Source organism: Poromitra crassiceps, assembly GCF_964638095.1.
Source record: "Poromitra crassiceps genome assembly, chromosome: 19".
Taxonomy (NCBI): Eukaryota; Metazoa; Chordata; class Actinopteri; order Beryciformes; family Melamphaidae; genus Poromitra; species Poromitra crassiceps.
In genome coordinates, this window is record NC_139646.1 from 3841796 (window position 1) to 3906795 (window position 65000).

The 65000-nt window shown below is 43.4% G+C and overlaps 8 protein-coding genes and 2 pseudogenes across 12 annotated transcripts in view; 7 read left to right on the forward strand and 3 right to left on the reverse strand.

Annotated features, from left to right (window-relative positions):
* The window catches only part of gprc5bb (G protein-coupled receptor, class C, group 5, member Bb), a gene marked incomplete at both ends in the record, with an annotated part of 3540 nt that extends 258 nt beyond the window's left edge, over positions 1–3282 (forward strand). Inside the window, 3 exons of the mRNA XM_083656009.1 lie at positions 1–838; positions 1471–1583; positions 3238–3282. The exon at positions 1–838 is cut by the window's left edge and continues 258 nt beyond it. Of these exons, the coding sequence (XP_083512135.1) occupies positions 1–838; positions 1471–1583; positions 3238–3282 (996 nt within the window). The remainder of the gene's footprint in view (positions 839–1470; positions 1584–3237) is intronic.
* A 4348-nt stretch (positions 3283–7630) lies between these two features.
* rsph14 (radial spoke head 14 homolog) lies at positions 7631–16497 on the reverse strand (the record flags this gene model as incomplete). Its single annotated transcript, XM_083655284.1, has 7 exons — positions 7631–7884; positions 9193–9329; positions 10535–10710; positions 10747–10814; positions 13030–13148; positions 14832–14937; positions 16323–16497. 7 exons carry the CDS (start codon positions 16495–16497, stop codon positions 7631–7633), a joined length of 1035 nt encoding a protein of 344 aa, XP_083511410.1.
* Positions 16498–16645: 148 nt separating this feature from the next.
* Positions 16646–23519, forward strand: knop1 (lysine-rich nucleolar protein 1). 2 transcript variants are annotated; one of them, XM_083656156.1, is made up of 7 exons: positions 16646–16712; positions 17158–17232; positions 19336–19404; positions 19656–20921; positions 21020–21091; positions 22810–22878; positions 23000–23519. In XM_083656156.1, the coding sequence occupies exons 4-7, from the start codon at positions 19671–19673 to the stop codon at positions 23300–23302; spliced, it is 1695 nt and encodes a 564-aa protein (XP_083512282.1). In that variant the 5' UTR covers positions 16646–16712; positions 17158–17232; positions 19336–19404; positions 19656–19670; the 3' UTR covers positions 23303–23519. The 2 variants fall into 2 exon arrangements, with proteins under 2 accessions (XP_083512282.1, XP_083512281.1); XM_083656155.1 differs by having other exon boundaries at positions 19659–20921.
* A 1624-nt stretch (positions 23520–25143) lies between these two features.
* On the reverse strand, positions 25144–33122 carry exosc1 (exosome component 1; the record flags this gene model as incomplete). The annotated part of the gene is made up of 8 exons (XM_083655560.1): positions 25144–26956; positions 27645–27729; positions 28164–28214; positions 28355–28388; positions 29404–29492; positions 30460–30534; positions 30766–30881; positions 33095–33122. The coding sequence occupies 8 exons, from the start codon at positions 33120–33122 to the stop codon at positions 26850–26852; spliced, it is 585 nt and encodes a 194-aa protein (XP_083511686.1). The 3' UTR covers positions 25144–26849.
* A 453-nt stretch (positions 33123–33575) lies between these two features.
* On the forward strand, positions 33576–34550 carry LOC310793481 (D-aspartate oxidase pseudogene; annotated as a pseudogene). Its single transcript has 3 exons — positions 33576–33592; positions 33733–33903; positions 34042–34550. The product of its transcript is annotated as a D-aspartate oxidase pseudogene (transcript).
* Positions 34551–45250: 10700 nt separating this feature from the next.
* LOC310793482 (F-box/LRR-repeat protein 3-like) lies at positions 45251–50057 on the forward strand (annotated as a pseudogene). The gene is made up of 7 exons: positions 45251–45334; positions 46889–46939; positions 47494–47668; positions 48113–48553; positions 48781–48900; positions 49201–49329; positions 49968–50057. The product of its transcript is annotated as an F-box/LRR-repeat protein 3-like (transcript).
* Positions 50058–50067: 10 nt separating this feature from the next.
* Positions 50068–53818, forward strand: LOC310793483 (E3 ubiquitin-protein ligase MYCBP2-like; the record flags this gene model as incomplete). Its single annotated transcript, XM_083655285.1, has 7 exons — positions 50068–50101; positions 50220–50289; positions 50467–50488; positions 52395–52502; positions 53107–53316; positions 53429–53536; positions 53642–53818. 7 exons carry the CDS (start codon positions 50068–50070, stop codon positions 53816–53818), a joined length of 729 nt encoding a protein of 242 aa, XP_083511411.1.
* Positions 53819–55252: 1434 nt separating this feature from the next.
* fhit (fragile histidine triad diadenosine triphosphatase) lies at positions 55253–56594 on the reverse strand. Its single transcript, XM_083656324.1, has one exon. The coding sequence runs from the start codon at positions 56562–56564 to the stop codon at positions 56112–56114; it is 453 nt and encodes a 150-aa protein (XP_083512450.1). The 5' UTR covers positions 56565–56594; the 3' UTR covers positions 55253–56111.
* A 1317-nt stretch (positions 56595–57911) lies between these two features.
* Positions 57912–62959, forward strand: pgam1b (phosphoglycerate mutase 1b). 2 transcript variants are annotated; one of them, XR_014553558.1, is made up of 5 exons: positions 57912–58276; positions 60723–60997; positions 61109–61289; positions 62229–62489; positions 62532–62959. XR_014553558.1 is itself a non-coding variant. In XM_083656278.1 (4 exons), exons 1-4 carry the CDS (start codon positions 58138–58140, stop codon positions 62396–62398), a joined length of 765 nt encoding a protein of 254 aa, XP_083512404.1. In that variant the 5' UTR covers positions 57912–58137; the 3' UTR covers positions 62399–62959. The 2 variants fall into 2 exon arrangements, 1 of the variants encoding a protein (XP_083512404.1); XM_083656278.1 differs by having other exon boundaries at positions 62229–62959.
* A 1386-nt stretch (positions 62960–64345) lies between these two features.
* Positions 64346–65000, forward strand: part of pi4k2a (phosphatidylinositol 4-kinase type 2 alpha) — a 10552-nt gene continuing 9897 nt past the window's right edge. The window contains exon 1 of the mRNA XM_083655550.1: positions 64346–65000. This exon is cut by the window's right edge and continues 326 nt beyond it. Coding sequence (XP_083511676.1) covers positions 64985–65000 — 16 coding nt within the window. The 5' untranslated portion in view covers positions 64346–64984.

Below are 65000 nucleotides of genomic sequence, written 5' to 3' on the forward strand. Positions count from 1 at the left end.
CTTCTCCTCCTCTTGGCCACGCTGCTGGGGCTCTTCTCCCTATCTCTGGCTTTCCTGGTGGGGAAAAACGAGGCCCTCTGTGTGGTCCGCAGAGCCCTCTGGGGGCCCCTCTTTGCCCTCTGCTTCTCCAGCTTGCTGGTCCAGGGTGTGAGGCTCAGGAGGCTGGTGGCTGGAAAGACTAGCCCAGCAGGCAGCTGCCTGGCAGGGCTCGGGATGGCCTTGGCCCTGGTTCAGGGGATCATCTCCGGCGAATGGGTCCTGCTGACGGTAGTCAGGGAGGGTCACCCGGCCTGCGACTACCCGCCTTTGGACTTTGCTCTGACCTGCGGCTACGCCCTGGGGCTGCTGCTCGTCGCTATGGGGCTTTCACTGGGGGTGGTGGTGTGCGGAGGCGAGATGGAGGCCGAGGCGGGGAGCGGAAGGGAGGAGGATAGAGAAGGAGCGAGCGAAAAACGGAGATGGAGGTGTAACGGCGTTTGGCTCTTCCTGTCCTGCCTGGCTTCGGCACTGCTGTGGGTGGCCTGGCTGGGCTTCTACCTGTACGGCAGCCTCAGGGTGAAGGGGAGAGGGGAGAGGATGGGGGGGAGGAAGGGTGCCAAGGCGTGGGACGAGCCGGCGCTGGCGGTGGCCCTGGTCACTCAGGGCTGGATCCTGCTGCTGTTCCACGCCATCCCAGAAGCCCACCTGTGTCTCAGGAGACCTCCGTCGTCCACCGCGCAAGACTTCTTTGACACCAGTCAGCCGACCCCTCCGCCACACTTTGGAGAGGAGCTCCCCACACATTCTCCCCAGGCTCTGCCAGACAACCAGGCCTACTCCATGGAGGAACACAGTGCAAGTATGTTACATGTGTGTGTGTGTGTGTGTGTGTGTGTGTGTGTGTGTGTGCGCATGTGTGTATATAAAAGCTGAAATCGTCCTTTGATAGGAAACCATCAAACTCAATTCCAAGCAGTCATCTATGATGCTAGAGACTCCATAAACTAGAATTCTTATAATCCAGATGCTATAGACGGTTTTCACCAGAGTGCAACCCCACAGCACTTCCTTTTTCTCAGCATTCGGCAAACTGCAGAAATATTCACTCGACATCGTTACTTTTGTTTTCGCTGCTCAGCTGTATAGACGGTTTTCACAGAATGGTCAGTCCTGCACTTGAATGTTTTTTTTTCTTTTATGTCCATAGCAAACACTGCAACAGGAAGTGAGCGGGGGTTCAATTTAGAATGTTTTTGTTGTCAAGTTAAAACCGTCTATAAGCCTTGCTAGCATGAATGACACCTGTAACATGTGTGTGTGTGTGTGTGTGTGTGTGTGTGTGTGTGTGTGTGTGTGTGTGTGTGTGTGTGTGTGTGCGTGTGCGTGCGCACGCGTGCTTGTGTATCTGTTGCATCTGTCTGCTAAAGATCACTGAATTTGCTATTATGCTTTTGGTTACTACTACTACTTACTTGCTCCTTGGTCTGTCAGCTCTCCGAGGCGGAACGTACCCGAGCAGCCATGGAGGTCTCCGTCCTGGGATCCCCTTCAGAGGTCACGTCTACCAACCCACTGAGATGGCCCTCGTGATGAACGGTGGAACAGTGAGTATGGCAGAAACAGACATGTTCTCTCTCTCGTTGTCAAAGAATTTGCAAGGAATGTGCGGTGACAAATGAACGACTGCACAAATAATATAGACCAAATTACCGTGACGTCACCATGTAAACAAATTTACTTCCGGGTACCACTTGGGGAATTAAGGCGGCAGGTTTAAATGTGCGTGTTGTCAAATAAATGCTGTCAAACCCTCTCGTTGTTTTCGGCCGACTACTTTCAATTTAAATGGTTAAACGGTTGGTAAACATGCTTGTCCGACGTATCTAGCCTTTCTTCTGTGTTTGTTTTATGTAGTGTTAGCTAGCTAATAACGTTTGTTTGTCTGTCAAACTCGCTGTTTTTTTGCAGACTCGTTAACGTTACAGACAGAGCTACTGACGCCACGTTAATTTAATTTAGCTTCAAGTCTACTCTGGTCTGGTCCAACAGGTAAATTAGCTAGTCTGGTCTCCACTAACGTTAGTGAAACTGTTGTTATGAATGATATTAAACAACAACACAACACGGACGAACCATTTTTCTCTTCTTTGTCTGTTTTTGTGCCGTCCACCGCCATTATAATGTGTGGACCTCAGGGGTACCCGGAAGTAAATGTAAACATCCCCGCTGATTTGGTCTATAGAACATGGATACATTGAGCATAGCCTATATATGGAAGGGAGATTAATAGTGGCCGAGCACTAGGACCCAGGAGGGAGGAAGTTTATAAATAGGGGTGGAAACCTTACCTGGGCCTTTCGCCCTGACACACTGACACACCTAGCCGCTGAGGCCACGAATTGTTTGGAGGTTGATTGGAGCCGCCATTCGTTTGGTGAGGGAACAGAGCGGAGAGTGAGCTTGAGTACAAGCGCCAGCACAGAAGATCCCAATCGCCTGTGTGCCTGGCTGGGAGAGGGTTTCTGCATGTGTTCCAGTTTTATGCCATAAGCTCCAAACAGCAAAACATTTGAGGAGCGCTCCCACTGTCTTTCCCAGACTCTATAGATTTTAATGTGTTTTTAGCAAACTCACTGACCGGGCCCAAAGCCTGTGTGGGCCTTTTCTGCTTTTAGAGGGGATTTGGGTGGTGGAGCGGCCATTTTTGTGTGAGTGTTTTGTCGGTGTGCTTTTGAGTCACCTTGAGTGCTGCATAACAGTCTGGATCCAGTTTGAGCTTTGATGTTTCATCCAGACCTTTCTTACCCGGTTTGTGACTCTCTTTGTGAGGCTCGACTCCACTTGATATAATCCCCCCTGATATTACAGTCTGGCCACACATGGTTTGTTTTCTTTGCTTTCTTTATTTACAGTGCAGTCTACATTAAAGGGACCGTCCACCCTCATTATGGCCTGCTTGTAGGCCGGCATTGATATTGCCTGGTTTTGATGAGTGGCACTAGTTTTAATCATCTATTCTATATTGTCAATAAAATCATATATTTATGAGTAGGCTACAGCAGTCTCTGGCTCCAGTTCATTCTGGTATTTTGATTAACACCTGGTCACATACACATTGTCATTGTCAATTCTAAATGACATGACAGAATTCATAATGACATCGATCATAACTGATCAGATTCGCTCTGAAGATCTCTCTCTACCTCGCCCTCCCTCCCAACTAATGCACCAACTTCCCCGCTACTTTGTCTCTTGTAGATGCCTACAGCCCCAATTAACTACACCGGAAGACAGCTGTGGTAATATGCATGATTCAAAGACAAGAGGATCTACTGGCTGGTGACAGATGTGTGATGTATAAGTTCCCTTTTGCCTATGAAGAATTAGACACTTTGATGGGACGTAAACTGTTCAATGTATGGGTTTGCAGATACATATGAATTTTACAAACATATAATAGTATTTTTGTTAAGGTTTCTTGATTGTACTTGATCATGAGGGCATTTACAGTGCATTCCTTTGATCAGCACAGAATAGATCTGCTCATGAAATCTTGCTTGTAACATTACTGATGAGGACATGGGCTCGTTATCTTGTACTGTATGAGGATCAAATATTAAAGTGTCTGGCAATTAAAGGAACACTCTGCCCATTTTCAACCAACTTTGTATCATTAGAACATCAGTAGTATATCAGAAAACTGTAAACGGTTTTGAAGTCTGTCATTTAATTTGACAGTTATTGAGTGTTAAAGTGTGGACCAGTGACATCACTGGTCCACACTAACTCAAATGAATAACTCATTAACTCAAATCAACTCTCAATAACTGTCAAACTAGATGACTGTTTTGAAGTCATTCATCTAGTTTGACAGTTATTGAGAGTTGATTTGAGTTAATGAGTTATTAATTTGAGTTAGTGTGGACCAGTGATGTCACTGGTCCACACTTTAACACTCAATAACTGTCAAATTAAATGACAGACTTCAAAACAGTTTACAGTTTTCTGATATACTACTGATGTTCTAATGATACAAAGCCGGTTGAAAATGGGCAGAGTGTTCCTTTAAGCCATTGAAGGGAAGTTCCGAATCAGCTGCCACTGGACCAAGAGGCGAATATAGGATTCAAGTAGGGACTTTAATTTGTATTTAGGGCGACAGCTAAACAATTTGGAAGAGCAAGGCTCTGAAACCTGTGCGGCTTCTCTCTGATCACCGTGCATCTGTACCGTTTGCTTTGTGAAACTTACCTTTAGCGTTGTGATATTTATAGCTTCTCTTTCTGCTTGGCTTAAAGCTGCGATAGAGGAAGACCTTCACGATGTTCATGTAAATTACCTCAATACGCCCACAAAGCCTGCCCCCTCTACTCCATGCTGAAAAGACACCAAGGACACTGTTGCAGTATTTTCCTCTTCCAATCTCCTTTTTATTAGCACTGACTACAAACTGAATCTAAGTGCTACTGATATAATCAATGCTTATAGACCCTATCTTGACCTCTATAGTATTGAGGGATGATAGAAAATGCAAAAATAAAAGTTCTTAGCTTTGATAGGCATGCAAATAATTTGTTTTTTAAAAATAAGAATATAGGTATTCAGTACTGCAATATATATGTAGACCTACTGCAGTAAGGGTACATTTTGAAGTTGTGAATTTTGCACTTTATCAGCCCTAATCATGTCTGGGCATTGTGACAATCTGAGATTTGAATGCATGTAAAAGCACATTTAAGAAATGATGTAATGTGTCGAAATGAATATTGTATTTTCAGTGTTGTCTAGAATTTTGATATGTACATTTTGACGGAAAATACCAGTTTTTCATTCATCTAGTTATTTGCTCACTTTAGAATCTAAAGTGAGTTTAGATTCAGCAAGGCTGTTTTGAGTGTTGAAATGTAAATCAGCATCACATTACATTCTAATCTATTACTATATTCATAGACTCCCATTCAATTTCAAATGCCATCAAATATCCCAAGACAAGCCAGTCCCCAGAATAAAAGGCAAATCACGATAAGTTGAATCTCAACATTTGTGAACCAAAGAGACATGATATCAAAATTTCAACAAGTCCACCGACCATAGGACCATTTCCATTCATCATTATTTCAGTAGCAAACTGTCATCATTTACATGACTGCTATAGAGGTAACTGTTGATATACACACATCTACTGTGTGTAATATATATATATATATATATATATATATATATATATATATATATATATATATATATATATATATATATATATATATATATATATATATATATATATAATGTGTAATATATTCTTGGTTCACATACATTGAGATTTAACATATACATGGTGGTTTACAGAAACGTATAATGCCAACATTTTATTCTGGCAACTGGCCTGCCCAAGAACATTGGGTATGAAATTGAACTGGAACCTTTCAGAATGAGCAATATATTTAACATTTGAAATGATTTAAGATTATTTTCCATGTGTATTATTTACATTAATGACACTAGACTGAGTTTGGCTCCAAATCAATTTATAGTTGGCACTGACTGATTATAAGAATGTAGGCCTATACAATGAAATAATGTGATTGGGGGATGTTGAGGGGGTAACACTACACAATAGATGTGTAATTATTATCCCAACTGTGAAGAAACTCTGGTATTTTCCTTTGAGAAGCCTTGGTGATAGTATGATCACTCTTTTATGGCAGCATAACATGAATGTCTATATTAATGTGATTTGCACAAAGTGGCTAACACATCGGTGCACATTTTCTTCCCTCTTAAAGGAACACTCCGCCCATTTTCAACCAGCTTTGTATCATTAGATCATCAGTAGTATATCAGAAAACTGTAAACGGTAAACGGTAAAAAGTCTGTCATTTAATTTGACAGTTATTGAGTGTTAAAGTATGGACCAGTGACATCACTGGTCCACACTAACTCAAATTAATAACTCCTTAACTCAAATCAACTCTCAATAACTCTCAAACTATTCATCATTCATCTAGTTTGACAGTTATTGAGAGTTGATTTGAGTTAATGAGTTATTAATTTGAGTTAGTGTGGACCAGTGACATCACTGGTCCACACTTTAACACTCAATAACTGTCAAATTAAATGACAGACTTCAAAACCGTTTACAGTTTTCTGATATACTACTGATGTTCTAATGATACAAAGCTGGTTGAAAATGGGCAGAGTGTTCCTTTAAGTGTTTTGTTAAATACTTTGTTGTTAAATTGACGTTTCCTCGGCCTCTTAACCTTTGACGGTGCGCTGGCTGACCTTGGATCCACTTTACTGCAGTAATTACTTTGCAGAGACGGAAGAAGAATACAGTCAAATACTGTGAATCCCGGCCTAGAGGAGGGTATGATGTTGTTGTGAACCATTTCTCATATACAATAACACATTAAATTTCTTTCTGGTTAAATACTGTTGAAGGCTTTTTTTTTTTTTAATGTCCCTAGAGCAGCTAAGTTTCAGATGGAAACTTGCAATGCATATGAAAATACCATACATTTTATTATTTTCTACAAATGCTTTCCATGTACTACTTTTAATGTCCTCATCTACTTACTCTGCACCTTTTGTCTCTGACCCAAAAGCAGAAAGGCACTGAGACATCAGCAGCAATGAAACGCCAGGTGTTGATAATTAAATTATTTAGTAACACTTTACAATAATGTACCACAAAAACGTGCGTAGTTACTAAGGGATGAGTCAGGAACGAACTGCATAGTTAACAGGGTTTTTCCTGAATCAAGTACTTAAAAACACATCAGGGGAATCCGGCCCCAGATCCGTAACCTGCAGAAGAACATTAGCCATGTTGATGAATACAGTTTATTCATTGGGACACAATCTAAAATTTCATCAAGCAGAAATTGTCCCTGTTAGGGAATGTTTGATGACGTTTGATACTCCTTGGGAGTGCACATAAAAAAATATTATTGAGGGGATTTATGTTAAAATCATCAGGTGAATATGTTTTAATTATGATTTATAATAAAAAAAATATGCGAAAAGTAAAACAATGACAGTGTAAATACATAAATATATAATATATACGGCCACATAGCAGGAGGCTGGACTCGTCCTTTAATGCAGTGGTTCTCAAATGGGGGTCCGCGGCACTTTGCCAGGGGGTCCGCGAAAAGTTTTCAAGTAATTTTTTTTTTTTTATTAAAAAATAAAATGCTACATGTTAATTATTCCTTCTCAAACTACTTCCTACATGGTGCTAGTCTATCAAAATATCTTGGCTGTCATTGATTGTGTTGCATAGTAGTTTTCTGTACTGTTGACAAATTGTGATATTGTAAGTCGCTTTGGACAAAACAAAAGTTTCTGCTAAATGACGTAATGTAAATGTAATGTAATAAAAAAAAAATATATATATATTTTTTTGTTGCAAAATCTTCATAGTTCAACGAAAATAGTTTATGCTTTAAATCTAAAATGGTTCATGGATTACATTCTAATAACAAACCTATCAAAATAAAAGTCAAGCACGTTACCGTGGAAACAATTAAGCTTAGCCCAAAATCACAAATCAGAATGAGGGGGTCCCCGGTATATTTTCTATCTTGTAAGGGGTCCTTGGCTGAAAAACATTTGAGAACCTCTGCTTTAATGTACTGTCAGCGTGTCAGGGAGTCCAGGTCACGACCCTGACGGCAGTGTTGGCGGCACGGCGGACCTCCTCCTCCTCCTCCTCCCCCCCGCTCCTCCTCCTCAGCAGGGGCAGGTGGTGCAGCAGGAGGCGGCGGGCGGCAGGGGCCTCGGCCAGCGAGGCCAGCGCCCGCAGGGAGTACACCACCACCGCCCTCCTGCTCTTCTCCTCCTCAGAGACCAGAGCAAGGAGGAGAGGAAGGACGTCTAACTCCAGACACTGAAGCTTTCCTGGAGGAGAGAGAGGGTGGAGGGAGGGAGAGACAGACAGACAGGGAGAGAGAGAGATGGAGAGACAGACAGGGAGGGAGAGAGAGAGATAGAGAGAGAGAGAGAGAGAGAGAGAGAGGAAGAGTATAGCGTTAAATACTTTGCAAGAAAAAATGCAAAGTCCCAAATTATTTGTATTTGTATAGATAATTTTTTACACAAGTTCCAAATTATTTGTAACTGTACCTATACATTTTAACGACAGTGTCCACATTTTTCTACTTTATATTTTCATTCATTTTCATTACCTTTACTTGTATATATTTTGCTCAACAACCATTAGGCACAAATTTTCTCTTTGCACCTTTTAAGTCAATGCTTACCTACTCGTATGTACAGCTGTTCACACACTTTATAGATCTTCAATATGCCCATGCTTAAGTTAACTAAGCTTATGTATATTATGTGAGTGCAATGTTACATAGCTGTTTACACACTTCCTTAGCATATATTTAATTGTAAGCACACTCTTAAGCTAACTTTAGCCACCCTTATGTATATTATATTTGAATGCAATGCAGCGTTGCACCCTTTTTATTCTCCTATATATTTAACTGTATATATCGCACATTTTAGTTTTAGTTTTCATTTTACACTTGCTTTGGCAATGTATACGTATGTTTCTCATGCCAATAAAGCCCCTTTGAATTGAATTGAATTGAGAGAGAGAGAGAGAAAGAGAAAGAGAGAAGCCTCTTCAAAAACCTGCAGACTGGAGGTGTTGCTGCCCCCGGCTGGGTAAAAAGGATTATAACATCTGCACTCAACCTCAATTTCTGTTACTGTAGAATCAATGGTGTGTACACCCTGTGTTGACTATCTAGTGATTTCACAGTTTAGATGACACCATGCGCCGAATCGTGCTACTAGCACTGACTGAATTCATTTCTAGGTTGTTTAATAGTCATAATTGCAGTCTGTAGCCTAATTGTCGATCACTGATTTCAATTTAACTTCTCTATATATAGTAGCATGACGCGCCGCCTGTGGAACTCCTGAAACTCATACAAACTAACCGTTGTCGATGTAAAATGACGACAGATTCAGCAACTGCATGGATTTCTCACCTCAAATGTTTTCAAATATACATTTCGGAAAACCTTTTTTGTCATACGTGAGTGAGCATGGTTTCATCTAAACTGTGTTGGGAGAACGATGGGAACACTACCAAGACTGTGTGTGTGTGTGTGTGTGTGTGTGTGCGTGTGTGTGTGTGTGTGTGTGTGTGCGTGCGTGTGTGTGTGTGTGTGCGCGCGCGTGTGTGCACACCTCTGGTGATGACAGCAGTGTTCATGATGGTCCCTGCAGCGTTGGCCTGGACCTCGGCATCTCCGTCTGACAGCAGAGCAACCAGGACAGGAAGTACCGCCTCCTCACAGACCTGCTGCTTCCCCTCCACAGGAACACTGAAGCACACGCCGACCGCCCAGCGGCCAATCAGTGACGGGCTCAGTCAAAGTGAAGCACACGCCGACCGCCCAGCGGCCAATCAGTGACGGGCTCAGTCAAAGTGAATAGTGTGATATGGTGGATTTGTTTCCAAATGTCAACGGTCTTGTTGTCATTAGCCCTAGTCACTACACACAAAAACACACCTAAATTCATACCATCCTAGTTATGCAGGTAAAGCTAAATGGGAAAGATAGCACTTTAAAACTTAAAGGGTAACTCAACTTAAAAGGCTTGTTTTTTATCCCATTTTTATCCCCCATTAGTGCTAACGTAATTTCTTTATCCTGGTTGCTGCTCCACCCTCTGCCGATCTAGGGAGAGCCGAAACTGGCTCCATGCTTCCTCCGAGACATGGGCAGTTAGCCAGCTGCTTCTTTTCACCTGACAGAGGAAGCTTCACCGGTAGGACATAGCACGTGGGAGGTTCACGCTATTCCAACCAGTTCCCCTCCCTCTGAACAGACGCCCTTTAACGACCAGAGGAGGAACCACATTAGCAACCATGATATTGCATGTTTTTGTGAAGGGGGTTCCTATATGAAGGAAACCCCCGGGAGGCACGGGGAGAACATGCAAACTCCACACAGAAAGGCCCTTTTGACGACCCCACCCGGGCGGTGGGCACTCGAGGACATGCGGACGGGCACGCATTCCTTCAGCGTTCACATCGTCCCAGGTGGGAATCGAACCCACGACCTTCGAGCTGTGAGGCGATTGCGCTTACCACTACACCCACCGTACCTCCAATTGTTTTTTTGTTTTTTCAGCTTTAACCCAATGTACAGTATATATATATAGTGTTGTGAAGGATTCTGGAAATCTCCACATTTGAGAGTTAGAATTCTACACACGGTATAATTTTCATGCAGCAAGAGTGCCCACTGAAACCCACTTTTGCAGTTGGGTCTGCCATGTGGCTGATCTTCGGTTCCGCTTACATCACCAAGAACGCTGCCTTTCCCACCCAGAGTCAGAGCTGCTTGATAGCTCATGTCATGAAATGTTGATTCACATTTTTTTTTATCAAGTAGAGGCAGGTCTGCCAGAATTCTGGGGGTGAGTTCCCCTTTAAGGAAAAGATCTCTGATTCATAATGTCTTGTCTGAAGGGTCGTAGTGTAACAATCAAGTGTTCAAAATGGCCGACATGTGACAGTAACCTGATGGCCATCATGGTGGCGGCTGCCTCTCTGCGGACATGAGCAGAGCGGTGAGCGAGCTGCCGACTCAGTGCCACCACACCGCCACAGGCCAGAGCCGGCCGCGCGTCCCGCCGCATGCACCGGCTCAAGGTGGACAGCAGCAGAACCAGGACCTCCTCCTCCTGCTGGACCTCCTGCTCCTCCTGGACCTCCTGCTCCTCCTGCTGGACCTCCTGCTCCTCTTGGTCACTGAGCTTCAGCAGCAGCCGGGGGACCAGCGGCAGCATGGCCTCCGCACCTGCACAACAACAGCACAGGGAACAGCTCACTTGTGCTCTTCTGGGCCAGACCAATATGTATTTTTTATTAATTAAAAGTTCACTTCACACAGCTCTGATATGATGGATATCATGCAAATTGATTGATTCGATTTTTATGCTGCATTCATGTGGTGTTGAAAATAATCAGAAGAATTAGGTCCACACTGCGAGAATTCACATGAATGCCCCGGAACAAGAAGTCTGAAAGTTGGCGCAAATTTTGGTCCACAACTTTCCGGCTTGACGTCATATAAGCCTAAAAATGGCAGACAAATGAATGTTTTGTTGATGGTAAGAAACTGTTTTATTGCATATCAACTTTTCGCTCACATGTAATTTGTAATATAGTATTAACTTAGTTGCTGTAGAGCAGTGTTTCTCAACTACTGGGTCGCACAGACCAAGTGCCCTCTTGTAGGCCGCAAATTATTTTCAAGTTGAAGCTAGAGCAGAGATTCTGGTATTGGCGGAAACTAGACATCCAGATGAATACATAGGTACCAGCCATATTATGCTAGCTTAGAAGTGGGGGTAAAAAGGCTCCAAATTCCGCAACGTTTTTTTACTATTTTCAAACAGGTCCCCTGACCTCTCACATCAATATCTGATTGAAACTGGCCTCATTAGAACTGCAAGCCATGCGTCTTAGCTTTGAACTTCTGGGTCCTAAAGACACACGTCTGCATGCAGTGAAAATGTCATTATCGCCTTTTCTCTTTCTTCCCCTATTTCTGCACATTGGGGTAGCCTACCTAAACATAAATTTAAAAAAATAAAAATACATAACTTCAATAACCAGTTATGTTTGAATATCACCACGCAGCTGGCAGTGGCATAACACACATACAGCCCATTTCGATTCCCCCTCCCTCTCTCATTTATTTGGGAAGGTGGTCCTTGGAAATGTTTTAACAATCAGAAGTGGGCCTTAAAAGGTTGAGAACCCCCCTGACATATAGAGTGACCTAGATTAGTTAGAAAAGTCATTTGTTAGCATTAAGCCTGATAACAAGTCAGGTAAAGCAATATTCCTGTGGCTTTAGGGAATGTACTGATGCAACAAGTCTGTCAATCTAAATCACTAATATAAAGCCTCATACTGTTCCAGCCAGTGTTGTAGTCAAGTCACTATATCTCAAGTCCCAGTTGAGCAGGGGTGCCCAATACGTCGATCGCGATCGACCGGTCGATCGCGAAGGTAGTGTGGTAGATCGCATGGCATTGAGGAGGGATTTTTTTTTTCTTTTCTTTTTTTAATAATAAAATAAAATATAATGGAAGTACATGCAGTTGTTTATTTTAATTATGGATCATAATACAATGCAATTGTATTGTAAAGTGAGAAAAAATAAATCATGTATTGGGGGAAAAAGTGATGCATCGATTTAAGATGCATCGATGTGTGTGCGTTTGCGATGTTGAAACTGGACTGGTAGATCTCGGGAGGCTGGCTACTTGAAAAGTAGATCTTGGGTCAAAAAAGTTTGGGCACCCCTGCAGTTGAGTCTCCAGTCCCCAGGGTTCGAAGAAGAGTCAAAGTCGAGTCCCCGTTACCTGAGTCCGAGTCCGGAGTAACTGAACATGAGTGTGAATCCACATGTAGGTGGAACACACGCGCCTGGCCTTGCACAAAGTTGAATAACATCATGGTGTTAAATACTATCAAAATCTTATGCCAAATTATTAGGGCCTACTACAGAAAAAAGTCTTTCTGCATTAACAAGCCTGAGTCTGAGTCTGAAAGCATGAATGCTCGGGTCCAATTCAAGTCCAAGTCAGCAGTGCTCAAGTCCAAGTCGAGTCACAAGTCCTGAAAATGAGTCCAGGACTCGGATTCGAGACTGAGTCTGACTCGACTCAACTACAAAACTGGTGTAGCATACATGGAAACAGCTATCAACGCGTGTTATGAAACGCTCTGAGTAATAAAATGTTGTTTCCACATTACGACTTAAAAGCTCATCGATCAATAGACACCGTTTGTCTAGCAGAAGCTCTGAACCTGAGCTGTCATAGCAAGCCTCTGACACAGCAGAGATGCCTCTGGATGCACAGACGCTGCCTTTCAAAGAGGAGTCTATAGTGTGATGGAAAGGCAGGGATGAGCTGCCTCAGGATCTGCCTTCTGAAACCAAACAACATTCAGTAATATGAATAAATTCTGTCAGTTCCAAAGCCCTGCCTGCGGCATACCTGCAGGCAGCAGAGCCAGGCGGCTGAGCACTTGGTGGACACTCCTCCGGCAGGAGGCGGAGGGTTCATCCAGCAGAGAGGAGAGAGCAGGGAGGAGGTCGCTGCTCAGCAGGGCCTGCCTGCACACACACACACACACACACACACACACACACACACACACACACACACACACACACACACACACACACACACACACACACACGCAAGCACATGCACACACACACGCACGCACGCACACGCACACACAGGAGTGTGTAAGGAGTTACAGTAATCTGATTACTTTTTCAGAAACAGAAATTCAGTAATTACATTCCAGTTACTAATCCCAGTAACGCCTCATATCCTGCGTTACCTAGGGATGGGAGGATATGGGACGGCACAGTGGCTCGGTGGTTAAAGGAGAATTTCGTTTTTTTTTAACCTGGACCCATCTCCTGGCAATAATTATGATTGGGCCCCTCACCCAGCGATGTCCGCGGCGTTTCTGGCCGTCCTAGCGTTGTTTTGAGATCAATAGCGTCCAAGTCAGTTGTAAAATGGAGCTGATTTGGGGCCAAGTGTGAGCCTGTCTTTCCTGCATCTAAATAGCTATTTTTATTCCCGTTTTCGCCACAATCCGTAATAATGTGATCCCTCAACATCCACCAGAGTGATATTTTGCCCCAGGCCATTTCCTGGACTCTCACAGGGATCAAATTACCTCAAACGTGATCTCGGTCACCAAGTCTCGTGAAGTCCCGCGATACCTTCCTGCCGAGGTAATTTGATCCCTGTGAGAGTCCAGGAAATGGCCTGGGGCGAAATATCACTCTGGTGGATGTTGAGGGATCACATTATTACGATATGTGGCGAAAACGGGAATAAAAATAGCTATTTAGATGCAGGAAAGACAGGCTCACACTTGGCCCCAAATCAGCTCCATTTTACAACTGACTTGGACGCTATTGATCTCAAAACAACGCTAGGACGGCCAGAAACGCCGCGGACATCGCTGGGTGAGTGGCCAAATCACAATTATTGCCAGGAGATGGGTCCAGGTTAAAAAAAAACGAAATTCTCCTTTAACACTGTTGCCTCACAGCAAGAGGGTTCGAACCCCGGTCCGTCCCAGGTCCTTTCTGTGTGGAGTTTGCATGTTCTCCCCGTGTCCGTGTGGGTTTTCTCCGGGTGCTCCGGTTTCCTCCCACCATCAAAGAAAGACATGTATGTTAGGGTTAATACTCCTGTCAGTGCCCCTGGCCAAGGTACTGGCAAAAAGAACTGGAGTTGGTCCCCGGGCGCTGCACAGTGGCTGCCCACTGCTCCTAGTTCTAGGAAGGTTCCTAGTAGAGGATGGGTCAAATGCAGAGGGTGAATTTCCCCAAGGGGATAAATAAAAGTATAACTTTTTAACTTTTCTATAACTTTATAAGATTTTATCTTTTAGCGTGCTAAAAACTCAAGATAATTTTATCTTGGTGAATTTACGCACTTTAATTGTACGTTCATGTGCTGCCGGGAAAGTCCGTCATCCAGGACGTCCAGGTCGGCTAACAGTGTTGCATTCAGGTGTTATTTTGTCAGAAAATCAAACCTGGAAGACAAACGATAAACACATGCAGGCATTCTGTTGCGGTGATCTAATAACGACACCATTGCATCTCTCAGATTATTATTCTTTTTTGGCAGAACATGAACACACAAGAAGTCCCAGATGTCAGGATGTCCTAATAAAGTATCTATAATCTATATAGCCGTCTATGCATTGATCGGTATGGATTCTGCTGTCAGACAGATGAGCGTGAAACCTGTGAACTGACCTGCCGATGCTGTGGGCTGCCAGCAGGTAGAGCAGCTGGCAGGTTTGTGTCCTGACTGACAGATCTGTGTCCTGCTGCAACAAGTCCTGCAGCTGCTCCATACAGCCTGCAGGAGGAGCACACATCAACACTGGGTCTGGGGCCCTCCAGGGGTCCAGGAGGGAGGAAGTGGGGCTAAAAACACTCCATATCAGTAAACATCATACACATGGTTCCACTATTCCATACTGCGGATCTACACCTTAGTGCCGGTCATCAAGGACAAGGCGGGCAAGGTGGGGAGCTTGGACAACTACCGGCCAATTGCACTGGCTAGTGTATTCTCCAAGGTTTTAGAGCGAAACCGTTTAAGTTCCTTTTTAGACACCACTGACAACCAGTTTGGGTTTAAAGCCAAGCATGGCACAGACTTTTGCATATATTATGCACTGAAAGAAGTGCAAGAATATATATATATATATATATATATATATATATATATAGGCCAGTGATTCCCAACCTGTGGGCCGCGGCCCCCTGGTGGGCCGCGAAGGTATTGCAAGTGGGCCGCCAAATCATTTCCAAAAAAGTATGATTTTTGGAAAAAAAAAAAAAAAAAAAAAAAAAAAAAAAATTTTTTTGAAAGATTTTGAAAAATCATACTTGAAAAAGTATGATTTTTGTTTCTTTGATGTTATTGCTTTTGCTTGAATTGAAGTTTCATCTTTACATCATCTTTATATTGGGTTTGTGTTTATTTGTAACCCTATCGATTTAATGGGCTTTCTTCTGATATTTGGATTTTGTTTGGATGTGATATTGGATGTCAAATTGTTATGAGAATGCATTTTTCCATTGTTGAAGGATACCGTTATTTATTAATCATTTGTTAATTAGCCTGTTACAGACAGCCCCTTGCTTGTCATTTCTGACATCTGTGTGGTGCTGATGGACAGCTCCTTGAATGATTGGTGTGTGTGTGTGTGTGTGTGTGTGTGTGTGTGTGTGTGTGTGTGTGTGTGTGTGTGTGCGTGTGTGTGTGTGTGTGTATGTGTGTGGACAGCTCCTTGAAAACTGTAATACTGAAGGTGTTGCAACATGTTACAGGTGCTGTGTTAGTGACTGTGGAGCTTCCAACATGTTTCTCCTGTATTCAGTTCAGTCCTTTATGTTCAATTTTCAATAAAAAAGTGCTCTGAGAACGCATTATATGGCCTTTGTATTTATGGGGTCGGAGGTGGGCCGCGAACATTTTTGAGACATAAAAGTGGGCCCTGAGTTGGAAAAGGTTGGGAACCACTGATATAGGCTATATTCTTAATTCTTATTTAATAATTTATTAATTAAATATATTATATTATATATTATTATTATATTATATATTAATTATTATTATATATATTATTATTTATTTTATTTATTTATTTAATAATAATATTTAATAATTATATATTCTTAATTCTTATTAAACGTATCTGAGCTGTGAATGATAAAGCGTGCAGACAGACAGACCCTGGCTGATGGCCTGGTAGGCCCACTCCGGGTCATGCGCCAGGTCGCAGAGGGAGGCCAGCGCCCGCCGCCGGGTCAGCGGCTCCGGGTCCCGCAGCTCCCGGGCCAGCCGCGGCAGGGCCCGCTCCCCGAAGGCCACTGGGGCCCGGGTCAGGTCGCTCTGGACACCGGCCATCTGGTTTATACTATTTCGTTCAGGAGCTTAACAGCTAGCTAGTTGGTAGCTAAACCGCTCCAGAGCTGTTGCCTAGTAACCGCTGTAAACATCAGCTAAGACGGAGGAACGGGAAGCCACACACGCACGCGCACGCGCGGAGGACGAAATTACTTCCGGGTTAAGAGAGTAACATTAGTAAACGCGCCTCCACGTGAATTGTTAAATTGTGCAAAGTGAGTTGAACTGTTGTTTTCTATTCCGATTTTACACTGGTATTTTACTGAACTGAGAATATAGTAGTCGTACCAGTTTTACTGACTTTTGTTTTCTTTCAATGTCGGCGTTTGCTAGGCGTCTTCTTGCTTATAGCCATTCTTATAGCTAGCGCTAGGCTAGCTAGCAGTAGCCTGGTAACCGTGTGCAGCCCCAATGAATCTGACAACTGCGATTCATATGGGGCTGGATATTATTCGCATTTTCTACATCCATGATGTTTACCAGTTTAGGTTTACTGTCTGCAAAATGCTTTTAGTAGCCGTGTTAACTAAAAGTGGCAAGTCCCCTTTTACATGTTGCTTTTTGGTGAAACATGTAGTAACAAAACACCATGTAGCAACAAGGCTGTGTGTGTTAAACTAACCTTTGAATAAGACTATGTATTTTATGTTTTGATTTCAGACGGATTCCCATGATGATGTGATCTTCGTGTTGGAGAAATCTGTACCTAAGTCCAATGAGATTGCCATTGACCTGGTAAGCTACTCACCGGCGGCATCATCAGAAAGATGTTCTATCAGAAACTATTATTTTTCTCCCAAGTACAAGTCACCTGCTTAATTGGTGCTGCCACTGACACACACACACACACACACACACACACACACACACACACACACACACACACACACAGACACACACACACACACACACAGGGCCGCTGGAAGTCATTTTAAGCAGGGGGTGCTGGGAGGAAGGGACTCTCGGTGGGGCCCGAAAGGGCCCCGCCGAAAAAAATTTGGGCGTTTTTTTTTTACATTTTTTTGCCATATTTAGAGGAATATCTCATTTTAAATCAACATTAGGATACTGTTGTGATGTAATTATTCAGTATTTTCTCCTTTTCTCACTCATTCAGAGCAAAGAGGGAGATATATAGCATGATGATAATGCTCTATATCTCCCTATTTGCTCTGAATACACCAGTTAACATGACACAGACTTAACATGATAGAAATATTATCAGCAAACTTAATGACTAGACTAATTATTCTGATCTGAATGGCATATATCAAGAAACATTGACTCCTCTCTTTGCTGTATAGTGGGAGGTGCATTTTTGAGTAGGCTATTAAAATAGCATGTCAAGTTCACATTTCTTTATTGCCAGATTAAACAATTCGTATTGGTTGTTGGTTGGTTCAACACAACATGTGCGTGCATGCGCGCTTCTTCTTCTCTAGCCTACAAGCATGTAACTTCCTTGATTGTTATTGTTGATAATTCTATTTAAATAGGCTACATTTTCATTTCCCGAAACATTCTTAAACAAGAAAGGAACATAGTGCACTGCAAAATATTTTTAATTACCGTACATTTGTAAAAAAAAAAAAAAAAAAACATTTTTTTTTTTTTTTTTTTTTGAAAAAATCTAGGGGGTGCTGCAGCACCTGCAGCACCCCTACTTCCCGCGGGCCTGCACACACACAGCATACTCTACTGATTGTAGACTAAACATGAACACACTTCAAGTTTACGTTAGTTCAAAACTAGCTATTGTAGTGATGGCATGAACATAGCGAGTGTTGCTTATACAGTAGGCTAGTGTACCATAGCCTCCCTGTCATAAACGGTGCAAAATCAGATCAGAAGGACCTGCCAGGGCAGAAATGTCACACACAGGGCTGATGCATAGAAAATGCTGTGAGGTGAGATGTGCACTGCTCAACACAACCTGGTTTATAGACACAATCACTCATGCACATGTGCAGTAGGGTTGTCAAAAGTATGTATTGATAGTATCGATAAAAATCAATAAAATTTTTTAATGGATACAATACTCATTTCCAACAGGTATCGATAAGTATCGATACTAAAGATTCTTAAATGCATACAATGCTCATTTGTAACAGTATCAATATCAACATCCTACTGATTGCTCCCTCCCTGTCATTGGTGGATATCTGTTGCTTCAACAAGCTCAAAGTGTTCTGATAGGCTGATGACTAGAGCAGGGGTAATCTGCTGTGTAAGTGCAAAGTTTTAAATTAGTTTTATTGGGCCCCCTGCGTGGTATCGAAAATGGTATCGAGTATCGATATTTTCCAGGGTATCGGTGTGTAGATGTAGAAATTCTAGTATCGTGACATCCCTATTGTGCAGAGTACCACCATTAGTCATTATACTGACACTTGGTTTTTTTCTCTTGTGTGTGTGTGTGTGTGTGTGTGTGTGTGTGTGTGTGTGTGTGTGTGTGTGTGTGTGTGTGTGTGTGTGTGTGCGTGCGTGCGTGCGTGCGCGTGTGTGTGTGTGTGTGCAAGTGGTACAAACAGCCCCTTCCCCATTTCCTTAACTTATCACCAACCTTTACAATCCCTCTTTGTTCCCTAACCGCTTTCCTCACCCCCAAAATACTGTGTGATAAATGTTAGTAAGTTTCTCAAACGGATGAAAAGGTGCATGGATGACAGACAGCCATGCATACAAGATGAGACAAGTCAGGTGGACTAAACAGTAGACAAAAGGACGAAGACAAGAACATAGACATGATGCATGCACATTAATGAAATGTGGTAATGTTCTGAAGGTTTTTTATAACCAGATACATTTTAACACAACTTTATGATCTGTTCCCTGCAGGGCAAACGACTGGCCCTGCAGAAAGACATTGATCAGGAGTCCCAGCCCAAGGAACCAGCCAGGCCTTTGGTTAGTGCCAGACTTTTGGTTAGTGTCTAGTCTACTGCTCTCTTACGCACGCACGCACGCACACACACACACACACACACACACACACACACACACACACACACACACACACACACACACACACACACACACACACACACACACACACACACACACACACAATCACTCACAATCACTCACACTCACTCACACATTCGGCAAGCTTGATGTTTCTCTTTAGTGTTCTTTCTCAGCATTTAGATTTCTCTCAGCAGACGAGCCAGAAGATGGTTGCTGTGGAGACGCCAGTAGGCAAGGGGAAAAAGAAGCTGCAGGCTGTGCAGGAGGACAAGCAGAATGTAACGGAGAGTCTTGTAAAGAAAGAAAAGAAAAGCAAGAAAGGACAAGCCGCTGCACCGGAAAAGGAAGACTGTTGTATTGATGAGCGGAGCCCAGTGGGAGTGAAAAAGAACACGAAGAAGAAAAGTGAGACCGCTGTTAAAGTGGAGGAGTCCTCAAACTGGGATGGCGGAGGTGAAAAGGAGAAGAAGAAGAAGAAGAAAAATATTGTCAGTGATGCAGTGAATGAGGTCGAGGAAAAGAATGGAAATAAGAAAGAACTCTGCAAAAAGAAGCTAAAGAAGAAATTGCTGGCCGAGGAGGGAACTGCACATAGCTTAGCAAAGGAGGAAGGAGGAAAAAAGAAGAAAATGAAAAAGTCGTCGGCACAGGTTAAACTAGCAGGTGAAAATGTAAAGGATAAAGTGCTGAAGAAAACCAAGAAGGCAAAGCTCAGTATTGTAGTTATAAGCGACGACGAGCCTGAGGAGCAAAGTAAAGACAAGAAAGGGGCAAAGAAATCCACTGAGAAGAAAGAGAACAAAACTGCTGAACCTACAGTGGAAGGAGAGGGTGAAACAACGGTATCAAAAAAGACAAAGAAAGATACAATTAAATGGGAGAACAATGGAGAGCCCGGGCTGGCTGAGGAAGTCATGCTGAAAAAGAAGAAGAAGAAGAAGAAAGGCGGGGAAAAGACTGCGTTTGAAGCCTCAACTCCAGAGCGGGTAGCAGCTTCAAATGAAGCAGGAACACAGGAGATCCAACCCAATGCCAAGAGGAAGAAAGCAGGCAAAGATACGCTTGAAGCTGTAGAGAAGGAGGAAAAAGAAATGAAGCACAAGTGGAAGAAGAGAGGAGAAGAGAACAGCGAGGGACTGAGCCCAGGGAAAAAAACAAAGGAGAAGAGGAGCAAAGCATCTGCAGAGGCCGGTGAAGTAGAGGAGAGGAAGCCGAAGAAGAAGAGGAAAACGGGCAGCTCAAAGGGAGAGGAAGAGGAGGAGGAACAACTAGTCACAGTGGCTGCTGCTGACACAACCTGCTGCAAGAAGAAGAGGAAGACGAGCTCCTCTGAGGGTCAAGTCAGGCTGGAGAGCGAGAAGGAAGCTGAGGAGGCCGTTCAAACGTCCGCCAAGAAGAGGAAGAGGAAGAAGATGAAATTAGAGCAGGTGGACAATGATGAGCAGGAAGAGCAAGGGGTGAGTGTGTGGTCAGTCAGAGAGGTTATTGACACTAGGCTTGGTGTGTGTGTATGTGTGCGTGCGCGTGCGGTGAGTTACTCTCGGCTGTGTTTCAGGCGACCGCCCACATGGATGTGGTCTTCCTGTCGGAGAAGCCTGGAAACAAAGATGAGGTGACCATCAACCAGGTAGACCTGCCTCTTCTCAGAATCCAACACATTTGTATGACGCAGTAGAGCCGCTTAGATGGCTGACATCTTTTTGTCCTTGTTCCGTTCCAGTCTTGTGGATCGTATCACAGCAATGCAATATGTGCTTTATATGAAAGCACTGAAAGTCATTTTAGTGGCTGTATTTTTTAGGGATGGGCATTTCTAGCAAAAACACTATTCGAAATTCGCTGGCCAAATTCGAATTTAATTCGAAATTCGAAAATAAAAATAAAAATGTAAAAAAAATTAAAAATGTAATTTTTTTTTTTTTTTTTTTTTTTTTTTTTTTTTTTTTTGTGAGTGAAATGTTGCATTGTCTCCCCTGATTCTAAGTCTACGGCTTTATTAATGAATATAAAAAGCTTCTGCTGTGGATTTTTAGCTCAAACAAGCATTGCACCACTGAAGTAAAGAACATGTTACATGACATTGACATTTTCGAAAATAAAAAACAGTTTTGACAATCATGAGTGGTTCATTAAATATTTAGTAGGCTCAGGTCTGAGTGCCAAAGGGGTGCCAAAGTCACCCCCTCTCCCTCTTCATGGGATTTCATCCGCCATTCATTTTTCCATAAACCTTGCTTAAAATGCTTATAAAAATTGTTTTACTTGCTCAAACCAAGCGATTTGACTATACTTAGAATCAGGGGAGACAATGCAACATTTCACTAAATTTTTTTTTTTTTTTTTTTCGAATTTCGAATTTCAATAATAAAAGTCGACCTTGATAATAACAACGATTATTCGAAAATTCGAAATTCGATGCCCATCCCTAGTATTTTTAAGATGCAAAGCAACTCATCGAGCGGTAAAGTCACTCACTGTTGGCTTGCCTGACCCCTAGTGGCCATTAGGAGGGATGGCAACATCATCTACAGACAGTAAACAGGGTCGTTCACCCGCCTCCTCTGCTATAATGCTGAACCGTGTACTGTAGGCCAGAGCCGTATAATAGAAGAGTTCCGACATCTCCATTCACTCCAATGGACCAGTTTTTTTCCCAGGAAGTAGAAAGTGGAACTCTTGAGTAAAAAAAAAGCAGCACTGTCGAGTTGCAGCAAAATAGACAGTTTGTGTTGTACTTTGAAAGGGTTTTTCATCCCTTGAATCAAATTGCACATTATCAGCTTTATTTTAGCATGCAAAAGTAGCGCGAGACCCATTCCTGGCTGTTCATTGGCTAATGAGTCAAGCATTTTGGTCCTCCGCTGATGCCACTCTCTTACTACAGGACACTACTGTAAGCTATTTCACATATATCTTTGCTGTCCAGACTCACCAATAGCAAGCACACACTATCCAACGAGAACAATTCGGGTCAAGGCAAAATAAAACTATTTAGTTGACAACGCTGAAGAAGGCCTTTTGGCTGAAACGTCCGTTGCCGCTGTGCCCACAGGGTATATTCAACTTTTGAAAGGACATTTATCATGCTGGCCTGTTCTCTTTTCTAAACATCTATATTTGCCATCACATAGATTTTCAGCGTTAGCATTTTGTGCTGTTCAATGTTGTATTTGCCGTCTCTTTTTTATTGCCACTGCCTTTTCTTTGTAATATTGTAAGGCTGTTTTTTGAAAAGTGCTATATCCATCAACTTTAAAGTTTATGATAATAAGTGGGCTGTGGTTTAAAAAAAGTGATACCATAATACTTGTAACATATGAGTAACACAGCTGCTTGTTGTCACAGGAACGAAGACAGGCTCTACAAATGGAGATTGACGAGGCATCTCAACCTCAAATACCTGCTAAACCTTCGGTTGGTGTCAACAAATAAAACTGTTTTGGAAACGATAAAAAAAAAAAAGTAATATCCCTTTGAGCTTTTTCTTTACTGTACGGAATTTCTAATATATCTCCCCAACATTGATGCTTCTTAGGGTTTGGGCCAGTGGGGCACCGCCCAGTTTGACAGCTCTGCACAACAGCAGAAGTTCATGCGGTTGATGGGCGGCTTCAAAAAGGCCCAGCCAGCGGCAGCGCGCACCGGACGAGACAATATGGCGCTGGGGAAGGAGGCACAAGAGAACTTGCAGCATGCGCTCCAGGGAGACTTTGAGCGCGCTCAGTCACGCCGAATGGACTTCAACGGCAGGGGGGCAGGACTTGGGTTTGCAGCACCGTCCAATAAGAAATTCTCCATTGACGTCGATGTGTGTCGATCAACCCGCTTTGATGACTGATCAAACGAGGGGATGAATGTGTGGTTGAATGAAAAGTGTTTTTGTTGTATGTATGTTGAACCGTTTCTACTCTATTATGGATAGAGGCCAGTCTCTTCTGATTGTTTGGTTCCAGAGGAAAAGCCACCAGAGATGGGGACTTGGACTTGCAACTTGAGTCGCGCACACAGTGACTTGAGACTCATCCCCAAAATACTCGACTTGAGATTTGGGACTTGTGAACAAACTTTATTTACTTTAGTAATGTCAACTAATAAATGCTGATACTGTATGCTAATAAAGGAGTGAGGATAATACAGTACATGCTTTCAATTCCTTAGTTTTAGCTGTGCAGTGTTATGCATGTATGTATATATATACATATATATATATAATTTCCATGCTGGACAGCAAAGGACTTTAGAAAGTTATCTACTTAAATACCGTACACTGTACTGAAAATGTATGTATACTGTTATGTCCACATTTTATTAATGACAAAATATCCTTAAAGGAACACTCCGCCCATTTTCAACCAGCTTTGTATCATTAGAACATCAGTAGTATATCAGAAAACTGTAAACCGTTTTGAAGTCTGTCATTTAGTTTGACAGTTATTGAGTGTTAAAGTGTGGACCAGTGACATCACTGGTCCACACTAACTCAAATTAATAACTCATTAACTCAAATCAACTCAATAACTGTCAAACTATTCATCATTCATCTACCGGTAGTTTGACAGTTATTGAGAGTTGATTTGAGTTAATGAGTTATTCATTTGAGTTAGTGTGGGCCAGTGATGTCACTGGTCCACACTTTAACACTCAATAACTGTCAAATTAAATGACAGACTTCAAAACCGTTTACAGTTTTCTGATATACTACTGATGTTCTGATACAAAGCTGGTTGAAAATGGGCGGAGTGTTCCTTTAAGCATTGCATGTAATGTCAGGTAACATTAACTGAATTTGAGTGATGAGGACCACAGTAAGGATATGTCGCAGAGGGAGATCAACCGTGAACTCCAGTTTATGGTTGTGTTGAAATAGCCTAGGTAAACCCAGCCCCCACGTGACCTGCTCTCTCAGTTCCCAGTCACTAGTCTTAATAGTGACTGGGAACAGGTCTGAGAGCAGGTCACGTGGGGGATGGGTTTACCCAGGCTAGTGTTGAAACACCCCAACTTGGCTTGAAAGGCCTGTGGACTTTGGGGAACTGGGAGCTGGTGGGACACAATGACAAGTGGACTGAGGTGTGTTGTGTACAGTGTTGGGGGTAACTCATTACAAAAGTAACATATTACATGTAATATATTACTTTTAGCAGTAACTCAGTAATATAACTTATTACTTATAGGATTTCAGTAATATTATACCAGTGACTTTGTCAAGCAACTCAAGTTACAAATTGAGTTACATTTTATTAAATCAAAGCACATATTTAAAAAAGATACAATAATTTCCTAATCAAACTGTGTTTTTATGCAAATAACCACTATAGATGACAATAACAAAGGAAAAGAATAACATTTAGAATTTTGGATTGTTTACATGGTTTGACTTCAAGGCGGTTGAAATAATTTTTCAGGATGGTTCTGGGGCGGCGATGTCATTCTGCTGCTGCTGTTGTTTTGGTAAAAGTAATGCAAAAGTAGTGTAATAAGTAATGAGTTACTCTACATAGAAAGTAATATTGTAGAGTAACTTATTACTTTCAAATGAAAGTAACTAGTAATATGTAGTATATTACATTTTGAAAGTAACTTGCCCAACACTGGTTGTGTATAGCTGATGTATCAAAGAGAGTATAGTGATTGGATGGTGAGATAGGAGGTAAATTACTCAAGTAGTTCACTTGTCTTATCAGTCTGGGTAAAAAGGAAAAACTCATGTTGCGGATAATCACTTTATTTCATTTTCTTGATTCTTGCACGACTTGTTCACAGAAACAGAACGAGGAAACGCAAAGTGTTTTCAAAGTGAAACATTTCTCCTCGGTTGTTGCCGGGGTCATACGCATCTAGTTTTGATCATGTGCTGTAAAAAGAAAGCACACATTTGACTATCATGGGTTGTACCTCAATCTTCCATGTGTGTTAGCTGTCTTATGATTATTGAACACGAGGCTTACTTATCAATCACATTCACTTTCGATAAGGATGTACAGACGACCCTCAGCCTATTCCCATATCCTGTTACATGAAACGGGGAAAAGCTGGACAGGAATAAGGAAAATTAGCATCGGAAGTTCCAACTGTCTTTCAACAAAGTTAAGTTTTCCCCATCATCTCCATCAAACCACTTATATGGACCATACACACAAAACAACTCAGCCACTCAATGACATCATACAGTTCTCCCAGCCAATTCTGAAGCGCAGCACTCGCTATGCAGGATTTTCTGGTCAAGTCTTTTTGTTTCAGACTAAATACAGTTTGTTGCCATTCTCAATAATCTGTCTGGTTAGAAAATTCAATGTTGATGTTTTCTTTGCATAATGTAATCTGGGCTAACATTTAACAAAAGGGGTTTATGCCACTAGCAATCTGCACCAAGTTCTTACTCAGCCTGCCAGCAAGCTGATGAACTCTTCAAATGCCAGAACATCGCCCAACTGAGTGAATACTGCCTCTATGAACGGAAGAAAAATTGATCTAAATGATATAGCTATAACCCGAGATATTTGCTGGGACCAAAATAGAAATCGGCAATTGATGCAAAAATGGTGGTTTAGCCAGGAAACATCACAATAGCACTTTGAAGGTTAGAGGTTGCATCGTAATGTCATCTTGGTCATTTTGGAAGCAACTTGAAAAAGCATTTATTCAAATTGTAGCCCTATGGAATGCATGAGCCTTACTCGTACATTAACTTACATCTTGACTATAGAAAAAAACACGTGTCACAACAGTGACTGGCTTGTTTATAGCCTATACTGAACCCTGACAGACTTTTGGAACACTCCGCCCATTTTCAACCAGCTTTGTATCATTAGAACATCAGTAGTATATCAGAAAACTGTAAACGGTTTTGAAGTCTGTCATTTAATTTGACAGTTATTGAGTGTTAAAGTGTGGACCAGTGACGTCACTGGTCCACACTAAGTCAAATTAATAACTCATTAACTCAAATCAACTCTCAATAACTGTCAAACTAGATGAATGATGAATAGTTTGACAGTTAATGAGTTATTAATTTGAGTTGATTAAATGACAGACTTCAAAACCGTTTACAGTTTTCTGATATACTACTGATGTTCTAATGATACAAAGCTGGTTGAAAATGGGCGGAGTGTTCCTTTAAGGGAGATGCTGCTTCCATGTTTTCAAGCTGACAAAAGTGGAAGATGATGACATGATGTACCGAGGGACAGGTAGAAACAATAAAATAAAGAATAAAGACATCAACCCAGGAAGTAGCCCACCATGTGCACGCGTCCATTCGTTCCAAGTCTACTACATCTTGAAAATCGGTCCCGTCTTTGTGTGTGTGTGTGTGTGTGGGGGGGGGGAAGCTGTGTGTTCCTTGTGGAAGCCGTTCCAGGGCTCAAGCTGCTACTGCAGCCACCTCATGCCTGCAGGTACTCCGGCTGCACCCGGGCCACTTTGCGGAACTCTTTGGCATGCGTCCGCGGGCACTGCATCTCACACCAGCTGATGGGAACCATCTGGGCACCTGGTTTACAGGCAAGGCAAATGTGTCCAAACAGAGATAGAAGGAACATCAATAAATGTACTGTATCATTAACATCATCATCATCATCAATAAAAGGGAGCAAGTGGGCTCTGTTTGTTTGGCTGTTTGTTCGTTTACATTTTTGTCCACTGATGTCACAATGTCTATCATGACATCATCAGTGACATCATTATTGACCAAAATCATCGTATGACATCACTGATGATGTCATAGGCATTGTGACATCAGTGATGTTGTCATAAGAGCGCGGTGATGTCATCAGTGATGCGAAGTTGGCAATTGTGCCCTGCGCATGCCAATAGAGCAGGCGAGACCACGCAGCAGCCGAGCTGCGGACGAGGCTGAAGTTGAGTAATTGTGCGCTGAGTGACGTCATCATCAGTGATGCGAAGTTGAGCTGCGGCCGAGTTGGGTATGCGAGCCCACGCCTAGGAATCTAGTCACAATATAATTTCAGTTCAAACAGTTCAAAGTTTTCTAAAAAATGATATAGGCATATGACTTCACAAAAATGGCAATTGCACCATCTTGTGTTGAAGCGGGGTTATATTTATGTATGCGGTGTTGCATCGTCCAGGATTTCAAGTTTGAAAACATAAAAATACAAGAACAAATCCGACAAAATTGAGCTAACTCTGAACTAAATCTAATCGAGAACATGTCTCACCTGCTTCACTGTGTGCCACCACCACCCCCAGCTCATTCTCTGCTGTAGTCAACAGGTAGTTAGACTGCACATCACCAAGAGAAATCTGATAGCACAGGTCAAGGGTCAGCAACACAAAAGATGTTCACACTGCAGATAATGAATCAGACATCACCAAGATATGATTTTAGAAGGGGAATTGTCATTTGAAAGAATTCAGGGTACATATCTAAAAGCAGTTGCAATCTACATTAAAAATATAAGAACTGTGGTAAAAATGTCCAAAAGCGGTGGAGTCACTCCGCCGAGTATTCTTATTTTAAATACCAAATCATTCCCATGGCCACATCATGGCCACACTACATTACTTTTTGGGAAGCTGTTTTGTTAACTATACCTCAGATACTCAATATATATTATATAATATATATAATCAACTCAGTTGTTGATGAAAAGGCACTAAAAAAGCAACAGTAACAACCAAAGCATTATTAAAATAGTTTGTATTTGTCATTGACCCAGGGGGATGATAAAGGATACCACTTTAGCCAGGACGATGTCACCAGGTCTGAAGCATTTGTACGTCTCCACCTACAAATGATGAAAGGGAAAGGCTTCAGTGGGTAGTACCACATCCTGCAGCAGTGCCCTAAACGTGACACACCTCCGTTTCAGCTACAGGACAGGTAGATGGATGACCTGACTGAAAGCATGAATTCAAAGTAACACACCTTGTCTTTCTCCGTTGCTCGTACATCTTCCTTTCTGCACAATGAGAATAAGCTCAGTTTAGGAACAGAATAATATGGGGCTTCAGTGTTAAAGGAGAATTTCGGTTTTTTTGAACCTGTACCCATCTCCTGGCATTAATTAAGAATAAGATCTGACGACTCACCCAGTGATCTCCGCGGCGTTTCTGGCCGTCCTAGCGTTGTTTTGAGATCAATAGCGTCCAAGTCAGTTGTAAAATGGAGCTGATTTGGGGCCAAGTGTGAGCTTGTCTTTACTGCATCTAAATAGCTATTTTTACTCCCGTTTTCGCCAAATATCGTCAGAATCTGATCCCTCAAGAAGCACCACAGTGATATTTCGCCAAAGGCTGTTTCCTGGAGTCCCACAGGGATCAAATTACCTCAAACGTGATCTCAGTCACCAAGTCTCGTGAAGTCCCGCGATACTTTCCTGCTGACTGGCCAAGTACAGGCAGGACGCTTTGCGGTGGTGGTTTTAGCGTAACCTATGTGGGGTTTGGCGTAACCTATGTGGGATTCGAAATAACGAAGGTTATGCCAAACCCCACATAGGTTACGCTAAAACCACCACCGCAAAGCGTCCTGCCTGTACTTGGCCAGTCAGCAGGAAAGTATCGCGGGACTTCACGAGACTTGGTGACTGAGATCACGTTTGAGGTAATTTGATCCCTGTGGGACTCCAGGAAACAGCCTTTGGCGAAATATCACTGTGGTGCTTCTTGAGGGATCAGATTCTGACGATATTTGGCGAAAACGGGAGTAAAAATAGCTATTTAGATGCAGTAAAGACAGGCTCACACTTGGCCCCAAATCAGCTCCATTTTACAACTGACTTGGACGCTATTGATCTCAAAACAACGCTAGGACGGCCAGAAACGCCGCGGAGATCACTGGGTGAGTCGTCAGATCTTAATTAATGCCAGGAGATGGGTCCAGGTAAAAAAAAAACGAAATTCTCCTTTAACACCATAGCCTCATTATTTGCCAGAGGGACTAGTCTGTAATAGTCCTTTAGTTTTTCTGGGTACCTGATAGTGCCTCTGAAGCGGTCCTTCAGCGGCGTGGAGCCGACATAAAGGATGTGAACCTTGGCAAATCTGGGGTTAATGCTGGTCACCTGTCCAATCACAGAGGAGCAAAGCTCAACACAACACAACACAACACAACACAAAACAAAACAAAGGCTTGGTTTGTTGCTTGGTAGCACTGCTGACATCCTATAACCATCCCAACCTATAATAAGAATACCAAGTGTCTGTTTGTTTGTGTGTGTGTGTGTGTGTGTGTGTGTGTGTGTGTGTGTGTGAGCAGGATTTTGTTCGGCCACAGCTCTGCCATTGTACGTGTGATGGCGCTGATTTTTGAATTAGGGAGGATTCATTGCGGAATGCGCAGATTAATGGCTGAACGTGGCCATGTTCGGGGGCAGAGCGTTTGCAATCTGGCTGCCTTTTGAGGCGAGTTGAGGAGCTGTCAGGGGAGAGGACCTGCAGCTCCAGGGAGAGGCAAATCGCTATTTTTTTTAAATGCGTGTTTCACAAATCCGAGTTCTTTGTATGTACATCAAACACTTTTATGCTCATGTTTTTCTATCTGTTGAGGAGCTATTTTCAATTACTTTTATGACATTTATTGGTCTCTGGAACAAACGAGACGCGTAAATGTCTGTCCCCCCGCTGGCCAGCCTGCCGGCACACAGTCCATACTTGATACGGGTTAGGCATGCAGAGAACACAACGTTTACATTTGATACACCTGCCACTGCACGGGACAGGTGTTGTGCTAGTCAGAGTAAATGTGGCTAGACAGGCACCAGGTGATCACTGAAGGCATCTCACTCACTTCCTGCAATCTGTTCATGGTTACATCTTGTTCTATCAGAAAAATGTGTGTGCTTTTTTTGCAGAATAGATAGATCCCTTTCCCAACTCCTGCCTTAACTTGCACAACGTCATCGATCAAGATTAAAGTACTTTGTCGGCTAGTGTACATACGGTAACTGGAAATGTGACTTTTCGGAAAGTGCGTGCAGCATATGTGCGTTTAGTGCTCAGTGTGTAGAGTGGCTAAAGGCTGACCCATACCTTGCAGGTGACTATTGCACCTACATCTGGCAGTAGCTGCGTTTCCGTTTCCCTCACCACTGAGATCACGGGCAACTGCGAAGAGATGAAAGCATTCTTATGATTTCAAATGAAAGCAGCCAGAAGAAAAGACACATAAAACATAATAATGCATATTAAATTTAATCTGAGGCACTGAACAAACATTTTGTTGCGCAATACAATTATGTTTGCATTGGAACACAGCTGACTGCTTCTTCTGCTTCCTGCTACAGCAACACCCCTCTCTCCTCCCTGGGTGCACCCACCACACCCACGACCCCTCACCTGCTCTCCCTCGTTTTTCTTCAGCACGTAGCCCGCTAGTGAGGAGTAGATGTAGCCGTGTCGGAGGTACACGCCTGTGCCAGCAGTACAGTCTTCTGTGCTGCATAGCTTATCACCTGGGTACAAACACGAGGGAAGAGACAGAGGACCAAAGGAGGGAGAGAGGTTGACGAAGGTTTTTACATAAGTATCCCCCCACGCGTTTGACAAAAACTCCGCTAGAGGACTAGATTGGGTTAGATGTCCCAGTGACATATTTAACGGTAGCCTACATCTGTCCAGTCCTTCTGCCCAAGAATCTAGAAGAACATGGTTCGATTTTAAGGAAAGTAAGTTCAAACTAGGACAGAGCAACATCCTCTCTCTGATCAACAAACTCCAGCCTGCACAAAGTAATAGATTCATCCAGATACTGTGGACCTGTTCCTTTGGCCCCCACGGGGAGCACGGTGGCGTGGCGCAGTGGTAGTTCTTGCCTTGCATTCTTGCCTCAGTCACAGCAAAGAAGGTCCTGGGTTCGATTTTCACCTGGGATGTTGTTGGCACTGGGGGTATGTCACACACAGTCTCCCCATGCCTTTGGTGCCTACTATTAGTCCAGGCATTTTACGCAAATATGTGGGTCAACCTCACACTAATTGCAACAAAGCCAAACTCAACTGATTTTGTATCCTCAATATGTCCTCAATGAAGGAAAAAAAAGTGTTGAAGGGAAAGTTTTGAAAATGACCTAAATATGATGGTAGCCTACCAAAAACGTTTTTTTTGGTTGTTTTTTTAATGTGCCATAAATCTCATCACTTATATCCTGTATGTGTTTTTTGCTTCAAGGAGAAAAATAAAAAAAATAAAATGTTAAAAAATAAATAAAAAAACGTTTTTGGTAGCATCATATGTCATTTTCAAAACTTTCCCTTCATACATTTCCTTAACACTTTTTTTCCTTCATTGAGGACATATTGAGGATACAAAATCAGTTGAGTTTGTTTTTGTTGCAATTAGTGTGAGGTCAAGCGACATTTTTACTGGACTATATGCCCAGGTGAGCTATCTCGTTGAAAGGGCCTTTCTGTGTAGAGTTTGCATGTTCTCCCTTTGCTCCACTGGGGTTTGCTGCATATAACATCAATATGGACCCCCACTAATAACATACAAGAAGATCATCACCAGCGGCGGTTGGAAGAAGTTGGTCCCTGGGTGCTTCACTCACTGCAGCTGCCCACCGCTCCTGGCCCGCCCGTGGACCAACGATGAGCCAGGATGGAGAAAATGTGAAGGACAAATTCCATGGCACCTCTAGTCGTGTATGAGGATGTGTGTGTGTATAATGTGTATGTGCATGGCATGCATTGGTGCATTGTGGCAAATAAAGACGGGGTTTGTCCGTCCTGTACCTTTAACCCATTGATACCTGATGCAGCATTTGTGTGTGTATCCCTTTAAGACCGCGAACCGCGTGAACGCGGTTCGCGGTCTTAAAGGGATACGCACACAAATGAGGGATATACACGCAAATGCTGCATCAGGTATCAATGGGTTAACTCCCTGTGATCTAAGGCAGAGAACTACTTCTCTAAATTCACTGGCCAGACCGCTTTTAAAAACCCTTTTCCCTTGCAATGATCTGCCAAGAAAAGCGTATCCTCTCTATCTACAGTACCAGGACCCTGCTACTATGTAGAACTGCATGTATCTGCAAAACACTAAAACACACACAATTAATTTAACCTAATATGACACTTATGTGTGAACCAATTTGCTTACCTTAAAAAAAATAATGCTAGTACTATTGTAGGACTGCTTATCAATGTAATAAAAGTGAGGATTTCCCGTGGTTTACAATATGAAGGGTGAATCAAAACAAAACAAGCGAGAACTGGAATGCTAGAGCTGCTGTTGTCCCGAGGCGATGGGCAGGGCACGTCAAGAGGAGCCCTGCCCTGCCCTGCCCTGCCCTGGAAAGTAAAAGTCAACAGCTTGCAGATAACGTTAGTGCTTTAGTGAGTCCCCAGTACCGAAATACACACTTGGCTTGCTCATCGTGGTTACTAAAACACATACCGAAGTGATAGATAGGCACTTTCCTGGCAATTGTGTTAGTCAGATAAAAGTAAATATATCCAGTACGTCCAGCAACGCGAGAGCGCATGGCAGCTAATGTGTGCTGGTTACAGTCACAGCAAATAGATTTCTCACTGTCGTACTGGTGTTTTTTGTATTTTCTAGCAAAAAAATCATAATTGCGACATCAACATACACATACTGTCACAACATGCACGTGCTTTAAATCTACAATAGGGCAGGTTTAGGCAGAAATGTACGGGCTCACCTGGAACACACAGCTTCATGGGCGACATGTTTTCAAGAAGAGAGCAGCCTCATTGGCTGTGACGACGAAGGGCCATAGTCGATTTTGATTGGCCGTTCACGCGCTCAGCGGAAGTGAAGGATGGACGGTTGGCATCGTTAAATGGTGCATTACCGCCACCTACTGGAAATTTGACGTCTTCTTCATAGTTAGGTTAAAGGGCCCATATTTTGCTAATATAATGTATTATTATTTTATTGTTGGCCTCCACTAGAGTAACTTATTGCATCATTCATAGTTGAAAAAACTCAGTTTATCTTGTACTGGCTCTCACTGCCCCCTTCTTATTTAATTATTAAGTTATCCTTTATTTATCCCATGTGGACATTCATCATAGTGCAATCTATTTACAGTGTTCATCACAGTGCTCCATTCATGATACTGTATGACCATTCTATGACCCAGACGCACTTGTCTGAGTCTCTCTCAATGGTCTCCCAGCATGCATCAGAAGCTTGAGTGTTGCTGAGCTCAGGGTAAGAGAGGTCGTGACTGACCCCGTGTGGACAAGAGGTTGATGTTCGGAGAGGTTCCTATCCTATTTTGATCTCTTTAGGCCTACATCCAGTGATTTCTGATTTCTATTTTTTCCATCCCAGCTGGCAGATTTTCAAGGAGGTCCCTGCTAAGAAGGAGCCATTCTGGTCGGAGTTTGTGCTTGGCTTTCGCATCATGACTGCCCGATGACTGAAGCGGTTTCCAGATCACAAGTTTTTCACCACCATCAAATGTGAATGCCACCACGCCTACCTGCCATGGCTGGAGAAAAGGTTCCTCCTCTAAGTATTCATAATAAAGCAGTGCTTGTGTCATTATCATCAGGTCATCATACTTTCAGTCGAACTACTCCAGGATTTCAAGCCTACCCTGTATGACAAATTATGCACATTTGCACCTGTTTTCTTAAGGTTCAGAAAAGCTGGAGGCCAAGTTGAACAGAGGAGAGTCAACAATCTGCAGGTCAGGGGCCAGGTGCTCAAGGTGCAGGGCCCCTGGCTGCAGGTCAGGGGCCAGATGCTCAAGGTGCAGGGCCCCTGGCTGCAGCACTTCATCAGAGACGGAGACGGAAAGACCTACGTCTACCCCGGCGTCGACAGCGTCACAGTAGGCGGCACGAGGCAGGAGGGCGACTGGAGGCTGGAAGTGGACAAAGGAGACATCCAGAGCATCCTGGACCGCTGTGCCCCGGCTGGAGCCTTCGCTGAGCGGGGCCAAGGTGCTGAGCCAGTGGGTGGGCCTGAGGCCGAGCAGGAGGAACCCGTGGGTGGAGAGGCTGCTGCAGGGCCGCCGGGTGCCCCTGGTCCACAACTATGGCCACGGGGGCTGGGGGGTGACACTGGCCTGGGGCACCGCCCTGGACGCTCTGGGGCTGGTCTGCCAGTGTCTTCACGAAATGCCTCCACAGGCTAAACTGTGAACCCGTTCTGCTGCAAAGTTCTGTATTTGGTGCCAACAACACTTGCCTTTAATGTCCACAGTGGATTTTTCTTCAATTTCCTTTCCAGCACTTGTGCTATACTAACGTACTAGCTGAGCTAGGCACAAATCCAGTGACATTTTTCAAATCAGTCAAGGTATGAGGCACAAGTTTTTGATAAATAAAATGGATGGAAATCAAATGAAGGTTAAACTTATTTTTGTGTTTTTAAAAGAAAATCAAATTTGTCTCCCAATTAAGGCATGATAAATACATGAAATCATATTTTTTGTCTTGACCGTTTCCACAGCAGATTTTGTGTTTCTACCTCTAAGAGAAAAACAGAGATCTCTGAGGCCTTTCCTTAACATACTAAATAGTTGTTTGTCTTTAATGGGTTCAAATCCACAGTAAATCACAGGGCAGAAAATTGCTTGTGCATTTTGCTCCCTCTGCTTTGAAACTTTTAAGCATGTTCTTGCACTAAAAGGCCACTGATGTAAAAAGAGGTATTTTGCCCAAACCAAAATACCTGCAATTAGGCTGCAGCCACACGTGCAGAAGCAATTATCTGTCTGTTGATTCATTTGCTCTTTAAATAAACAGACCTTCTGGCAGATCCATGCAATTAACTTAAAGATCAACTGTTTAAAATGTGTCAAAGTGAGAGAAGAAAAGCAAGAATTTGCAGTCTGATGTCTCAACAACATAATTGAAATGCTTTAAAGAAACATATTCATGGTATTTTAATTGACTACAGAGTGATTATTACACCATTTATTTTATTTGTAGAAACCAGACTGAAGAAATTCTACAACTATTTCTACTGTATTTGGTACCAATAGCAATTGCCTTTGACTGCAGAGGTCTACTGGTCTGACAAATGCCACTGTGCAGGGCATTTCAATCACACCATACAAAAATGATTCTGGACATATATCAGGGCAAAAAGTATTTATTATATTAAACATTTGTATGGAACATTGATCGAATTGATCGAACATAAATTGAATAGAAATTACTTTATAAGATAAAATACAATAAAATTTGATTATAGGCATGCACAGTAAAATGAACAGTAAAAGTAAAAACAGCAAAACATTTGATTTGAAACAAGTTGTAAAGATACAAGATAAAACAAGTTAATTTGAAATGAAAAAAATTAATCTCCTAGAGATAAAACATTGAAACAAATGAACATAGGGAACATGAACATTGAAAAGCAAAGTCTGTTGAAAAGCAGTAAAATGTTAGAATAAAAAAATCTAAAATGACAGTATTGTTGAGCGTTTAAAATAGTAATATAGTAATAGTAATAAAAGTAGTAATAGTAATAAAATTGTAACTTTCACTCGTGTTGAGTGATATATTGTTGGGTTTCATACACGGTACTATTCAGCTAAACCAGAGGTGACGACATCCCTCCTGCTGTCTGCATTTTGCACTAGATCAAGTTAACAGCAGCTGTTATAGACTCAGTTTTATTATTTTATATATTTATACACACAGGCCTGCCATTATGAACAAATGTAGTAATCCGATTATTATATATGAATAGAATAGAATAGAATAGATTGAGAGTCCTGGAGTCCTGGAGTCCATCCTGGACCGCTGTGCCCGGCTGGAGCCTTCGCTGAGCGGGGCCAAGGTGCTGAGTCAGTGGGTGGGCCTGAGGCCGAGCAGGAGGAACCCGTGGGTGGAGAGGGAGCTGGTGCTGCTGCAGGGCCGCCGGGTGCCCCTGGTCCACAACTACGGCCACGGGGGCTGGGGGGTGACACTGGCCTGGGGCACCGCCCTGGACGCTCTGGGGCTGGTCCGCCAGTATCTTCACGAAATGCCTCCACAGGCTAAACTGTGAACCCGGCTAAGCTAAGGCTAAGCACTCATCCCTGCTCCAGCGTTTCCAGGGGCAAAATGTCATGTCCCGGACACTTTTTGTCATCAGGGGGGCGATTTCTGTGAGAGAGGGAGAGAGAGAGAGAGATGATTAAAGAGATAACTGGAAGGAAACAGTCAAATAGACGGTCTCAAAACACAATTCAGAGCATTTTCACTCTGTTCTAATGGCTGCTTGTAATGTTACTCATCAATAACAAATAGAAACTTATTCCACTGGTGAACGTTTTCTAACGCTGCATTCAAAACGTCATGCTCCGCTGGTCTGGTCTGGTCTGGTCAAATCCAACTCAAGTCTCAAGTCTTTGAGGAGAAGTCCCAAGTCAAGTCTGAAGTCACTTTATGTGTGACTCAAGTGCGAATCAAGTCCAAGTCCCCATCTCTGGTTATCATTGACAAAACAATTTGCTTGATAGGGACGGTGTTATCCTACTATAAAATCATGAAAACTCCCTGCACCCATTCTTCTCCTCAATGGGTCGGCCTATCAATGTGAAACTGTACATGAGCATTGGCATAGGCAGGGACTGACCAAGCTGATTTCTCCCTGTTCCCAAATCTAAGCCGTTTATGAGCATTTTGAGCCATAAGTGGACTGTACCAATGTACCAAGAGTGGTCCCTATGTTGCTGTGACTCAGGACCTAAAGGGGCATTTCTACAGCTTCCCCGCGTGCCCGGGTTTGTAAACGACAGGGGGTTTCAAAGTCTGAGACTGTGGGCCTCCCCCCCAGACAAAGCTTGGAAAAGTGGGGAAAACACTAAAATTCCACAAAACTACTGTATCTCTGAACTATCATATCATCATAGAATGTGACATCCAATACAACGCCAAGAGGAACATTATGATTGTGCGTTGTAAAGTAGATCGAAAGTCAGTGTTCCCTGATTTTTATTTGAGTAATAATGTTCTTGAAGTGTGTACTGAGATTAAATACTTAGGCCATTGTATTACTGATGATTTGTCTGATGATAACGATCTTCAGAGACAGCGTTGTAAACTATACGCACAGGCAAACATGTTGATTCGCAAATTTCATATGTGTACTTCAGATGTCAAAGCCTCAGTGTTCAGAGCGTACTGTACGCCGCTGTATACTGCTCACCTGTGGAGCAGCTACAGGAAAAGCAGCTTGCAAAGACTAAACGTGGCTTATAATGATGCACTATGACTGTTGTTGCGTGTCCCTAGATGGCACAGTGCCAGCCAGCTGTTTGTCAGTGTAGGTATACCTACATTTAAAGCACTTTTAAGAAACCTCATGTACAGATTTATGCATCGTCTAGATGAGTCAATGAACAGTGTTATTGTGGCCTTAATTAATCCTGTCAAATGTAACACCAGGTTCAACTCAACCATGTGGCGACATTGGCGAAAGAGCCTCTATCATAGACTGTAATCTTGATATCAAGGTCTGTTGTTTTTATATTTTTTCTACGTTTTGTATTGTATTGTAAGGTGTTATGTTCTCCTATGGACCTTCCTAAGTGTCTGGAATAAAGTAAAGTTGAATATCATCTCTTGAACTAAATCACACATTTAGGCCATTCTGTGTTCTCCTTTTGATAACTAATGTCATATGTTTTCCCTTCCGTTCACTGAGCCTCCCCTGAAACTGTTTGGAGGCTCCCACTTTGAAAACCTCTGGTATACTGTACCACACACACACACACACACACACACACACACACACACACACACACACACACACACACACACACACACACACACACACACACACACACACACACAGACTCTCAACACTTACTTTTGCCCCCCTGTGGCTTGCGTGTGTGTCCTCTTGGGGCACTGGGTGGTGCTGCGGGGCAGAGGGAGCAGCTCTTGGCCGGCCTCAGAGGAGCAGGAGCGGAGGAGCTCTTAATGGAGGAGCTGCTGTCAGTGGGAGCCGGCTATGATGGGGTTAGAGTTAGGGTTAGAGTTAGGGTAAGAGACGAGTTAGGGTAAGACACTTTTATGTAGACCGCTGTTGTGTTATTTGATGCTGGGGGGGTAAATGTCTGACGTCTCGTTGTAAAATGTCGCAGACACACTTAAGGTGGAACTCAACACAGAAAAACCTGCCGTCATTTGGAGATGATCCAGGAGACAAAAACCTCCAAAAGCCTTTCATAACAAACCAAGACACTGCTTCTCAAGGAGCCTGTGTGGAAGCTTTGAGGTGTGTGTGTGTGTGTGTGTGTGTGTGTGTGTGTGTGTTACCTGATTGGCTCTCTTTGGTGCTGAGGAAACGATGGTGGGGCTGCACCGTTTCCTGATGCAGGCAGCAGCTTCTGCCTCATCAGCTACGAAAAACACCTGCACAGAGCGACATTTACATCACTAAACTTCATTTGCGAGAACTTTTCAACATCAACTTTGTAACCAGTTGGAGATGATCGTCCCCATCAAATAAACTCATTTCATCTTGCTTACCCGTCGGCGTTTGCCCGGTGGCAGGGCGGAGCCTGGGCGAGCGGAGGCGGACGCTGACCTCTTGGAGGAGGAGGAGGAGGAGGAAGAGGGAGAGGAGGCGGCTGGTGGAGGAGGGCTCTGTATGTAAGCCTCAAAGGCCAACAGCAATGGCTGAAGGGAAAAAATAAAAAGACAAATTAGTGTTCAGCACATGTCCAGCACCACGGAGAGCTGTCCAGAGTGGACCAGGTGAGCAGAGTTTGAATCAGCCAGTGAACTCTGGAGCAGCACACAGGTGAGTGGAGTTTGAATCGGCCAGTGAAGTGGACTATGAGAACCCTCTGGGGGGAGGGGGGAGAGGCGGCATGCCAACTCTGAGCGAGGCCCGACTAAATGGCCAGTCAGTCACACACACAACACAAGCTTCGAATATTGGGCCTCAAATACACCCTGGCAGTGCAAACACAACAATTTTTTTTAAATAATTCTAGCTGTTTAATGTTGATGAACATAATTAATGCAAAAATATATATATTTGTTTAACAATATAGGTGGAACTATACCTGCAGTTGTGTTGCCATTAAGATGGCAGGCCTCAGAGGAGCAGGAGCGGAGGAGCTCTGAGCCGGCCTCAGAGGAGCAGCAGCAGAGCAGCTCTTAACGGAGGAGCTGCTGTCAGTGGGAGCCGGCTGTGATGGGGTTAGAGTTAGGGTTAGAGTTAGGGTAAGACACTTTCATGTAGACCGCTGTTGTGTTATTTGATGCTGGGGGGGTAAATGTCTGACGTCTCGTTGTAAAATGTCGCAGACACACTTAAGATGGAACTCAACACAGAAAAACCTGCCGTCATTTGGAGATGATCCAGGAGACAAAAACCTCCAAAAGCCTTTCATAACAAACCAACACTGCTTTATTCTCTCAAGGAGCATGTGTGGAAGCTTTGAGGTGTGTGTGTGTGTGTGTGTGTGTGTGTTACCTGATTGGCTCTCTTTGGTGCTGAGGAAACGATGGTGGGGCTGCACCGTTTCCTGATGCAGGCAGCAGCTTCTGCCTCATCAGCTACGAAAAACACCTGCACAGAGCGACATTTACATCACTAAGCTTCATTTGCGAGAACTTTTCAACATCAACTTTGTAACCAGTTGGAGATGATCGTCCCCATCAAATAAACTCATTTCATCTTGCTTACCCGTCGGCGTTTGCCCGGTGGCAGGGCGGAGCCTGGGCGAGCGGAGGCGGACGCTGACCTCTTGGAGGAGGAGGAGGAGGAAGAGGGAGAGGAGGCAGCTGGTGGAGGAGGGCTCTGTATGTAAGCCTCAAACGACAACAGCAATGGCTGAAGGGAAAAAATAAAAAGACGAATTAGTGTTCAGCACATGTCCAGCACCACGGAGAGCTGTCCAGAGTGGACCAGGTGAGCAGAGTTTGAATCAGCCAGTGAACTCTGGAGCAGCACACAGGTGAGCGGAGTTTAAATCGGCCAGTGAAGTGGACTATGAGAACCCTCTGGGGGGAGGGGGGAGAGGCAGCGTGCCAACTCTGAGCGAGGCCCGACTAAATGGCCAGTCACACACACAACACAAGCTTTGAATATTGGGCCTCAAATACACCCTGGCAGTGCAAACACAACACATTTTTTTAAATAATTCTAGCTGTTTAATGATGAACATAATTAATGCAAAAAATATATATATTTGTTTAACAATATAGGTGGAACTATACCTGCAGTTGTGTTGCCATGAAGATTTCATCCGAACGTGGGTTGTAGTATTGTCCATCCATTTTTTTGCTGAGGAAACATGTTGAAGTCTCATGATTTCATATTGGCATACTCTATATACAAATCAAACATCACGTCAAGCCAGAATGTAGGTCTTCCATTTTGTAGGTCTTCCGTTTTAGGGCTTTCAAAATAAAACTCTTATTGTAATGTTACCCATAATATAGACCTTTTTTGACCATAATGCTGTATGTTCGCCTGTCATCTCTGTCACTGTTGTGGAACAAATTAAATTATATTATCAAATTGTGGTCCGGGGACCACCGGGGGTCTTTGAAGGGGTTCCAGAGGGTCCCCAGCAAAAATGGGGATCATTTATTTGAGCTATGATTCCATATAGCCTATAACACAATTACAGAATGTATGACTATTTTGGTCATGGCCATGGGTTTCATACACTTTCTGTCATAAATCATCTCAAATCAAGCATCTTATCAGATGGGGTACCTGGGACAAAATCTTATCAAATGGGTCCGTGGTCTAATTTGTGTCAGTTTAGAGGGGTCCTTGACATGAAAAGTTTGAGAACCACTGATATAGGCTATTATTATAATAGTCTACTACTGTGCAAAGTGCAAGCTATTTGTTGACTTAGATTTTAAACCTTGTAACATGTTTTGGCAATACTGTACTTAAATGGTCATGCCAAAACAGAAAATTGGGAGGTAGGAGATATTCATTGATTCCATAAGGACAAGTGACATCACTGACAGACTGCTGCATGTAGCCTATTATTATAACCCTGATCCTTTGTGTGTGTGTGTGTGTGTGTGTGTGTGTGTGTGTGTGTGCGCACGAAGCTGCATGCACTTGTTTAAAGCCTGATGGTGAATTGAGACACGTACAGGTGTTTACGTGTGCATATGCAATTATGCATGACCCATGCCATCAAAATCTCACTCCAGCCAGGTACCCAAAGTTGGCAACCCTGCCTACTACTAACAGTTCACACAGGAAGACTAGCTGTACACACAGGAAGACTAGGCGGCAGCTATTGGGGATTCTTTTTAATTTAATTTTTAATTTTTAATTTTAATTTTTTAACACGTTAGTTCGCACTTCGCTCCCATTATTGAGTTAAAACGGATTAACTCTCAACTACCATCCTAGCTAACTAACGGCAAAGCCCACTGCTGCTGTCAACAGAATGTTTTGACGCAAAACACATCTTCATTCTGGATTCAAACATTCCAACTCTGAGCAGATTTAACGCTGCTAGCCAATTTGATACAGTAGGTAACGTTAGCAATGTGTATCTTGTCATGACCTTTTAAACATATTGTTTACTAGCTTATGTGTTTGGCACAAGAGTTAACGTCGTGTGAAGGTATTGTGCATCCAACGCTGCATAGGATCCGCTACATTACAGAAATTGCGCAAACGAGCCATATTTCACATTTACATGCTAACGTGTTAGCTTGTCGTTGATGACAGCTGGGTCTGGTAGCGTCTGGTGGACGATGGAATCCACGATAAATCAACTCATAATAAATCAACTCTACGCAGATTTAACGCTGCTAGCAAATTTGATAGGTAACGTTAGCAATAATTATGTATCTTGTCATGACCTTTTAAACATATTGTTTACTAGCTTATGTGTTTGCCACAAGGGTTAACGTCGTGTGAAGGCAAGTGCATCCAATGCTAGCATAGATCCGCTACGTTATTGGAATTGCGCAAAGGGCCATATTTCACATTTCCGTGCTAACGTGTTTCGGTGTTAGCTTGTCATTGATGACAGCTGGGTCTGGTAGCGTCTGGTGGACGACGGAATCCACGATAAATCAACTAGCTCTGCGGTTTAGTTTGCTCTCTCCTATTTCTGTAGGCATGGATGAATGACTAGCTAACTGCGCCAGTTCTGGCTAACTAGTAACGTTAGCTTGCCAACTGCAACTGGCAACTTAAAGTCGAAGTGAACCTACAAAGTGGAGTTAACGTTAATTCTACTTCCGTCCAGTTAACGCTGACAAATCTTTAGCTCAAAATATAGTTCGGAAAACGTTTAGTAGATGATTTGCAAATTATCAAATGTGCAGCCTTACCTTTCTAGAAGACAGTCGAAAGACACCGGTGCACAGTGAAGTGAATCCTGCATACTGATGGAGAAAATTCAAACTTGACCACTTCAGGCGCTCTTTAAATCCCCGACTAATCAGGTAGCGGGGTGGGCGGGGCGCTACGGGTACTTTCCTCCAAAATAAGGAGCTGATTGGTTCCCAGCCCACACACACACACACACACACACACACACACACACACACACACACACACACACACACACACACACACACACATATATATATATATATATATATATATATATATATATATATATATATATATATATATATAATGGATTCATTACACACAAAGTAAAGTATTTCAAGTATTATTATTTTTTACTTTGCATAAGTCTGGCTTTCAGCTCATAAAAACAATTTCAAGAAATTAAATATCACATAAAACCAATCAAAAACGGGTAGGCTATTTTCCAAACTGAAATGTCGATCTTCTGAAAAGTTATGTTCATGCCTGCACTCAATACTTGGTCGGGAATCCTTTTGCTTTAATTACTGCCTCGATGCCATGATATTTCCATGATATTCAATTTTTTTGGAAAGGATCTATATATTACACACACATTGAAAAGTGCAAATTTAATGAGCAGATGCATTCATGATTAGTAAAGTGATAGGCCTACACCAGACATGTCGAACGTCCGGCCCGGGGGCCTGATGCGGCCCTTTGACCGATCTTAAGTGGCCCTCGGCTTGTCTCTCAAAATATACTATATGTGGCCCTCTGCACAGTATTGGTTAATCAAGCAAGTTCAATTCACATTTTTTGTTCACCTAACTATGACAGCACTATCATACAGTAGACAAGCACCAAGTAGGAACAACACATGCAGAACTATTAATGTTTTCAGATGGTAAACAAAGTGTACAATTGTATTGTATGTGATTTATTTTGATATATAACCCACATGATGCAAGAAGCAGCTGGCCAGCCCCCCGGTAATTTCACATTATCCAATCTGGCCCCCATTCAATAAAATTTGGACACACCTGGCCTACAACACTGGTCTGGCTCAGTCACAAACTGCCAAAGACTATCTGGGGAAACTGTACAAATAGGACCACACTTAGTACTTACAACTTACTGCTTCTCTTTTGAATTGCCACATTCATTTGCTGCCCCAGTTTAAAGTAAACACTCATTTGGCATGTTCTTCCTTAGTCTAGAGATTGACAACAACAAAAACTCAGTATGGAGATTTTTTGTTCTGCAAACCGAACATTTTACATGAGAAGATAAGGATGTGTTGGCCTAGCAGTGTTGAGAGGAAATAAAACACTTCTGAAAACAATGCTGCCTATTTCAAACATAAAACCTTTCCAATTCTAACCCCAAGTGCACACGGATCCACAACTAACATACAGCATCTTCAATCAGAAACACTACCCGACACACTGGACATCTGAGAGGGCCAGATGGGAACAGACCCTCACACCGTGGTAAATATCAAGGTGCTGTGCCATTTGGATTCTTCTGCTATCTATATGATCACTGCTGTCAGATGAAACCTAATATTTAGTCAAAACCGTCAAAAAATAGGAGAGAACAAAGAGTCATAAGTAGAATGAGAATTGGTCACAGCAATTTAAATGGAACACCTAGTATAATAGGGAAGCATCCAACTGGGCATTGTAGTCAGTGTAAAGGAGACGGTGGATCATGTACTGATCTCATGCAGGAGATATGAAGTGGAGATGGTGACAATGATGACTGGACTGCAGAGACTGGGACAAATAGAGGCTAGTGTGAAGGGTATAATGGGATGTGTGGGGGCAGTGGAGGGGAAGAAACTAGTTGTCAGTTTTTCTGAGAGAAACTGGACTAATAACAAGACTGTAATGGATTATTCGGGGAACATTGGATGGATTAGTCCAGAAGGGGGCGGTAATGCAACATTTTGGATGCCAACCGCCGTAAAACCAAACAGAAGAAGAAGAAGTTTCCAATCGTCAACAGGAAGCGGGTGAAGCGTCCTTGGAGATACGCTTATGATGTTGATATTTCGTTTGCTCATCTTTATCTCTTCTACGTACAAAATGTCCATGTTGACCAAGTGAAACCTGATCGACATTGCCCCCGAGGCTAGTGAGAAAACGACCTTGCAAGGTAGCGTTGAATCACTTAACGTTAAGAATAGATGGACGTTAACGAGCTATTCTGAAACTACTTAACGTTAGCTAGCTAGCGTTAAGCTAATGGTAATGTTCGATTATGTTGAGATGCTAGCTGGAGTTGGCATCATACTAACTGCTCGCCCCTTCGCTTTCTTTCCTGCGCAATACTGGCATTATTGCATATCGAACGTTAATAATCGCTTCTCTTTGCACAAGTCAAAGTAGCCCTACAAGGTAACGTTAAGTTGTTCATCTTCTTAGCCGAGGAAATGAGTTGTCAAGTAAATCTATATTGCTGTATTTTCCACAGCTAAGAACTGGCTGACATGTAACGTTAGTGTTGTCTGTCTCTACGTTATAAAATATGATATTGTATTCCGTTTCTCCCACGGTACCCCAATGTCTCTTTAGTTACCATGACTGCAGCTGCTCTCATTGGAGACCAGCTGAACCTTGAAGAGGACTACGATGAGAACTATATCCCCTCTGAACAAGGTAGCGTTACATACAATGCGAACCCATTCTCTAGTGCAGGGGTTTTCAAAGTTTGATACTGTGGGCCTCCCCACAGACAAAGCTGGGGAAAAGGAGCCCCCCTCACTCAATTTATGGATCATGATTGTTATTTGATCCCAGACACTCAACAATTGTGCCAAGAATAGCCTGATATTCCTGTTTGACATACTGCAGACACACACACATACATAACAAAGTGTATGTCTGAAGGCATTTAGTTTCTAACTATGAAAGTGGGATAAAACAGTAACATTCCACAAAACTACTGTATCTCTTTAACCAAATCACACACATTTAGGCATTTCAGAAAGTCCTTTGTCTCTTCAGCTGTAAAGCTAGCCACCAACAGGTGATTTTGTTATAATTTGATCATGGGTAGGTGTCTTTCATTTATTTTTTCTCATTTTCATGTATTGGAATGTTTTTCTTATTAGTAGGCCCTACATGCCTAATATGTACTGTATATATGCCTTGTAGCCTATGTGTTGATATTTTCTACGTGTACTAGTATTACAATGACTTTTCCTCAGCTCTGGCTAGTTCCTGAGCAATATTATATGTTTCCTTGGAAATGCAGTATTATCTTATATGTTTTATGTACTGTCTGAAGTGTTTTTTTATGACCTGTGTTCTGTACTTGTATGCGTTTTTAATGTCTATTGTGGCATCTGTTTTTCCTGGAGCATGTGATCAACCCAATTTCCCCTTTGGGGATTAATAAAGTTATTCTAATATTCTATGTGATCTCCTTATGATAACCAATGTAATTATGTAATATTATTTCACTTCCATTCACTGAGCCTCCCCTGAAACTGCTCAGAGCCCGAGGCCCGCCTCCCACTTTGAAAACTCCTGTTCTAGTGGGTACATTAGCAGGATATTTGCCTTCAAAGCGACCAGTGCTAATGTCCTGCTGCTGCTAATGAAGACAAAGAGCTGCACATGTTTTTGACCTATTACAACTATCTGGCAGGGAAAGAAACTTGCATATCTGCTCTAGAGTCACAGTGGCTAGCACATCCAAAACCAGTTCAAATATACATCGCGTTAGTTATGGTGGGGGGGACGTTAGGATAGTACTATCATGTGTCTGGTCGGCATCTGTGTTCACTGATTTATGTGTAGAGGTAACGCTCTGATGTGTATGTAGCTGGTACATTAAGGTTGGCATGTTAGCTTGCAGGTGCTAGTTCGTCTGGAATAACTTTCTCTAGGTAACGCTAATCGTTTCATACTCGTACTGTAACACGTGACGTGGTGTTTACAGTAGTGTTGTTAAGGGTAGTTAGATAACGTTAATGCTTTCAGATCGTCTGAAACGTTATTGGCATGTACAGTATGTAGCAGCTGGATCGTTAGCTAATGGGCAGTGTTGAGGTGCGTTTGTTTCTCAATAGCTTGTGGTTGGATTACAGTCATATTGTCTATAGCTGGCCAGCTACGACTTCATCTGAAATCAGCTTGACTGTAATGCTAGATTGTCTGCCTTTCTGTGTAACTAAGAGTATAATCTGATAGCATAACGTTACTGCCTGCAGACCCTGGGGCTCATCTCTACAGCCAGGCCCAGTTTCATGGAGCTGCCAAAGGTATTTAACATGAAAACGAGGGCCCTTGGTCTCTCTAGTATCCTGTTATTCAGACATACAAGAAAATTGAAAGGGACTTTTTGTTTTTATAGTCTACGTTTCCATTTCGTTGCAGATATTGGCTATAAATGACCTTGCATGGCATCCTAAAAGCTGCGACCAAGATTTACTTGTTGGTTGGCTGGATAGTTTATACATTAAATTGAGTGTTGTTTAAATGAAGGTTGAGGTTCTCCATCATCCTTGTCATCATCATCATCACCACCAGATGTTCCTGGGTGACATTTCCACACAGCACTTCATCTGCTCTGCACAGGCACATCTCAGAGCAGTTGAGATTCTTAGACCTGCAAGAACAGTCTGACATGCAATAGGTCTTCTTGCAGCCACATTCGATGAGCTGTGTAATGATGGCCGGGGCATCTCATGTTGTGACTGGCACTAGTCGACCTCCTTCTGCCTCCCATTCATACTATGGTGGAAGTGCTACCTGTGAGTTGAAGGTAACCATGCACTGTGCATTATAATTCATGGGTATCTTTGTCCTTCCACAGTCTCATTTCACCTCAGCTCTGACTGTGGTGTGTCTCAACTCCAAATCGCTGTCCTCCTCGCTGAAAATCCACGACACGCCAGTGGATGACCCGTCTCTAAAGGTGCTGGTGGCCAACAACGGTGACACCCTGAAACTGCTGAAGATGACCAGCTGCCCTCATGTCTCCCCAGCAGGTACAGTGGGCCATTTGTCCTCCAGGCAAATTTGTTGCTGACAGAATTTCAAGCAGTGGCAAAGTTATATTAACAGATTTTAAATCTGTTAATATTAAGTCACAAGACAAAAGATTTCCATTCAATGGCTTATTTAAGGTATGTCATTTTCTCATCTGCTAATATGAAATGGTGTCATTTCATTATGGCATTTATGAATGACCGACTGCCCCGTTTCTCCTGCTTACCATACATTTTCCTGGAACCATTGTTAATGACCTGCTGTAGTAATGACTGCTGATTCAACTGCTGTTTGGCAAACATAGTGGGGCTTGTTTGTTGTTGTTGTTGTTGTTTTACATTGGTTAACATTACATGTCTTCCAGAATTCTTGGCCTTTATTATAACTTGTTAAATTTAAAAATAAAAATTGGGTTTGCTGATGAATTCTGTCCATATTTGCAGGGATTCTGTGTGTGGCAGACCAGTGTCACGGGCTGAGAGAGCTGGCGTTGAACTAGCACCTCCTGAGTGATGGCCCTGTCCTCAGAGAAGCATGTCCACCTGGAACACCTGCGCATCGACGTGGTGAGTGAGAACCTGGGCCAGCACTTCCACAACATCAAGAAGAGCAGCTGGGACGCCGTGGTGCGCCACTCACCCAAGTTCAACTTGGTCATGTACTTCTTCCTCTACGAAGACGAGTTCGGCCCTTTCATTTGCGACGAGATCCCCGTCACGCACCTCTACTTCGGCCGCTCCGTCAGCAAGGACGTCTTGGGCCGTGTGGGCCTGCACTGCCCCCGTCTGGTGGAGTTGGTCGTGTGCGCCCTCTGGATGAGGAACTGATTCGCATTGCGAAACACTGCACCCAGTTATCGGGCCATCGGTCTGGGTGAGTGTGAGGTTTCCTGCAGCGCCTTTGTGGAGTTGACACCTGACACACAGTGATGAGACAGAGCGGAAGAAGAACTTGTGCAACTTATGCTTAGAATAGTGAAGACGATGAGCAACTTTAAATTGAATCAGCTGGTGTCTGCTATTAACTGTCTTTTGTACCACAGACAAACTCCTTTGCCATATAATGTCTGATAATTCAATGTAAATAAACAGTTGTGTGGCTTTTCTTTAAGGGCCACCTCTCTGATGCCTGGTCCAGAGTCACCGAAAACGCCATCGCTGAGACCGTCATTGCCCTGACCAAAATGGAGGAGGAGCATCGGTCTCCTGTGCCATGCATCGCCACCACCAGGGTATGCACTCAAGTCCCGGCAATACACAGTACATGTATCTATGTTTAGAGGTATTGTATCTGGATTAATCATGTATCCTTTTACTATTCTCTCTCTCAGTTGTGGCTGGCCCTGGCTTCGCTGTGTGCGCTGGACCAGGACCATGTAGACAGGCTGTCCTCTGCGTCGCTGGATGGGTAAAGATGGACAGCAGAAACAGATGGTAAAAACTATATAAGCAGCTAAAGGCTCAAATGTATAGAAATAAATGACAGAGCATTAAATAACTGATACATTGATTTCCACCTGTCCTATCCTCAGCCCATGTGTGACAACCATGACCATGGTGAGACAGCGGCCATCATCCTGTGTAACATGTGTGGCAACCTTTGTACCGATTGTGACTGCTTCCTCCACCTGCACCGGCGCACGCGCTCTCACCAGAGACAGGTCAGTGTTGGTCTCTCACCAGAGACAGGTTAGTGTTGGTCTCTCACCAGAGACAGGTCAGTGTCGGTCTCTCACCAGAGACAGGTCAGTGTCGGTCTCTCACCAGAGACAGGTCAGTGTTGGTCTCTCACCAGAGACAGGTCAGTGTTGGTCTCTCACCAGAGACAGGTCAGTGTTGGTCTCTCACCAGAGACAGGTTAGTGTTGGTCTCTCACCAGAGACAGGTCAGTGTTGGTCTCTCACCAGAGACAGGTTAGTGTTGGTCTCTCACCAGAGACAGGTCAGTGTTGGTCTCTCACCAGAGACAGGTTAGTGTTGGTCTCTCACCAGAGACAGGTCAGTGTTGGTCTCTCACCAGAGACAGGTTAGTGTTGGTCTCTCACCAGAGACAGGTCAGTGTTGGTCTCTCACCAGAGACAGGTCAGTGTTGGTCTCTCACCAGAGACAGGTTAGTGTCGGTTGTCTCCCTGATGTGACACCCATCCCTCATATGAAGGCTGGGCTGTTTTTAAGCATTAGGATTCTTCCACTAATCATTGTCCCAAGTGCTGTTCTTTTTTGATAATATCAAACAGTTTGTCAAATGAATGTTGCATAGAATGTGCTGGTGTTTAGTCTTATTTTCCCTGCTGCCTCAGGTGTTCAAAGAGGAAGAGGAGACTATAAAGGTGGACCTCCATGAAGGTTGTGGGAGGACCAAGCTCTTCTGTGCTCATGGCGCTGGCTGATTCAAAGACCATGAAGGCTATGGTGGAGTTCAGAGAGCACACGGGTAACATCAGTGTGTGCCTTGCTTTTCTAAATAATCCTCCGTGTGGTAATGCTGTTCTAACTGCTGACAAATCCAATCTTTGTGTCGGTAAACCAGCTTCCGGCTCCGATGCCTGCAGGTTCTGCGGTACGAGGAATGGAACTGAGCCGTCTGCAGTGGGCAGTGTCTGCTCAGGCCCAGACTGCCAGGTACAAAGCACTGCCTGTTCACACGCCTGCACAGCACTGACATACTGAATATTAGTGTTATTGTGCCACTGATGCTGAAGATTTCAGATCATAACTACGCAGTACTTTGTGGTGGAAAAACATTGTTGGCAGCAGTTTGAAAGCCTCTCCTAACTCCTCTCGTGTTATTCTTCTTAGGAGTATTCCAAGCTGGCATGCGGTAAAACCCATCCTTGCGGGCATCCATCCGTGTGGTGGAGTTAACACGTTAAGTGCCATAGCCGAGATATCTCGTCTTACATAATCCAACGCTTGAGTGCCAGAGCCGAGATATCTCGTCTTACATAAACATTTTTTTTTTTTGACGGTGGGACATCAGTCAACAACTTTTACATCTTCGAGATCACTATTGGAGCAAGAGAATGTGTATAATCTATTTTACCGACCCACTAAGTGTTGACAGTGCTCCCCCAGACGAGCGAAATCAAAGAAAAAACTGCCGCGGGAGCAAGCCATTCAAGGAAATGGCGAGGCGATTTTACAGTAATCCATTCCAGACTTGTCTTGCCCGAGAGCGGCCGCGCAGGCAGCAGCACACAGAGAGCGGAGAGCGATTTGCAAAATAGATTATAGGTGAAACACACTTTGAAACACCTCAGAAAGGCCAGAATCAACATCTGCCCATCGCCCACGCATTCCCCGGCCCATCTTGACTCGCACAAGGAGCGTCCGCACGCAGGCAAGCAGGCAAGCAGGCAGGCAGGCACGCAGGCAGGCAGGCAGGCAGCAGCAACGCGCTTCTGACACGCCCGCTGTAGAGCCAGGAGGAAGGAGGAGAAGACACACGGAGGGAGGAGTTTGAATGAGAGGGGTGTTTCCTGTTGTTATGGAGGAAATTACTGTTCAAAACTATTGTTTAGAATGTCTGACGGTCTTACTGATGCCAAAAATGAATGGTTAAAGTGACTGTTCTATCGAATTACACAAAAAGCCATTTATCTCTGAATAAATTTCCAGACGCTGAAACCATGCTGTACTCAACGGCTAATATCTACATAACTACTAACTCTACAAACTAACTCTTTTAGACAGAGAAAGCACACATTCTATTAGTACTTTTCTGAACTTTGTGTTCACAAAGTCCAACCAGAAAATTATGCTCGGCTCTTGTAAAATGAGCCAGAATCCTCAAAAAAAAACCTGGCACAACTTACCTACAGGATGAAAAAATGGCTGGCACTCAATGTGTTAAGAATGAGGAGAGCTGTCTGCCATGTCTGCATGGTTGTGACAAGAGCACTGGCTGTCTGAAGCAGGATGCAGATGACATGTACATGATCTACTTCACAGAAGCCCTCTCTGCTGCTCCTGCAGTCCAGGGGCCGGTTGCACCAACTGGTCTTAACTATGCCTGGTCGTAACTCCTACGTCGGTCTTAGTTAAGACCATGGACTTACGCCTGTTGCACCAACACGGCTTATGTCTGGTCTTAACTATGCTGGTCGTAGCAATGCGCGTCCATGTGAATTGCCAGGGAATGCACCCTGATTGGATGATGTTGCAAAAAATGTGCCTCGCGACCTGCTTGGAGCACTGTGCCACTACGCTCTCTCAGCCACTACTGTAAAACACCCTCCCTCCTCCCATCCTCCCTCGCTCCGGGGGAAAAATGGCGGCTATTGAGCAGACAGAGTCAGTCTGAATGAAATTGAATGTAACGTTCCCAATTCTATGTATTAACTTCTAACTAACTAACATTTTGGAAGGCGGGTTAGGTTAACTAGTTAGTTATAATCTAACGTCGTGCTTTCAAAGACGACGAACTGGCGGTGTTACGACGATGACGGTCAAAAAGGTCTCCGCAGAGATCTCTGTTACAGGCAGGCTCTACGCCTCCTCCTGACGAGGCGTAGGAGTTACGCCTGGTCTTAGTGAAAATAAGGCTTAAGTCGTCTTGGTGCAACCGGCGTAGCTGTTAGGTCGTAAAGTTACGACCAACTTAGCTTAAGACCAGTGTAAGACCAGTTGGTGCAACCGGCCCCAGGTTTGCATGTCTGCTTATCCATGAGGTATGAGAGATTGGCAGCTTCTATGCGTTTCTGAACTCCTCTTTGCTCTGTTCCCAGTTGGACTGCAGTCATGTGTTCCACCTTCAGTGTACTCGCCGTGTTCTTGACAACCGCTGGCTAGGGCCCCGGATCACCTTTGGCTTCACGTCATGCCCCATTTGCAAGGTAACATGTCACACCTGAGACTCTGCGATTGAGAGATTACCTCCACAACAAAGAGCTTGGAAATGTATATCTGCTACACCTTGAAGTTGATTTAGTTTGCTGCTTGCTTAAATGCTTTGTTAACAAGACTAGGTCAAATCCTAGTACATTGGCTGGACCGTGCTCTGGCTGCACGTGTTCTGGCCGACCAGTGGTGTAACTGCATCAGTCAGTGATAGACACTCAGGTTTTATAGGGCTGGCTTAGCCTGGGTAAACCCAGCCCCCAGTGACCTGCTCTCAGGCTTACCCTGCTTACGAGTCACAAGGTAGTGACTGAGAGCCGGTCTGAGAGCAGGTCACGTGGCGGCTGGGTTTACCCAGGCTAGGGCTGGCCCCGCTGTTGCAGGCCAGCCAAAAAGCTTGTTCAACTGTGTTGCCTGCCCTTGCACACCATGACAGCTTTGTTCAGTGTCATGGGAAATGTCATCGCTTGCTCCTGTATTTGTATTCATTATGTGAACTTGTCAAAAGTGTGACATACTCATAGCTCAGTGACTCATAGAACAACCTTTATGAGAGTGATGAACAGTGGCTGCTTTGTTTGCCTCATTCTTTGTCTCCAGAACAAAATCAATCACTCTGTGATCAAGGACCTGCTGGACCCCATTAAGGAGCTGTATGGCGATGTGAGGAGAAAGGCTCTGATGAGGCTGGAGTACGAGGGCCTCCGTAAGAGCGAGGCCATCACTACTCCAGGCGCACGCTTCCACAACGACCCTGCAGGCTTTGCCATGAACAGATATGCATACTATGTCTGCTACAAGTGCAAGAAGGTATTGCATAAGCTATACATGACTAGAACGTGAGCTGGCATTTTGAGATACGGTAGACATAAGTTGTAAGTGTGGGCTAGGAGTCGAGAATTGACGCGCTCCTCTTTTTCAGGCCTACTTTGGGGGAGAGGCGCGCTGCGCTGCGGAGGCGGGACAGGGAGATGACTACGACCCCAGCGAGCTGATCTGTGGAGCGTGCTCCGATGTCTCCAGGGCTCAGGTGTGTATATGAACCCTTTGAGGATCCTGGCATAGTGCTTATTTGTGCACACAAAACTTAACAACCTGTCACCCATCCCTGATAATTCATGTGTCCTATCACCAGATGTGCTCCAAGCATGGCACTGACTTCCTGGAGTATAAATGCCGGTACTGCTGCTCGGTGGCCGTTTTCTTCTGCTTTGGCACCACACACTTCTGCAATGCCTGCCATGATGACTTCCAGAGGATGACCAGTGTCCCCAAGGAGGAACTGCCCCATTGTCCTGCAGGTATTTATTAACATTTTTCTTGACCATCCCCTTCTGGAAAACGTTAAATTTATTATTATATGCCTATTGTATTTTTTTTTTTTCATTTGCAACTGTCAGCTGAGCTCTGTTATTGAAGCTTTGACTAAAGCCCTGAATTGTACAATGATTTTTTGAAATAAATATGTTTAAAAATCGATTGTGTGTTAAAAGCTTGTGTTACGTTTTCATTGGCGTTATTACAGTAATTTATTTTCAATGTCCGCTATCAAGAGCAATTTGGTTAATAAAATCGCTGGGCCTGGGCACAGTGTTTGTGGTGTGTGGGAAATGTGTTAAAAGCTTGTGCGTTACGTTTTCATATTCAGTTGGTTCATGAAATTGCTGGGCTGCGTGCCGTGCGGTGGTTGTGGTGTGGGAGATTCCAGCTGTCAAAAGAAGACAAAAGACTTGCTCCTGGCCAATCCTAGCGCGAGACCCATTCCTGGCTGTTCATTGGCTAGTTGAGTCTCGCATTTTGGTCCTCCGTTGACGCCACTCTCTCTACGCCAAAGCCCCCAGGCGCTGGGCTCTGTATTGCAAGTCATGTGACGCCATGCAGCCCAGAAAGGAAAATTGCAAGTGGGGTCCCCGGCAGCTGTTAAACCCAGGGGAATTTTTTCCGGGTGTCACTCAAAGTATAAAACGACTCTTTTAATTATCAAATAATTTTTTATGGGGTCATTTTTTCTTCAGAAGCCACTAAGAGCCGTATACAGGTGTATTTTCTTCTTCTCAAATACATCCATGGGTGGGCGTGGCTCATCCCCTATCCAGTTTTTTTAATATGAATGAGCTTTATTTGTCATTGTCACAAAACAAGTTTTAAGAACAACGAAATTGAAGCAATCCCCTATGTGCGTTTAGACAAGACAATAAGTTAGGTAATAAAGATAATGGTATAAAAGTACCGAGGTAATAAAGGGTAAAAGTGTCTAGTGTATCACAGTATGAGGTAATAAAAAGTAAAAAGTGTAGAAAGTGTCTAGTGTCAGGTTTGTTCTGTTTACACTCTATATACATTCCCCTTAGCATCTTGCACAGTCCTATATACATTAAGCATCGACATTGAACTTGGTTCTGTGTGTACATTCTTGAACATTCTATGTACATATACTTATTATTCTATATATATAGCTATATATATGTATGTATATATATATATATATATATATATATTCCACATAGTCTATATATATATACATATACATATACAGTTAATACATCCATGAGCTACACCATGTTGGTTTGTAGAGGCACTATAGGAGCTTTATATTTTTATAACCTACAGTCTGTCTATGAATGAACATACTAGTATGTATCATGTGTGTGTTAGAATAGTAAGTGCTAGAAATCACAAGTTGTTTATTTGACATTTTATTTTTGAGGAGGGAGAAATGCAAGAAAATCATGCACATGCCCTTAGCAAAAAATAAATGAATAAATTAAATAAAAGTCCCAGTCCCTGGATAATTGAATATCAAATGTTTACTTGAACATCAACCTGCCTTCAATAAAGTGGGTCATTAAAGTTCCATTAAATAATCATAACATGGTCCTGCTCCAGATGGCATGGCATTGGCATGCATGGTAGTCTGGTCTGGGCACCTTCCACCCGCTTTTTGTCATGGGGGCGTAAACCAAGGAAACAGGAAACAACACCGGAAATAAGTGCGCCAAAAAACGTCGTTGCCGTTAGCTTGACGCGGCGAGGTTACGTTAGCTAGAGCCTGAAAAGAACAACACAAGTTGTATAGTAGCGTTAGCACATTTCTAGTCACTGCCGAGGAAGGTTTCTGGAGAGCCAAAGACAAGTACTCGCCATGTGAAATCTTATGATCAATGTCCATGTCTTTCCCAGCACAGGCAGCAGAGCTTCAATTGTTACTTGATCCTCCATTATCGATAACAGCGGACAGACAACTAGCGTTATAACTATTCCATCAACTGGCCATTTGTTTGAAAAGTAAAGCTTCCGTATTGGCTTAAAATATGTGAGATTGTGAATCCGCAATGTTTCTACAAGAACTTCGTTCGATACGTCCATCTTTTGTTTTGTTGTTTGCCGTTTTATTTTCTGATTCGTTGTGTGTAATTGTCAAGTTAACGAGCTATTTCCGCTGTTGTTTCCTGTCTAGGGCGGGTTCTAGCATAGGCCGGAATAGTGTGGGCCGTAAACAGGCAGGGTGACAAAATCACTTGTGAACGGAGGCCAGGCTCTTTCTCGCCGAGAAGAGCCTGGTGACGCGAGGTTACATGCATGGTATTGAACAGGATCCGTTTAGTTTAGTCTAGCTGTTTCCTCAGATCCGAAGCTTCTGCGGCCATCTCCTCCTCTGATCTCCACTTGGAAGGGGTGTCCTGGTCTTCGCAGTCATGCTTCTGCAGCTCATCATAGATGCTGTCATTCCGCTCAAAGTCGCCGGTCTTCCTGGGGAGAACATGGACGTGGACATGCTTCACGGTTTGTCCAGCTTCTGGACCGTCCTGTATGGCGATGGTAAGAGAGGTGGCATTGAAGTGCTTCTCCACCAGGGTGCCAACTCGCTGTGTGGTGCTGAACAAGTCTGCGACCTCATCTGGGCGAAGGTCCCGGAAACGCTCCACCGGCCTCAGGGGGCACACCAACACATGGCCTGGCACCACTGGCTTCCTGTTGACCAGGGCAAAGCACAGCTCTGTCCGCAAAAAAACAGCCGATGTCTTTATAATGTGCTCTCCGAACCGCAGAGTCGACATGTTGACTCGGAAAAGGTCCAACAACAACCTCGCCGGCTGCAGAGATTCCCCACCCCAGGATGGCGAAGGCATGTCCCGCCCTACTCTGCCTCTGATTGGGTTGGGTTTAGGCATGAGTGGTGATTGGTTGGGTTTAGGCATGGGGGTTATTGCGATTGGTTGGGGTTAGGGTAAAAATCAGTGTAGAGTACCAATCAGAGGCAGAGTAGGGCGGGTCATGCAAAAAGTAGCCTACAATTATTATTGTTATCATGTAGCGTTACATATTATTATAAATAGGCCTACTGTATTATGGTCCGTTTTTGTGGCAATTTACAACTGCATCTACATTAATATTCTTATCCTAAACCTAACAACCATAGAAAAACACACCACCACAACATTCCTATAGTAGCCTTTTTCTGTTAACCTACGGTGTATCGGTATTCCCCACCTCGCCTCAAAACCAAGATTTATTAACCCAGCATAAAATCTGTGTTTGTCTAATAAGCCTTGTCTGGCTTGTAAAGACGTGTGAGGCAATCATATCCACTATGTTCTCTCTGCTGCAGGCCAGAGGGATTGTCCTATTTTCTCCACTAGTCACGACCAATAACACGCGATCAGTTATGCTGTATACAGGGCCATCTGACAATAAGCAAATAAATAATAATGGCCTACATTTTTTTTTAAATAGCCTGCAACATAAATACTATACTATACTATACTATACTATACACTATATAGGCCTATAGGCCTACTACTGTAACGGCGGTGGAAGTATTACATATTTACGTATTGTTTTGTTTCTTGCTTCTTTCTAGCAATATGTTGATACTGCTGTTTTTGCTCTGCACCTTACCTACGGGAATTTGTGTAACTTTTTATTGTTTAATTAGTTGTTGCTGTCATTGATGCTACTGCTGCTGTAACGCCAGAATTTCCCTACGGGGATGAATAAAGTACTCTTATCTATCTATCTATCTATCTATCTATCTATCTATCTATCTATCTATCTATCTATCTATCTATCTATCTATAGTTTGTGCAGTCTGAGTCTACCATATCCACTGGCCAGCTTACATTAGAAAAGCAGTAAAATGCTATTGAGGATCTGGATTTGTGACTTCATCTTCTTCTCCTCACTACGTAGCGTACATGTTTGCCACAAATAATACAGTAACATTCATATTGTTCTCTCCGTTGGCTATGATGATATTTTTCTGTTCGGGCAGTTTTGACAGTTTCCACAGCGGGATGGAGTCAGCAGCTGCAGCAGATGTGCCGGTTGATGTGGACGTGCTGCCGTGCGCATCCTCCTAGCTCCCTCCTCTTCACCGCGCCGGCCTCTGATTGGTGGAAGCCAGCAGGAAGGAAGACTTGAGCTCGGGGGTCGTGTGTGTGTGAGCTGTCAAGTTCAGACTTCTGTGCCACAGTCCCTCCACTCAGCACTACAAACCATACAGCGCCAGGTTCTCTGTATAGCTGTCTGCGGGTCAGGAGGATCAGGACTCACCTGCGGGCGTTTCGTCTGTCATTTCCCCGTAACTTCCCGGAAATACAGCGCAGAGGGCATCGGTGTGACACTGAGAGGATGGCCGCGTACAAGCTGGTTCTGATCCGCCACGGAGAGAGCGCCTGGAACCAGGAGAACCGCTTCTGTGGATGGTTCGACGCGGACCTGAGTGAGACCGGGGAGCAGGAGGCGAAGAGAGGCGGACAGGCTCTGAAAGGTGACGATGGCTCAAACTTGAATACTATCAGATAATATCAGCCTTCTTTGGATAAGCTGGAAGCCAGCAAGCCCTGCGCGCTTATGCAACCCCGGGGCTGGGGAAACAGGTAACCAGGCCACTGCGACAAGACAGGCAGGCAGGGAGGGAGAGGGAAAAAACAGAGACAGAGTATCATGTTCAGAATGGGCTATCTCTAGCTGCTCATCCTTTTTAATAAGATAATGAATATTCATCCATTTCCACGAGAATATATCGTTTTTGTAATGAGCTTGTGGACTTTTACTGGTGTTACAAAATAGGGTGACCATGCGGCGTTTTTGTTTGAGTGACCAGCAGGTAATATTCCTGAACCTCCCTTATTCTCCGCTCCTGATCTCACACACCTCTCGTTCCTTGGTTATATCATCCATGATTATAACTTTCTCTCACATATTTTTGTCATGTTCCCTTTTATGCGTCTCTTCCTCCATAGCAGCTCCTCAAACCACTGTCGTACAGTGTAGCCTACAAAATGCATTTTAAGGCAGCCTTTAAATACTTATGGCTATTAAAACATATCTTAAGTTATAATAAAAGCTGTTAGAAACACTGTTTGACCATCAAGCCTTTGATATTGAAGACAGTGGGCTGAAGCATGGCTTTGTTTGTATAACAGTAAACATGAGTGAGTGAGTAAATGAATAGGCCTACAATATACATAATAACTGGCTTTTTGCCATGTCATTCTCCCCCACATCCCTTCTTTCTCATCCATCTTTTCTCACTAACAGGCCTACACTGGTTATTGAGAAAATAGGGGGGGGGGACTGGGAAATTCAAAAATGAGAACCGACATATGAATTAAGGCCTTATGTCCACCAGCTGCGGTACGGCTCCATGCGGCTACCTGAACAGACCCCACATCCATGTAATCTTGTCAGACGCATGCGGATCCGGCAAAAATAGAACTGGGGCCGGTTGCACCAAGTGGTCTTAACTACGCCTGGTCGTAACTCCTACGTCGGTCTTAGTTAAGACCCGTCTTTAGAGTGGATTTATGCCTGTTGCACCAACAGGGCTTATGTCTGGTCTTAACTACGCCGGTCGTAGCAATGCGCGTCCATGTGAATTGCCAGGGAATGCCCCCTGATTGGATGATGTTGCAAAAATGTGCCTCGCGACCTGCTTGGAGCGTCACTGTGCCACTACGCTCTATCAGCCACTACTGTATGTGCATCACTACACCCTCCCACCCTCCCTCGCTCCGGGGGAAAAATGGCGGCGATTGAGTGCCAGACAGTCTGAATGAAATGAATGTAACGTTCCCAATTATATGTATTAAATTCTAAAAAACTAACGTCAACATTTGGGAAGGCTAAGCCACACAACTAGTTCGTTATAATCTAACTTCATGCTTCAAAGGCGACTTTACGATGATGGCGATGAGGACGGGTCTCCGCTGATAGACGCAGAGATCTCTGTTACAGGCAGGCACCCTTACCCTTAGACTCTTACGCCTCCTGCTGACCAGGCATAAGAGTTACGCCTGGGCGTAGCTTAAGACCAGCCGTAAGACCACTTGGTGCAACCGGCCCCAGGTGTGTATTTTTGCCGTACTGCATGCGTTGCCCGCCATCTATTACATGGGCGAGAGTCTGTTCTGGCAGCCGTACCGGAGCCAGGCAGAGCCGTACCACAGCTGGTGGACATTGGGCTTTAGGCTATCGTAGTTGGCAAACAAATGTAAGTTGTTTATGTCAAAAATATTAACGGGGTTTATCAAAAAATCCCTAGGAATGATAATTACAAAGACGTGTCATTCAGTCCCAGGAAGGAAAGGAGCAGGAGGTCAGCAAAGATGCTGTACCTTCCTTATCATTCCTTATCATCAGTTGCTTGCAATGTGAAATTGTGCTATTCATGCTGGTGAATTATTTCGGGTTATGTGGAGGGGAGAGGGCAGGTCCAGGGGTTATGTGGAGGGGAGAGGGCAGGTCCAGGGCAGTTTTCGAAACAGTCCTCCACATTGTTCCTTTGTGCATGCACACACTCTTGTTGGCTTTCTTTGACCTACAAATAAACCTCCAGGGAAGGTTGCTCTTATCAATCTGACTGACACACCCTCCAATGAAAAGTGCTCCTCTCTAACAAGTCTGTGCAGGACGGGTCTTGTCTTGTTTTGATGTTTTCCCATCATGTCGAGTGAAATTGCATTGGGCAGGTTTTTTTCACCTTCAACACCAATAAAGGAATTTGTCATGAACTTTACAATTACTTGTTCATAACTTTACAGTTACTTGTTCATAAACCATTTTGACACATTGTATATGATCTCTCGCTTACTCTCTCTCTCTCTTTCTCTCACACATACACACACACACACACACACACACACACACTCATAAAATGTATACATCTAGAATTGATGTTCAATATTTTTGTTTTTCTTTTAATTTCTCTCCAGATGCTGGCTATGAATTCGACGTGTGCTACACCTCTGTCCTGAAGCGGGCCATCCGCACCCTGTGGCTGGTTCTGGATGGCATCGACCAGATGTGGCTGCCCGTCCACCGGACCTGGCGCCTCAACGAGCGCCACTACGGCGGGCTGACCGGGCTGAACAAGGCGGAGACGGCAGCCAAACACGGAGAGGCCCAGGTCAAGATCTGGAGGCGCTCCTTTGACACTCCTCCCCCACCCATGGAGGAGGACCATGACTTCTATCACAACATAAGCAAGGTGAGACGGCAAGGGAACCACTGAACCATCATCTTGTTCTCTCTCTCTCTCTTACTGTGTATCTACACGGACATCTTGACATTTCCATGACCCATTTCTGTGTTGCGGCAGGACCGACGCTATGCCGACCTGACGGAAGACCAGCTGCCAAGCTGTGAGAGTCTTAAGGACACCATTGCCCGGGCACTGCCCTTCTGGAACGATGAGATCGTCCCCCAGATCAAAGAGGGAAAGAGGGTTCTAATTGCTGCCCATGGCAACAGTCTCCGGGGCATCGTCAAGCACCTTGAGGGTAGGGTACAAATAATATTGTATACTAATAAATTATAATTATATTAATTATATTCTAATATCAATTGATGTAAAAAAATAATATATACCTCATTTTGCTTGTTATCAATTTAGACAGCAGACTTGTCCATCATGATATCCCAAAATCACCATCACCGTAATCGTAATGGTTGCATTGAAAGACAATAACTAGTGATATTGAATTATTGCCCCAAGCACTACTTCTGCCTGAGAATTTGCCTCAGATGTCAGAGCCACAAAATCTATTTTAAAAGCAGATAGCAGAGCAATTGATCAGCATTGCCGAGGGTCTGACGTATTATCTTACTCATTTATGTTCCGCCTCCAGGATTACTTTTGCTCTTGAATCATTGACAGTGGTACTGGTGGTGTAGTTAAGAATGTCATACGGAACCGACCTGGATAGCAAGGCTAAGACTAGGTCAATACTAGGTTGATGGAAGTCATTAGAGGGTGAGGTAAAATGGAGTTGTGCAGTGGTAGCATGGAGGGGGGTGTTTCCAGGATGCTGGATTACACTGTTAAGCCTTCTTGAGGTGTCGTGGGCCTAACTTAATGAAACATCAGTGAAGGAAGGTGGCCACTTGAAAACCCCAATGACATGCTTCATACTGCTGTTGGCTAGGGTAGGTAACTGGTGATTTGTACGTTTGTTAGCTTGCTAACTTGCTGTTAGCTTGTTTGTTGTTTGTTAGCTTGTTTCTTAATCTGGATTGGGCTTCTAAATGTGTTTTACCTCAGATTTTGGCACAAGGGATAGTAACATCTTGTCCTGTGTATTAATGAATGCTGAATCCAAACAAAATGTCAACTTATTAAACATATCTATCTATGGTGGCTTTTAATACACTGATGGGCAGACAGCAGAAAGACATGCAAATGAGTTATAAGCTCTGCATGACTGAATGATTGTTTGCAGGTATGTCAGAGGAGGCCATCATGGAGCTGAACCTGCCCACAGGCATCCCCATCCTGTACGAGCTGGACAAGAACCTGAAGCCTGTAGGGCCCATGCAGTTCCTGGGAGACGAGGAGACAGTGAAGAAGGCCATGGAGGCTGTGGCTGCTCAGGGCAAGGCCAAGAAATAGGCAGCTCGCCCCCCTCAGGGCTGGAGTATAGATCAAATCATGTGCTGTTCAGTTACCAAGTTAAAGCAAGGTTATTTATGTATCATCGCATACACACACACACACACACACACACACACACACACACACACACACACACACACACACACATTCTATACTCATTCTATACTCATGCGCTTCAGTTCAATTCTACCCAGTTTTCACACACATACACAACATTACAAGCTGGTGTTTGATTTGATTGGTATATACTTTTGTGACATACCAAGGCATTGAAACATAGTTTTCAGTATTGGACAATGGGTATCAGCTGTGATATGGACCATTATAAGCACTGACCAAAATGCAAATTAGGGACCAGCAAATAGCAGCAAACATAGACTAACCTTATAAAGTCCTCCCAAGTATTCCTCTTTACACCCCCCTGTAGATGAAACTGGGTGCCGAACGAACAGTATAGGTAACACTGGCTATTGTCAAAAGAGCAAGTTGATATGCTCTGCACTACTGATTTCTGTTTGCTGTTACATTGTGTGACATTGAATAAATGTTATGAACCATTATGTGACTAAATGGCTTATTGGTCTCTTGCATCTTTTTACATTACATTACGTTTGCCTGCTCCTGTGTCATCCTTCTGTGTCAATCACATGGTATGGGAATTAGTGGATGGGTGCAATACAATCCCTTATGAGAAAACTATAGTAATGATTTCATACATTTCAGACGCATAGTAAATATCACAACAGCACAACAATAAGTAGAGCAATGTTATACTTGCTCCACAGATGTGTGTGTGTGTGTGGATGAGATCACTATAAACTCACTATAGGTATTAAATACGGTGGCATAGACTAATTTCTTCAATTGGAGGACTCAGATTCAAGCCTTCATGTTGACAAGAATCTGCTCTGCTGAAGTGTTCTTGAGCAGGACACCAGATCCCTGCCAGCTTCAGGGGTGCTGGCTAGATCAGGGTACTCAAGTATAATTCATTTGCGGTCAGATTTGGATTGTTTTTGTGTATTTCGATTCTGTTTGAAAATTGATTTTCAGCTTCACTTTTCATTTTTTGTGTGTTTTTCATTCTTCAATTTCAATTTTTGACCATTATAGTCTCATAGACTTGACAAAGGCCACCGAAATATTTTCTGTCTATTAAATCTTTGCATCTGAGCCAGAGTGTGCGGTTTCCTATTTTTCAATGTCCTGGGATGCATTCAAAAACCTGTAAAACTCTGAGGTAATTACACCGAGGTATAACTTCATGCTATACAGCAGTCTATCAGATCTCATCCAGTTCAGTTTACTCCTAACATAAAATAACATTTTGAATCTATATAGGTGTAAGTATTTCATGGGAATATTAACAATTTACATACATCTAATACCAGTAAATAAATACCGGTAATTAGGCTACCTAGGATATTAATTAGGATATGAATAGGATCCTAAAAATGATGTGATACTGCTGCCATGTTATATAATTACTTACGTCAGCATGCATTTTTTTTGAGTCGACTCAAGTGTTGTTAGAATCCTCTACCCACAATGCATTATGTTCAGTGTCAAAAGTGGGGTTTTGCTACGTGTCAAAAGGGCATACGTGCCAAGAGCAGTTACACCAATTTGGCTCCAAGCCCTTGAGTTTTGCTTTTTATGCTGTTGAAATCTTCATTGGTTGATGGTTCAAGAAGACCAGGAGACAACATGAACACACCAGGAGGACAGGTATCAATGGTGGAACCCCAAACCTACAATGCCATCACAAATCAAATGTGTTTCTCACACAGATATTATATATATATTATTGATCAGATATTAATTATTTTGCAGATCTCTATACTTATATATTATCAAAGGAGAATGAATGACACTAAATTTCACATTTGAAATATGCTCATTGTCAAGGAATCCACAAATAACATGTTCTTTCTGTTTACTGCCAGTAGCCTAATAATTCAAATAATCAATTAGGACCAATGCATTCCATTACAATATTAGACCATTAGTCTAATATTGTAATGAGCATAATAACATCTTCCCGTTCATTCTAAAATGAAAGGAACAGCATGATGTAAATGAATGTGTAAATGCAATGTTACTTTTGGGGGTGATTGCTTTATGAGAGTTTATGAGAATAATTTCGGCCTGTTAGACTTACAGAATTAATTGATCAGTTTGAAAGGGGCTTGTAAAACTTTTCTCTCGTCCCCACTATAATTTTAACAATGGTTATTTTATAAGGAGTTCATTGTTAGGATACATTCTATCTTCAAATTGTATGATTCTTTGTCACATGTCTCTCGTGGGCGGAATGACTCTGTCCAATCAGCGCGTGAGATGAGGTTGTTGACAGTAATACTTGAACGCTGATTGGCCAAAGACCAAAACGCTCACACTAGTCCCGCCTCTTCCCGGAAGCTGACAGTCATCTGATTTTTTTTTGTTTTTGAGAGCCTTCCTTGTTAGCTAGCGACGGTGCTACTAGCCAACAACCCGTCCCACTTTTATTTCCCTCTTCTATTTTCATCTTATTTTCTCTTCGCAGTTGAACTCCTCGCCCCCGCGCGCTCAGGTGACATCATGGACGAGACGAGTC

What these genes read in the sequence shown, in the direction of transcription:
- knop1 (XM_083656156.1), top strand. Translation starts at nt 19,671, where the DNA reads ATGGTTGCTGTGGAGACGCCAGTAGGCAAGGGGAAAAAGAAGCTGCAG. An exon ending in ATGAGCAGGAAGAGCAAGGG is followed by an intron (nt 20,922 to 21,019) that starts GTGAGTGTGTGG and finishes GCTGTGTTTCAG; the next exon opens with GCGACCGCCCACATGGATGT. An exon ending in AAATACCTGCTAAACCTTCG is followed by an intron (nt 22,879 to 22,999) that starts GTTGGTGTCAAC and finishes GATGCTTCTTAG; the next exon opens with GGTTTGGGCCAGTGGGGCAC.
- fhit (XM_083656324.1), bottom strand. Translation starts at nt 56,564, where the DNA reads ATGTCGACTCTGCGGTTCGGAGAGCACATTATAAAGACATCGGCTGTT.
- pgam1b (XM_083656278.1), top strand. Translation starts at nt 58,138, where the DNA reads ATGGCCGCGTACAAGCTGGTTCTGATCCGCCACGGAGAGAGCGCCTGG. An exon ending in AGGCGGACAGGCTCTGAAAG is followed by an intron (nt 58,277 to 60,722) that starts GTGACGATGGCT and finishes ATTTCTCTCCAG; the next exon opens with ATGCTGGCTATGAATTCGAC. An exon ending in CATCGTCAAGCACCTTGAGG is followed by an intron (nt 61,290 to 62,228) that starts GTAGGGTACAAA and finishes GATTGTTTGCAG; the next exon opens with GTATGTCAGAGGAGGCCATC.